We start from the raw sequence: 72,089 nt of genomic DNA on the forward strand, positions 1-72,089 counted from the left end.
ATTAGGATTTGAATTCAGACCTTATCTATGTATGAGTCATGTTGTCCATGTGCATTACATGTGGAGGTATATCTGAGCCTTCTATCTGTTTTGTGTTTTTTCCCTAAATGCAGTCCTATATGTTCTTATTTGTCGCTTAGTATTTTTCCTTTAAACTCGAGGGTCTGCCTAGAACCACCCCTCTTATAGGATAGGATTCCTAAATTCCTCTGGCACTGATAGGAAACGACGGGTAACAGCCTGTAATAGGGGTCGAGACTAACCCTAGCTTTAATTATCTTCACGGGGCGGGAAAGGTAGACAAGGATATGATGACCGGTGCATTAATACCACATGTAGCCCCTCACTGAGGAGTATCGCACCGGGTATTGCATTGATGTGATCCATATTATAAGCAAACCTAGGACACCCCCTTTACATTCCTAAGTACGTTTAGATTGCAATTCTTTTCAAAATCTTGCCTTTTATTTGTCCTTTTTAAAACACTTTTGTGTCTAAATTTAAATCCCCTACTGTTTGAGACATACTTGTTTGTTTGCTATTTGTACAAATTGACAAAAACCATTTGGCCGGGAACCACACTAGTGGATCCTGAGGGGTGCCTAACACCTTCCCCTTAGGATAATTTTAATCCCTTACCCTATATCTGGTTACCAAACGTAGTTACGAATGAACCCTATAGGTGCCCTAACACACCTTAAATTGTTAAGTGGCGACTCTTCAAAAAAATGCAAACCCCCTTTTCCAAAAGGGAAGAGTTGTTCGAACCAAAATGTTATAAAACCGATTTCGCGAAGGAAAAAGGGGCCGCGATAGTGTTCACGTAGAAGGGGTTGGGGCAGGGGAAGAAATGCTCTTTGTGTTCGCGATAGCTATTCCGCGTTCGCTAAGGTCTGGATCAGTGACCTTCGCATTCGCGTGAGGCATCTCGCGTTCGTGTAGAGTAAAGTAGTTGGGCCTAACTAGCTTTGTTTTTCGTGTTTGCGGAGTAACTGTCGCGTTCGCGTAGGTCTAGCCAAGCTAGCCTTCATGTGAGTCCATGGATGCATTCGAGATGAAGGGCCTTCAGAAGGCCCGAACCAATAGCCTTCACGAACGCGAGGCCCCTGTCGCATTCGTGATGAAAGGGGGTAGTTGGGCAGCAAGTTTAAAAATCAGGACTTAGGCATAGTTGGGGTCATTTATTTCATCCTTGGGCAATTTGAGAGCTTCCAAAGAGGGAAATTCAACCTAGCAATTGTGAGGTAAGTTGTTTCTACTTAATGTGAGTTTAATACTTGGTTTATGGGTAGATTAACACACGAAAATTAGTGAAAATTATGGGATTAGAGTAAAACCTAGGTTTTGATAAAAATACAATTTAACCACAAAATTTGTTATGGAATGGAGTAAAAATCATATTTTCTTGATCCTTCAGCTATGGGTAACAACTTTCTTTAAAAAATTCTGGAATCCGGGCACGTGGGCCCGGGGATGAATTTTAGGAATCTTGTAATTTGGATTGGGGAATCACTCTAATGGTTGGGATATGATTTTTTTAAGGCTATATTGATTAGTTTCTATTTGGATAGTTTTGGAGTATTTGGCACCAAATTGAGGGTTTGGACTTAAGCTTGGAACGGAAAGTAGGCCGAGAAGAGAGGTAAGTCTCTTTCTTAACCTTGTAAGAGGGAAATTCTCCTCATAGGTGAACATGATTAATATGTGATAAATTGTGGGGGGGGGGGTCTACGTACGCACGAGGTGGCAAGAGTTTGTACGTAGCTACTATTTCTGTTATTGTCCGGGTAGTTCTAGGATCACACTATGCTTTGTGGACACTACTATTTGATTAGGTGTGCTAATTGTAAGGAAGTAAGTAAGTTGAAGAAAATCTAAAGATTTAAAACATTTCAATAGAATTATCTTAGTTTGTTGGAAATAGGAATCAAAGAAGTGTTGTATTTTAAATGATAAAAATATGTTTTACCGCGTCGCATGAATGATTCGCGAGCAGGCTTGTGTGTTCTTACCGCGTCCATGTGTGATTCGCAAGTGGGGTTGTGTTTTCTTACCATGTCGCATGTTTGATTCGCGAGCGGGGTGAATAGATGCATCTATGGTTCGGGTCGTTCGACCCTCGGCAGTGTACAATTTACTTTTATGTTAGATCGGGTCGAACGTACTCGGTGATAATTGTATGTGATAATGGAACCAGAACCTCTTTATAATTCTTATGATATATTATTTAAAATACCATTTGTCTTAAAAGAAGGAAATGCCTAGATTTATTAATTGATGAGAAGATTTTTAGTATTATTTCTTATTTGAACTTGTTTCTATCTATGTACATTGTGAATTGAAATATTGAACTTTATATCATCACTTTATTGACCCTAGTAAGTGTCAAGTCGACCCCTCGTCACAACTTCTTTGAGATTAGACTAGATACTTATTGGGTACATATTGTTTATGTACAATTACTACGCTTCTGTTTTTAATTGTACAAGATCTGACGCAGGTGCATCTGGCTACCCGACTAGTGTATATTCTTGATAGTTGGCCGAGATTCCACATTGAGATGCTCCTTTCCGATGTCGTTCAGCAGCATGATGGGGTCTCTCTTTTGTTTTTGATTGTCTATTCTATTTAAGGCAGTAGGATAGATGTATTCTTTTGTATATCTACTAGATTCCCATATACTTGTGACACTAGGTCTTGGCACACGCATTAGTATATTATTCTTTTGGTATGTAATCATTTAAATTTGCCTAAAATATTTATTATTATTGAATTTTTTAAATTTAATGTAAGTAAATATTGGAAATGTTTTGGTAAAATAAATGGAACCTACTAGTTGGTTAAGTTTGGCTTGCCTAACCTCGCTATTTGTCGCCATCGAGACCTAGATCGAAAATTGGGTCATGACAACATGGTATTAGACCACTAGGTTCACATAGGTCTCACAACTTATGGGCAAACCCGGTAGAGTCTTGTGGATCGGCACGGAGACGTCTGTACTTATCTTCGAGAGGCTCTAGGGTGTTAGGAAACTACTCTTTATTTATATTCTATCATGCAGTTGATGGTATATTAAATTTCCCTTCTTCTATTCTCTCACAGATGGTGAGGACGCGTATGACAGATGTTCCAAACCTGGGAGGAGGTGCTCCCCCCGTTGCTAGAGGCCGAGGCAAAGGCCGGGGGGGGGGGGGCGTACCAAAGATGCCCTAGTTGCAGGATCCAGCAGGGGATCCCATTATTGTGGAGTAGGGTGAGGTGCCCACAACGGAACCTGCCCATGCAGATTTCATGATAGCACCAGGCTTCCAGGAGGTCATGGGTCGTATATTATGGTTCATGGACTCTATGACCCTGACCGGTTTATTTCCAGCAGACCCAACCACATCTCAGGCAGGAGGGGTAGCACATACCCCTACTTCTCAGGCTCTTGGGCATGCAACGGCCATATATAAGACTCTGGGAACTCTACTCATGGACGATGCTCAACCAGTTATAGTAGTGGCACCTGAGCCTAGACCAGCTGCGGACGGCGATCCGCAAAAGTTACTGGATAGATGGACCAGGATACACCTCCTATCTTCGAAGGCGAGCGTCATGAGGATGTCCGGGATTTTATTCACAGGTGCATGGATAGACTGCATAACATGAGGATATTGGAGTCCCATAAGGTAGATTTCACTGCCTTCTAGTTAGAGGGTAGGGCCGTATATGGTAGCAGTTGTACCTTCTCGGCAGACCAAGAGGTTCTCCTCCCATGACTTGGGGTCAATTTACATAGCTTCTTTTGTACAGGTATATTCCATCCTCTCAGAGGGAAGAGTTACAGTGTTAGTTTGAGCAGCTCGAGCAGGGTCAGATGTCTCTGATCGACTATGAGGCGAGGTTCTCTGAGTTATCTTGTCATGCACTCATGATACTTCCCACGGATGCAGAGAGAGTGTGGAGATTTATTACAGGGTTACACCCCGATATTCTAGCTAGCATGGCCCGAGAGGTCGAGATGGGGGTTGAGTATTAGCTAGTGGTAGAGATTGCTCAGTGGATTGACGGTTACCGGCAGAGGGGTAGACAACAGTTGCAGCAGGATAAGAGGACCTGATTATCTAAAAAGTTTAGAGGGGCCCCAGGTAGGGGTAGAGGTCACCTTGGGAGGGGTAAGCCCAACAAGCCCCCATATTCAACAACACCACAACCTCATCGAGGTGCTCTAGCGAGGCTTTACTTCAGTGCGATGCCGGAGAGTTCTTACCACCCACCAGCTATTCAGGGTTCCTTCGATGGGTATTCTGGTTATCAGGGTTTTTCTAGTGCCTACTTCAGTGCTATGCTAGAGAGTTCTTACCGTCCACTAACCATTTAGGGTTCTTCTAGTGGGTATTCAGGCTATTAGGGTCAGGCATTAGGTCAACAGTCTGTGGTACCGAAAGGTTGTTTCGAGTGTGGAGATCCGGGTCACATAAAGAGGACATGCCCTAGACTTCGGGGCAAGGCAGTACAACAGGCCCATCAACCCGTGATTTCAGCACCAGCCGCCCGACCACCCAAAGGTGAGGGACAGTCTGGTAGGGGCCATCCTAGAGGTAGAGGCCAGACAGGGGAGGTCAGTCAATCATTTCTTAGCCCGGCGGAGTCCAGCCAACCGACACTCCAACCAGATTCTATGCTTTTTCGTCCAAACCAAATGCAGTTGCCTTAGATGCCGTGATCACAAGTACTATTTCTATCTGTGGTAGGGATGCTTCGGTATTATTTGATCTATGGTCTACATATTCATATGTGTCATCTCTATTTGCTCATTTCCTGGATATTCCTCGTGAGTCCTTGGGTACTTCCGTCTATGTGTCTACTCTTGTGGGCGATTTTGTGGTTGTGGATCGGATCTACCAGTCATGTGTTGTTACCTTATGTGGTTACAAGACTAGAGTGGACCTTTCGTTACTTGACATGATCGACTTTGAGGTCTTCTTGGGCATGGATTGGTTATCACCATACCATGCCATTCTTGATTGTCATGCAAAGACTGTTACTTTAGTGATGCTAGAGATGCCGAGATTGGAGTGGAAGGGTTCTGCCGTCAGTTCAGCTAGTCGGGTCATCTCTTTTATGAAGGCTCGATATTTGGTCGAAAAGTGTTGTTTGGAATATCTAGCATATGTTCGGGACACCACCGCAGAGTCTCCGATGATTTATTCAGTGACAGTAGTTTGGGGCTTTGCTGATGTGTTTCCTTCTGACCTTCTAGGCATGCCACCAGATCGTGACATTGATTTCTCCATCGATTTGGCTCCAGGTACCTAGCCTATATCTATCCCATCGTATCGTATGACTCCTAAAGAGTTGAAAGAGCTAAAGGAGAAGCTTGAGGAGTTATTAGATAAGGGGTTTGTGAGACCCAGTATATCACCTTGGGGTGCACCAGTGTTATTTTTGAAGAAGAAGGATGGAACTATGCGGATGTGCATTGATTACCGCCAGTTGAACAAAGTCACCATCAAGAACAAGTACCCGCTGCCTTGTATTGATAATTTGTTTAACCAGTTACAGGGTGCTAGGGTGTTTTCTAAGATCGACTTGAGATCAGGGTATCATCACCTGAAGATTCGAGACTCAGATATCCCGAAGACTGCCTTCTGTACTAGATATGGCCATTATGAGTTCCTGGTGATGTATTTTGTCTTGACCAATGCCCCAATAGCGTTTATGGACTTGATGAACAGAGTATTCAGGCCTTATATTGATTCTTTTGTTATCGTCTTCATTGACGACATCTTGATATACTCACGTAGACCAGGGGAGCACGAGCAGCATTTGAGGGTAGTGCTTCAGACACTGTGAGAGTAGAAGCTATATGCAAAGTTCTCCAAGTGTGAGTTTTGGCTTGAGTCAGTAGTATTTTTGGGACATGTGGTGTCGGGATAGGGTATTAAGGTGGATCTTAAGAAGATTAATTCAGTTTAGAGTTGGCCACGTCCTACTTCAATGATTGAGATCAGGAGTTTCTTAGGGTTAGCAGGTTATTATCGCCGATTTGTGCAGGGTTTTTCGTCCATTGTAGCACCTTTGACTTGATTGGCCAGAAGGGTGCCCCTTTCCATTGGTTGGACGAGTGTGAGGCGAGCTTTCAGAAGCTCAAGACAGCTTTGACCACAGCACTAGGTCTAGTACTGCCTTCCGCTTCGGGGATATATTCAGTTTATTTCAATGCTTCGCGTGTTGGCCTGGGATGCGTATTGATAAAGGATAGGCGAGTTATTGCATATGCTTCGCATCAACTAAAGGTTCATGAAACGAATTACCCTATGCACAATTTGGAGTTGGCAGCGATTGATTCATGCTCTTAAGATTTGGAGGCATTACTTGTACGAGGTATCATGTGATGTTTATACGGACCACCATAGATTGCAGCACTTGTTCAAGTAGAGGGATCTAAATTTGAGGCAGTGTAGATGGCTTGAATTTCTAAAAGACTATGACATCACCATTCTTTATCATCCGGGCAAGGCAAATGTGGTCACAGAGTCCTTAAGTAGGAAAAGAGAGAGTATGGGTAGCTTGGCATTCATTTCGGCAGAGGAGAGACCATTAGCTTTGGACATTTAGTCCTTGGCTGACAGACTTGTGAGGCTGGATATTTTAGAGCCCAGTCGGGTCCTTACGTGTATTGTTGCTCAGTCTTATCTATTAACATAGATCAAGGCTCGACAGTTCGAGGATCTGTATTTGGCAGTTCTTATAGAGACGGTACTACAGAGTAGTTCCAATGAGGTGTCTATTGGAGAGGATGGTATTCTGCGACTCTATATGTGTTCCAAATGTTGATGGCTTGAGGGAGAGGATCCTAGAATAGGCACATAGTTCATGGTATTCCATTCATCTAGGTGCTACGAAGAAGTATCAGGACCTGAAACAACATTATTAGTGGCGGCACGGATGAAGAAAGACATAGTTGAGTATGTGGCTAGATGCTTGAATTGCCAATAGGTTAAGTATGAGCACCAGAGGCCAGGTGGCCTACTTTAGCAGATGCCTATACCTGAGTAGTGGGAGCGCATTACCATGGACTTCGTAGTTGGGTTGCCGCGGACCTTGCTGAAGTTTGATGCGGTGTGGGTCATTGTCGACAGGTTGACCAAGTCATCACACTTTATTCCAGTTGTGACCACTTATACTTCAGAGAGGTTGGCTCAGATCTACATTCGGGAGATAGTTCGGTTGCACGGTGTGCCTGTTTCGATAATATTAGATAGAAGCCCTCAGTTCACTTCACATTTCTGGAGAGCTATTCAGAGTGAGTTGGGAACTCTTATGGAGCTCAGCACAACACCCGCTCCAGTCCCCACACCCCAAAACGACGTCGTTTCTCTATACTTCAATCACATCGGTTGGATTCTTTTGATCTAATGGCTCGTAACTAATTACTACTTTTCTTTTAACTGTCAGAAAACATACCCTAACCCCATAGACCCCCGTTCATTTCATCTCTCAAGCCCTTAGACAATAAACCTTAGCCGCCTTGTAACCCCTTCACCGGCTCCGCCCTTCTCCACTGCCCTAAAATTACCCTACGGCGGTGGAGCATCACCAAATCACCCTAAATTCACCCTCAACAATCCTCAGCCTCCCCTTTACACTATCCTACAATCGATTTCCTCTAAATCACCACCCAAATCCGTCAATTTCAGATCTGAAAAGTTAAACCCATAAAACCTAAATCGCCTAAACAACCCCAAACTCATACCATAGGACCCTCAACCATCCATTACCACTTTCCTACCCTTGATTTCCCAACAATCCCCGCCGAATTCTTTGAATCCTAAATCTACGAAGAACTAGAAACCCTAACTTCATTTCTATCGTTGATTTGGTCATGTGAATTTGGTCCATTTTAACTCAATACCTACATAAGTTGATTGCTCTTGATGAGAGCAATTGATTGATGTTAGTCTCAGTTTATTTCACCCCGCCAAGTTCAATCCGAGTTCGTAACTGTCTCAGACGGGTCTTTATGGTATTTTCTGTTCTTTCTTTTGTTGTTCTTCCCTTTTTCTTCTTCATACTAGTTTTCTTATTCAATTTGCATGATTTAGGATTTTCAGTGTTCTAGTTTAATGTGTTTGTTCATCTTTCTTATGTTAATATGAATTAGCATGTTTTAGTAGTTTCATTGAATGAAATTCCTACTAATTCCATCAACATTTGATTCATATTAGGGTTTAGTTTAATTCGGGTTTTTGGATGCTTAATATTGTAGGATTCAATTGCACTATTTTATTGTTTGATTGTTGTTTTGATTTGATTTCGGTTAATTGCTAACCCTATCCCTATTTGCTTGATTTGTAAATTATTAGAAACTTGTAAGGGTATAATTAAACTAAAAAGAAACTTAGGAGGATTTCAGAAACTTTCGAAAATAAATATCTAGAATAGGGAAGGTTCTAGAAGGGACAACTATCCAGAATTGGTTTAAAAAGATGCTGAAAAACTCAACAACTGTCCAATATTCTCTGTCACAGCATGCTGTACTATTCAGAATTTAGATTAAGAATATTCTTTTGGATGCTATTAGGGACACTCTACGATAGAAAAGAATGTCTGCACTCACACACACACATTCATTAGCATATTTGTACCTAAAAATTTTAGAATTCAAAAGAAAAAATCCTGAAAATTTTCTGGAAAAAGCATCAATTTTCCTAGTTAGATTTTAGGCTGATTTTTCAAATAATTTGGATTTCTGAGAAGTTTGAGGGTTGTTCCTTGGGTTTCTGTGTTGATTTCCTACTGCCGCTATTTGGGTTTTGTTTGCTGCTTTATCTTTAAATTTCAATCAGCAGTTCACTTGGTTTTTTGTTGGTTTCCTGACGTTTAAGAGATTTATTTTCTTTTCTCCTTTCTATTGTGGTCAAGGTACACATCTTGAACTCACATGCTTGATTTGGATTCACTTTTGTGACCTTTCATGTTATGTATGTTTGTTGTGATGTAGTATTTTAGATTTCATGTAAAAGGTTGTAATTATTAAATATTTGGAATGGAAGTTTGTCTTGACCTTGTTGTTGCCTTCCTATCTTTCAATTACTTTAAAGCATGTTATATTGATTAAGTCCTATTTTGGTATTCTGGGCTGTTTATATTCTATAATTATTTGGTTTGAAATGATGAATGTTAAACCTGTTGTTTCAAATGCTTCATCCTGTGTTTAGTTCTTTTGTTTTGATATAGATGTGCATGGTGCCTTCAGATGTGTTAATGTTTCTCTTTACTAGCATGTGTTGTACACATCTACTTAGCCTAGTTCTTATGCGAATAAATTCAAAAGATCAGTTTAAGTGCAGTAGGTAGTATGAAGTTCAGAAGTTTAAGGTAGGTTGGTTTGATCACAAGTTGTTCAAATCTATCCAACGAGTAGACTAAACCAGTGAAGCTGGCTCATGTGGATATATGGCTACATTGCAAGGGAGCAAGATAACAGATGTATATATTTTTTTTCCTTTAAATGTTTTAGCCAGAATTGTAAAATTATTATGATGCAGACAAGATTATCCATATAAAAACTATGCATGTTTAGGACTATAATGTAATTCAGATCTTAAATGCCTTGCGTGATTTATTGTATTTAAATGGGTTTTGAATTCATGTGTGGTAATTAATGTTATCATTGTTAGAGAGATCAGTAGTGATTTTCATTATTCTTGTGATTGTAATAATGTTGAAAGGGGGCTAAGCTATGGGCTAGACATTGAAGCCTAATTTTTGCCTTTGCAATTCAGTCTTGGGCCAGATTTGTAAATTGACCCAATTGGGGAAATGACCTAAACAAGTTTGGGCCCAGGAAGCTAGGCCTGGGTACTAAGCCCAAAAGCTTGGCCCCAACCATGAATTTATTTTCTGAAAGTAACACAATTCTGAATCTTTATTTAAGGTGTTAGAAATCAAAGTAGTGTAGTTAATTTTTTTACGTAATGATTTTTCTGGTCCTATTATTATGAAAATCCGGCTTGGGCTTAGATAAATATATTGTTTGATCTCTTTGTTGTCGAAACATCGTAGTTTGCTTTAGGCGCGTAATTAAACCATCGTGATTATGGGTACGGTTCCCGTGACACAGTTACGATGCTTAATTTTCGCAAATTTGGGTGTGCATTCATGTGGCCCGATCATAACAACTTTGAACATTAATAAAATAAAATATGTCGTGAATCCCGGGTGCATTTCATGTAACGTAGTTTGCGGTGTGTTCCAAAATGGCAAGTGTACAACAATCATAACTTGTTAAAGAAATAATTCCGCAAATCCTAAAAGTGGGTTGAAATAACTAAAAGTGGTTATAAGGTTAAAAATGCACAATAGGTTTAACACACATAATAAATAAGATAATTAGGCCAATTATTAATAGTTAAGAGACCGTGCTGGAACCACGGAACCCGGGAATGCCTAACACCTTCTCCCAGGTTAATAGAATTCCTTACTTAGATTTTCTGGTTTCAGAGACTTTTAAATAAAGTCGATTTTCCTCGATTTGGGATTCAAAATAAACAGGTGACTTGGGATACCATAAATTATTCCAAGTGGCGACTCTAAAAATTAAATTAAAATAATCACATTTCGAATGATGTCACTTTAATTAAACATCCCTTATATACCCTTCGGGTGTAAAAAGGAGGTGTGACACAAGTGCATGCACTGCATATATTTGATAATGAAGAAAATTTAATTATGACAGATTATATATTTCAACGCCAAGCACCCAACATTATTATGGACTTTCGATAACTAGGGATTCTAGTATACTTTATGCTCCTTTTTGCTTAAGTTTTGGATTAAAAGTGTGTACAAGTATTCCCAAAAGCTAACTTATTGTGCTTTTTTGCAGTGTTTGGTCAAAAAGAGACAAGAAAGTCAAAACTAACTCAAAAAGGAGTGAAACCTACACAAGTCAAAGCTGGGTCAAATGAGCGCTGACAGCAGAAAATCAACCGTGGACGCGGTTCTATCGCTGAGGTGGTCTTTATATCGCGGTCCATGATGTCAAGCTTCAGAGAGCTATAATTTGGGTTTTAACAAGTCACCGCTGCCCGCGGTGATTTTGCGCGACAACGGTGGCTTCAGTGCGGTCGTGGTGCATTTACCGCCCTCAGCGAAGCCAGATTCAGAGGACCAAGAATGGAGCTAAAAGTTGAAGATCACAGTCCGCGCTTGATTTTATGGGGCCGTAGGGGCATTTTTGTCCGAAAAATTTAGTTGTGTATAGATACTTTTTTCAGATTTTTAGGTCATCTGTTGTTTATCTGATCTCGTGAACCGCCTCTTTTTACCTTTTTGAGTAGTTTTAGGGCTTGTTTAACAATTAATCTTAGATTCTTATCTTGTAATTACTTTTTATGGCTTCTATTTCATCTCAATCTATGATTTCTTCTTTGATTATGAGTAGCTAAACCCATAACTAGGGTTGTGGCTAAACCCTAGTGTGGGTATTTAATGGATCTTTTATTATAGGGTTTAAATGTTTATGGGTGATTGATATTTGATCTGATTTATGCTTTAAATGTTAAATTGGTGATTGCAAACACCGATTTATGCATTTTTGACTTAGTCTCTTTTTGAGATAGATACATGCACCTCATCTACCTCTAGGGGTCGTTATGCTAGAATTTGTATTGAAGTATCTCTTGAAATGCCTTTAAAATCCCACATATTTATAGGTCACCATCGCCAACAAAACCTATATGAAGGTCTTAATATGTTATGTGTTAGATGCGGGCGCATAGGCCACACCACCACGCACTGCCCTACAACACTCAGTCTTCATACTTCACCACCTTCATCATACTCTAACTCATTACTTACTCCACCATTTAACACAGACACGCCCCCCAAGACGAATGAAAGACAATTGTTTTTCCCAAAAGACAAACAAAAGTTCACCGGTGATTACTCGACCAACTCCTCAACAATCAAGATAGCCCAAACTCAGCTTCAACATCTATGCCAATAGACTCCCAACATACATCAATGACACAGGTAAGGCACTCACACATAGGTATGCACACTCCCTCCCCCCCCAAGGTAATTACTTCCTCATTACTTAACAAATTATCTAATCAACTCACTTCCAATCATATTTTAGCTATTAAAAATTATTTTGAATTGTTAAATTGCTCAAACGACATAGTACCCTCCTCTTGTTCCACAGTGCAAGGCAAACAGTCCTTAAGCCCAAAAAGAAAACCTATGGGCCCAAACAATTTAGTAGACACTACACACAGGTCCTTACTACTTCACACATATGTAACTGACCCACCTCAAACCCCAAACAATAATCATAACCCTAGTTTACAAACAGCTAGGGTAAACAGTCACCCTATTGCCACTGAGGTACCTCCCAAGTCTGCCATGTCATGACCACCTCCCTTCCCATCCAATCACATCATCCCTTGTATGCATGTCCCCAACCCTATACCAAGCCCACAAAGGTACTTCTATTACCCATAAAGATTTACCTCTGCCCACCTCACAGCCCACCCACAAACAGCCCCTACTAAACCAATCTCCATGCAACATTCCCCCTCCCTTTCCAGCCTACTTGCTAATCCAAACACACATGAAAATTCAGTCACTAAACACACTCAACCGCCTCTCTTACCCAATGGCCTAATACCTATAAACATTACTCAATCATTACCACTCCCACTTTCACAACTCAATTCTTCTAATCTATCAAAACACACACACCATGCAAAGCCACCATGCTCCACCATTTTCTCTAAGGACCTAACATTGCAGGCCATCTCTGCTTCCATATCGATCCATCAACATTCACTTTCTCCAACCCCAAACCATGCAGAACAACAACACACACACCCCTCCACCACCAATATACCCCATGATCTACACCTCACATGATCCAAATCCATACCAACCTTCTCAATCATGGCAGGAGATGGGTCTCCAAAACCATGTAGTGACGTTATCCATGGTCGTCAACAACCAGGAGGTCATCATACACCTCCAAAATACCCAAAACTTGGCTCAAATCATCATAAAGGGAATGACAGCAGCAGTGCAGTTTTATGGCCAATAAAACTAGAAAACTACACCAATGCAGGCCACCAACTCTTGATGGAATCCCTTCCCTCAATACCAGCCTCACTCCCAGCCACTACATTATGCAGAACTCCCCTTCTACACACAAACACAGTCCCCGATCCCTTGGATACACGAGCACATCCACATATCACAAACCCTATTCCTACTATCTCCGATGAGTCCATTCAAACCACTCACCCCCTCCCCTCCTCCTCAATGAGTCCCCAACCACCAAGCCTAGACAATCAAGAATCGCTCACTCTACAAGAGCTAGCAGCAGTGATGGAGGAAATGAGGGAAACTCAAACAGAGCCAGTATGGCTCGAAGCATGCCACATCTCCGTTCTCAAAAAGCAATATGCAAAAAAATGGTGTTCAACTGTCCACTAGAGGTGACCAAGTTCCTGATCAAGCTAAGGCTACCCGTTAATCCAGAAGCCGAAAAGTTCACAATGGTAATCACTCCAACTCTTCGTCAAACACCACAGGAGGTAAGTCAGATGAATCCAGTGCTGGAGGAGCAGACCACTGCACTCCACCCCTACCTTCACCCAATAACTCCATGAATTTCGTTATATGGAACTGTAGGGGTGCACAATCACCTGACTTTAGTAGAAATTTTCGTTCCGTGATAAATTATTATCATCCTTCGTTGGTGGTACTGTTGGAGACACACATAGCAGATCATCATACTATAAAAGTAGGTTTTGACTTCTTTCATCTATCCCAAGCCCCAGCTGAAGGGCAGTCAGGAGGAATTGGGGTGTTATGGAATGATGTTGTCATTCAGGTTACTAAAATTGTAGTTACCAATCAGGAAATCCATTGCATGGTAAAGGTACGTCCCCATGGAAAACCTTTTTTATTTTCAGTAATATACACAAAAATAGCTTATCATATAGGCAAGTACTGTGGAAAAATCTAATGTTCATTGCGGACACTTATAAAGGTCCATGGCTAGTCGGGGGTGACTTTAATAAAATATTATACTGCAAGAAAAAATTCGGGGAACGATCATTAAACAATAGTAGGGATGACTTGATTCTTAATTGTTTTAATTATTGTAACCTCATTGACTTAGGCTTTAGGGGTAGCAAATATAACTGGACTAATAAAAGAAACAATGGTGTTTTGATACTTGAAAGGTTAGATCGCATTGTTGCAAATTATGAATGGTTAAATTTGTATCCAAAAGAAACAGTGCGTCACTTACCTAGAACCCATTCAAACCATTTCCTCTATAACTAATCCTTGATACAAAAATACGTAAAAAGGTGACTTGTTTAGATTTGAAACAATGTGGCTATCACACCATGAATTCCCTCTCCTTATTAATCAAGTATGGCAAAATGACCACCTAATTCTAACTGCTATTGCGAATTTTACAGAACTAGTTGAAACTTGGAATAGCCACTCTTTTGGGAATATTTTCTACAAAAGAAAGAATATTCAAACAAGACTAGCGGGCATACAAAAATCTCATAACTACCCCACGAGCTCTTTTCTACAAAACCTGGAAAAGTACCTTATATCTGAATACAACCATCTCTTAGTACTTGAAGAGGACTTTTGGAAATTAAAATCTCGTGTAACCTGGCTAAACCAAAGGGATGCCAATACGAGATTTTTTTAACTTATCTACTATTAAAAGAAGGCGTCGTAATAGAATTTTAGCCTTAAAAGATCCAACAGGAAATTGGATATCTTACATTTCCCAGTTACAGGACATGGTCCTAAATTACTATCAAGCCCTCTACACAACATCTCACACCCACTCTACAAATTAATATACTATAGCAACTCACAACACTCTATCACAAAAGGAAGCAAGTTTAGTTTCAACCTTACTAACTGAGAAGGAAAATTTTTAAGCTAACAACTTCTTCAAACCTCTAAAAATCTCCTAGCCCGGATGGGCTGTACTCTCTATTTTATCAGAAATTTTGGCCGCAATTGAAAACATCCATCGTTACTTTTTGCAATCAACTTTTTCACCAAGGACACATTCCCCCCGACCTAAAAAAACTTACATTTGCTTATCCAAAAATCAAGACACCAACAACCATCTCTCAATTTAGGCCAATGAAACACACTCTACAAAATTATCTCGAAAATTATTGTGAATAGTATCAAACCCTTCCTTCAATAATTAATCAACCCTACCCAATCAGCTTTCCAAAAAGGTCGTAGAGCAGCGGACAATGCTATCATTGTTCAGGAATTACTACATTTCTTCAATATATCAAAATCTAAATGGCCCATCATGCTTCTTAAACTTGACCTTGAAAAAGGTTTTGATAAACTAGAATGGAGTTTTATAAGACAATCTCTAGTCTTTTTCAATTTTCCCCCAAATTAAATAAACATTATCATGTCATGCATCACAACTACCTCTACTGTTATACTTTTTAATGGCACCCCAACAAAATTCTTTTTACCCTCTACTGGTATCAGGCAAGGTGACCCCCTGTCACCATACATTTATTATCTGTATGGAAATGCTATCTCGTCAAATCAACAATGCAGTTGATTACAGTCTTTGGAAGCCTATTTCTTTAAATGCAAAAGGCTAATAAATATCTCACCTATTTTTTGCAGACGATATTATATTGGCTTCCATGATAACAACTTTCAGTGTCCATACAATAATCGATCTACTAAATAATTTTACAACCCAATCTGGGCAAAAAATAAATTTTGACAAATCAAAAATCTTTTTTCCAAAATACTGTAGCACTCATAACAAGGACCACATATTATCATCCTTTAACATGCAGAAGGGCAAATCTTTTGATAATACCTAGGGTTTCCATTATTCACTAACAAATCTACCAAAAGGGATTACCAATTTCTAATTGATAACTTTAAAACAATGTTAGCCGGCTGGAAAACAAAATACCTCACAATGACCGGGAGGACTACTTTAATAAAAGAGACTTTGAATACAATCTCCAACCACATCATGCAAATTTTGTCCCTCCCAGCTTATGTAATAAAGCAACTAGAAACCTATCAAAAAAATGTTTATAGGGATCTACTTCAGAAAAGAGGAGGCTTCATCTACTCAATTGTAAAATAATTACTAAGGCCAAGGAACAAGGCGGACTAGGTATCCAATGACTGCGTCCTAAAAATGATTTCATATTAGCTAGCACGGCATGGAGGCTACTTCACCAGCCTCAAACCCTTTGGGCATCCTTATTACTTACTAAGTATAATACTCCCAATCGCACAACCATTAAACGTACCTCAACCTTATGGAAGCATCTCATGCGTGGGTGGCAAACTTTCCAAATTGGTCTCTAATGGAGAGTAACAAATGGTACACATGTGAATTTCTGAAATAAAAATTGGCTTGCCCCAAACCTTAATATAAGAAGAACGGTTGAGGGTCCCTTACAAAACAATGAAATAAACTTAACCGTGGCCCAAGTGCTCTACCTGGATGGCAACCAACCCCCTCACCTGTCAATCCAACTTCCTTATCAAATACATTACCTAATTAACAATACTTATGTTCCCATGTATGGTACAACTCCGGACCACATCATCTGGGGATTAACATCCATGGGTGCATTTTCTATTAACTCTTGCTTTAAAGCTCTTACTAAGCCACTCCATCCAATACCCAGTCAAGGATGGATTTGGCAATTAAAAATACTTCCAAAAATTACATACTTCTTATGGTTAATCAACCATAATAGATTACCCACAAAGGGCTACCTACATTCACTGGGTATTACCAATTCTAATCTATGCACCATATGCAACTTAGACAGAGAGACAATTCCTCATATCCTATTCCACTGTGTGCATGCAGAAAACATTTGGTCTGAACTTAGCCTCGAATACCTTCTACAGTCCTTACCTCTTAATGGAGCTAACAACCAACTATGGCTTAAGCATCTTATATGCCAAAAAGGTGGCTACTATGATTATGGGATACATTTCAAGCATCTCATCCCATTCATTCTATGGCATCTTTGGAAGGTCCACAATAAGAATTATTTTGAAAATGTTAGTACACCACCTTCCACTAAAATAATACTGCAATTAGCAACTGAGCATGTTTTCCTTACTAACTAAACAACCACTAAACAATGTCACAAACTGAGCTCAATAAACAAACTTCCCCCTGAACGTTGAGCTTTTTTCTTGAACACGGACGGGGCTCTCAACCCACACAACTCAACTGCTGGCTTTGGGGGAGTTTTTAGAGATCATAAGGGTGCCTGGGTAATGGGATATACGGGCCACCACCCATCTACCACAGTTATAGAAATAGAACTTATGGCACTACTAGGAATTGGGGTGCATTCAAGAGATTGATAGCCCCAATTAAAGGCTTAAACCTAGAGATAGTAATACCCGACTTGAGCCAATTTTGCTTGCATTATTTGAACACCCAATTAGGTTTGAGAGAGTCAATTACGGCAAAGTCACTCAAACTACCGAGAGGTACAAAGTGAGTAGTTACGTGAACTTGCTATATCATTATCCTAACTATACCAAATTTTCCCTAAGTTTTAGATTTTGTTAGAAACCCACTTAGGTGCAAGTCATTTCCCTAGTGCCTTTAGACCAGTCAAGGAAACCTTGAAAAAACATCATATTAGCTTATTTTCCTACATCATTAGTCTTAAAGTAGAATAGTGAACAAACAAAGAATGGTTGGAAGTGCAATCAAGAACACTGCACATTGCTAGATTAGATAGGAATCCAACTCCAAACGTATCTTAGCTCCCTGTGGATTCGATCCCGACCTTCTCGGGTAAAATCTGCATCGACCGCTCTTGCCACTTTATAGTGGTGTAGGGTTGGAAGCGAACACTTTTTGGCACTGATGCCGGGGAGCTAAACGATTTTGGCTATCTATTTGACTAGTTTTGTGTCTTATTTTTGTTTCCTTTTGTGTTACTAACTTATGTGTGCCAACAATTCAGGTACAAAATGGCAAACAATGATCCTCTTGGAAATATTTTACCGGGGGGGGGGGGGGGGGGTAGATAATAATGGTGAGGATGAGGTGCCTCTAGTACCGCCTCTAGTACCTCAAGGTCAAAGACGAGGCCTCCAGGCTAATGACAATGTTCTAGACCCTCCCTCGCCTCCTCCAAGAGTGGATCTTCGGGTGCTTCCAAATGTAGGATACGCCAGTGAAATTGTCCCACCCTAGATCCGGGCGGTTAATTTCTAAATTACAAATGTGATGTTGACTTTATTGGAGCATCGAGGGTATTTCACAGGTGCTCCACATCAGAATGCATATAAATATCTTAAAGGCTTTGTAGATACCTGATGGGGAAGCAAACAGACCAATGTGTTGGAGGATGCATTGAGATTGAGATTATTCCCTTTTTCACTAAGAGGGAAAGCTTTGGACTGGCTTGAAAGGCTTCCTAACCATTCCATCACTAAGTGGGATGAGTTGGTAGACAAGTTTATAGCGGAGTTTTTCTTGCTGGGGCATATGGAGACTTTGAGAGATGAGATTTTAGCCTTCAAATAGGAACCTATTGAACCACTTCATAAGATCTAAGGGAGATATCAAACAATGGTGAAAGAATGTCCGAACAATGACGTGACCGAAGCAATAATTCAATAGACATTCTATTGTGTCATTAACATGACCAATCAGTATATAGTGAACCAGCTAGCAGGGGAAATTTTATGAACACACCTTATGTTGAGGCATGTGATATATTGGATGAGATGGAAGATACTTCCTCAGCTTGGCAAAGTTGAGCCAATGTGCCACAGGGTGACCCCACAGTCATCCACTTGCACAAAGAGCTCCATGATCATGGCCAGTCAATAGCAAAGTTAACTACAACAATGAATCAGTTGGAAAAAGCTCAATTATAGCAAGTTCAAGCGCCAAGACAAGTAAATGCTATGGAATGTTTCAACATGTTGGTCAATAAGAGGCGACAAAGAGGTCAACAAGGTCAACGTAGTCCGGATCAATATGAGCAGGGTAGTGGTGGTTTCAACCAAGATGATGGGTATGATGAGCAAAGTGAATAAGTGCAGTACGTGAAAAATTATCAAGGACAAATGGGTAATGCTCCTAACCCACAATAATAGTGGAGATCTCAAGGAAATTAGGGGAATCAAAACTAACAAGGAAATAGCAATTGGGGGAACAACAATCAGAATTGGGGAAACCAAAACAACCAGGGCAATTGGAGTGGCAACAACAACAATTGGGGAGGAAACAATAACCAATGGGGGATTGAAATAATGTCAATCAAGGGAATCGGGGGCAAGGCTTTCAAAGGCCTCCGATGTATCAACAACCAAACAACCACCTCCATTTCTGCCCCAAGGTCCTAGCTCGTCAAACAATGAGATGGGAAGGATCAAGATGATGTTTGAACAAATAATGAAGAAGAACGTCGACTCTGATGCCCAATTGGCATCCCACAGTACTTTAATCCAAAATTTTGGAGGTTCAACTTGGCCAAATTTCCCAATCTTTGAATTCTCGCCCTAAGGGGGCTCTACCTAGTGATATGGTAGTAAACGCGAAGGGTAGGAACAACATCGGGCATGCAATGGCAGTGATTACAAGAAGCGGTCGAGGTGGTGATGTGAATACCTCCAAGCAAAAGGAAGTTGTGAGTGATGAGGTTGAAGTACAAGATGATGATGTTTCTATAGTTTATGAGCAAGTGAGTGAAGAGAATTTGAATGTGGAAGTAAGAATTGATATTAATAATAATGAGGTGGAGACTCAAGATGACGTAAATCCATCTAGGGAACACGTAATAAACATACCGAAAATGGTAGAGCCCAAGGCTAAGGCTCCCTTGCCAGGGACTCCTCCACCTTACCCTCAAAGGCTTGCAAAGCAAAATAATGAAAACAATTTAAGAAGTTTACTGAGATGTTGAAAAGCTTGTCAATCAATATTCCTTTGGTGGAAACTCTTGAACAAATGTCGGGTTACGCCAAGTCATGAAAGACTTGGTAACTACAAAGAGATCCATGGATTGTGAGACCATTAAAATGACTCATCAAGTAAGTGCAATTGTGCACTCGATGGCTCCAAAGCTTGAAGATCTCGGTGCTTTCACCATTCCATGTACCATTAGGAGTGCGGATTTTGCAAAGGCATTGTGTGATGTGGGAGCAAGTATCAATTTGATGCCTTACTCCGTGTTCAAAATATTGGGTATTGGGCAACCAAGAGCTACTTCAATGAGGTTGTAAATGTCAGATAGAATGAAGAGGCCACTTGGTATTATTGATGATGTTCTTGTTCGGGTGGACAAGCTTATTTTGCCTGCTGACTTTGTGATTTTGGACTACGAGGTCGACTATAAGGTTCAGATAATATTAGGAAGGCCTTTTCTTTGCAACTGGGAAGGCATTGATTGATGTTGAAGCAGGGGAGCTCACCTTCCGGGTGGGTGATGAAAAAGTGGTCTTTCATGTGTGCAAATCAATGAAGCATCCAAATAGTACTGAAGTGTGTTCTTTTGTGGATCTTGTCACGGAAGTGATAGTTGACGATACTAGTGCCATGACCAATATAGAGGATACTATAGAAGTGTATTGTTGAACCTTGATGTAAATGAGGATGAAGGTCGGGTGGAGTGTGTCAACGCTTTGCATGGAATGGGATCTTACTCTTATGAGCCTCAAAAGCTCTTTTTGGATCTTGAGAACAGAAAGACATCACCAACAAAACCCTCAATTGAGGAACCTCCCATTTTGGAATTGAATCCTTTGCCTTTACATCTCAGGTATGAATTCTTAGGCCCTAGTTCAACTTTACCTGTTATTATTTCGTCTTGTCTTACTAACATGCAAGTATATGCAACACTGGAGGTGCTCCAAAGAAGGAAGAAGGCAATTGTATGGACGCTAGCTGATGCCCTACCTTTTGCATGCACAAGATTATACTTGAAGATGTCGCCAAGCCCTCTGTGGAACATCAAAGGAGGTTGAACGAGGCTATAAAAGAGGTTGTAAAAAATGAGGTGATCAAGTGGTTAGATGCAAGGTTGTGTACCCCATCTCGGATAGTTCTTGAACTTTGTCGGTGCAATGTGTGCCGATAAAAGGTGGTATGACTGTGGTTACCAATGAGTTAAATGAGTTGATTCTCACTAGGACAATCACCGGATGGAGGGTGTGCATGGACTATCGCAAGCTGAATAAAGTGACATGCAAGGATCACCTTTTTATTGCCCTTTCTTAACCAAATGCTAGATAGACTTGTTGGGCGTGCCTTCTACTGTTTCTTGGATGGGTACTCAGGTTACAACCAGAGTTTGATTGCTTCGGAAGATCAGGAGAAAACAATCTTCACGTGTCCGTATGGAACCTTTGCATTTTCAAGGATGACATTTGGTTTGTGTAATGTACCGGCTACCTTCCAGCGGTGTATGATGGCTATATTTACCGACATGGTGGAGGACTTTTTGGAAATGTTCATGGATGATTGCAGTGTTGTGAGTGACCCTTTTGATGAATGGTTGAAGAATCTTGATAAGGTGTTAGCTCGATGTGAAGAGACAAATCTTATGCTTAACTGTGAAAAATGCCACTTTATGGTCGAGGAGGGCATTGTCCTTGGCCATAAGATCTTGAAGCATGGTATAGAGGTGGACAAGTCTAAAATCTAAGTGATCTCAAAGCTTCCTCCTCCTGCTTCAGTCAAGGGGGTTATGAGTTTTCTTGGGCATGCGGGGTTCTACCGAAGATTCATCAAAGACTTTTCCAAGGTAGTGAATGCTTTGTGTAAATTATTGGAAAAAGATGCCAAGTTCGTGTTTAATGAGGAATGTATGAAAGCCTTTGAAATTCTAAGTACAAATTGACAACCACTCCCATTATTACCGCACCCAGTCGGAGCTTACTTTTTGAGGTCATGCGTGACGCAAGCGATGTTTCGGTAGGAGCGGTCTTGGGTCAAAGAGTAAACAAAATGTTTTACCCAGTGTATTATGCAATCAATACAATGAATGATGCTCAAGTGAATTACACGATGACAGAAAATGAGTTGCTAGCTATTGTGTTTGCAATGGAGAAGTTTAGGTCTTATCTCATGGGTGCCAAAGTGATAGTTTATACTGACCATGCAACTCTCCGCTACTTGATGACAAAGAAAGGTTCTAAGGCTTGGTTGATGAGATGGGTTCTGTTACTTCAAGAGTTTGACCTCAAGAATGTTGATAAAAAATGGAGTGAAAATCAAATGGCAGACCACTTGTCCCGCTTGGAGGAGGAGGGGAGGCGTGTGATGGCCTCGAAATTAATGATTCATTCCCTGATGAGCAACTCCTCTCCGTATCTATGAATAGCATGCGTTGGTTCGCGGATGTTGCCAACTTTCTTGTGACCGATATTGTTCCGTGTGAGATCTCTTCTAACCAAAGGAAAAATCTTAAATAGGATAGCTTGGACTACTACTGGGATGAGCCCTACTTGTTTAAAATCTGTAATGATGGTGTGATCGGGAGATGTGTTCCAGAAGAGGAGCAAATGAGTATTCTAGATGTTTGTCATTGCTCTCCCTACGGTGGTCATCATGGTAGGGAGAGGACAACTTCAAAGGTGCTTAGCTGTGGTTTTTATTGGCCTACATTGTACAAGGATGCGAGTGAGCTTGTGATGAGTGTCAGAGAGCATGTGGAATTTCAATGAAGAATGAAATGCCTCTTTTTACTATTCTTGAGGTTTACATATTTGATGTGTGGGGCATTGACTTCATGGGACCCTTTGTGAGTTCATGTGGCAACACATACATTTTAGTGGCCGTTGATTATATTTCTAAATGGGTTAAAGTTGTGGCATTACCCAACAACGAGGCCTGGAGTCTGGTGGATTTTCTCAAGAAGAATATCTTTACTCGGTTTGGCACTACTAGAGCAATCAACAGTGATGGGGGTTCTCATTTCTGCAATAAGGCATTTGACACTTTGCTTGCAAAGTACGGTGTCAATCACAAGGTTTCAACCCTTTACCATCCTCAGGCTAGTGGGCAAGTTGAGGTCTCCAACAAGAAGATCAAGAGCATATTGTCAGCGACGGTTAATGTAAATAGGACTGACTGGTCAAAGAAACTTGATGATACTTTGTTGGCTTACACGACTGCTTACAAGACTCTGATTGGTATATCTCCGTACCGGTTGGTGTTTGGGAAAGTTTTCCATCTCCCGGTTGAGTTAGAGCACAAGGCCATGTGGGACTTGAGAAAGTTAAATCTTGAATGGGATGTTGCAGCAAATCTCCGGGTGGAGCAACTCAATGAGCTTGATGAGTTCCGATTTCATGCTTATTTCAGCTCATCCGTGTATAAGGACAAGATAAAGTACTTACATGATAAGTATGCATGTAGAAAGAAATTCAAGGAAGGTGACTTGGTTCTTATATTCAACTCCTGGTTACGACTGTTTCCGAGAAAGCTTAAGTCAAAATGGAGTGGACCTTTTGAGGTGGTGCTTGTGACTCCGTTTAGTGCTCTTGATTTGAAAAACAAAAATGGTAAAATCTTCAGAGTTAATAGGCATAGAGTGAAGCACTGTCTTGGCAAGTTTGATGATAGCCACGTGGTGGCAATGATCCATCTCAAGTGATTGATGGTAACCTGCGTCGTGCCACGACGTTAAATCAGACGCTTTTTGGGAGGCAACCCATGTGTTTTTCTTCTTTTTGATTTTCTTCTTAGTGTAGGATTTGTTTTTAGACTAACTGGTTGTGAGATGTGTGTAGGTATGTTTGATGTAGTGCAAGACTAAGCTGGAAAAATTTGGCACTCTCTGAAGTAGGACCGCTGACAGCTCCATTTTTCGCGGACAGCGGTAGCCTTATCGCGGAAGCGATAATTAGTGGCAGATGCGGGATTGAAAAGCCCAAAATGAGACATCTCTAAAGTTTCTACCGCGTCCGCGGTGCATTCTTCGAGGTCAGCGGTGCTCAACCGCGGTCGCGGAACATTTTCCGCTCTCAGCAATAGTCTCAAAATAGCAGCCCATCAATTCTTCACAAGCGTAGACCGCAGTGATTTACCGCGGCCATGCTAGGTAAGTTTTAGTAGGCCCCTGGTGTTTTCTATAAATTGGTGGTCATAAGGCCTTTTACGCTTTTCGCTCATTTCACTCTCAAACTAAAATCGCTACTGTTCATCCACACCCTAAATTCATCTCCGGATCTGGCAAATTCATTCCCTCATTATTCTTCAATTTGGGACTTGTTTTTATTGTAACTGTTAGTTTTGTTTTTACTTCTTCTTCTTCTTCTTTTCTTTTAATTTTGACCTAGGGTTGTTTCATGTTAATTAGGATAGGCTTAAAATAGGTAGGAGTTATTAATGAACACCTAGTGTGGTTTAAAAATGTAGAGGAGATTGCTAAATGCATGACCAACTGAAACCCTAGGTTTGCTGAGCCCTCTTTTGACTTCCGCGGCCGCGGTTGATTTTCCGTTGTACGCATTCATAAATTTTATCTGAGATTGGAAGTCTTGATAACCGCGGTCAGCAGGGGCAAATTTTGCTGACAGCGGTGCCTCTCCGCTGTCGCGATGTTCAAGTTAAGAGAGGTCTAAAAAAGGGTCTGCGACCGTGGTTGATTTTTTGTGGATAGCGGTGCAACTACCGCGGCCACACTCAACTTATCAAGCTTAGCAGTGTAATAAAATTAGAGGGTGGGTAGTCTGATCCCCACACCTCTGTGGCCGCAATGCATTCTCCGTGGCCACGCTCCTTTTTTCACAGTCCGCGGTCTGTAATTATTTTCAAGCACTGTCAACTGTTCTTCTGCTTTTCTGCACTGCTTCTTCAAGTATTAGTACTAACAATTTTTCACTGATTATGTTTGCAGACAATGGTTAAATCTAGAGATGGCGGTGGGAAGCAAAAAGGGAAACAGAGTCCTCTCGAGGTAGGGGACAAAGACAAATTTTGTTAACCCCAGCAATTCGGATATCAATTGGGGAAATGAGGAAGAACATCAGAGATGTAAACAGAGCTGCTTCCCATTCATAGTGGAGTGAGTATATGCCCTCCCGGGAGGCATCAGAGACTGATTCAGTGCCAGCATATGTACCAGACTTCCCGGAGAGACTTAGGTTGAGAGATGAGCCTACACCTTCGGCCTCTCCCACTTCTCCTGCTTCTTCTGAGTCGTCTATTGGCTCAGTAGAGAGTGGTAAGTACTCAGCTTTAGCCTTACCTACAGCTTTGTCACTGGCACAAGACCCCATAGATTTAGATGCCGAGGTACTGGATGATGAGAGAGGGGGCACCACCCAAACCAGAGGTGTAGAAAGGACAAGTAACCCAAAGGTTTGGCAACAAAGATTTGTCAGTGAGCTGGAATACCATAAATTCTGGGAATAGTGGCCTTTGAAGTCCCTAATTCATGAGCATCAATTTATAGAGCGGGATCTTCAGCCTCACAACCCTAATGTGAAGCAACACTTCAATGAACGAGTGGGATGAGAGTAGTTCACTAGCAAGGTGTCGGAGGCTAATGAGAACCTACTCAAGGAATTCTATGTCAATACCTCCCACATCAAGAAGTATACAAAAGTGACTAAGGTGCGGAACTTGAAGGCCAAGTTTGATGGGAAAATGATAAATGATTACCTGGGCTTCAATGATGAAGATGAGACATTGTACTTAGAGAAGGTGGCGATGGATGAGGCATCCCGCTCGTGGTTGGAATCACTTCTGGCTCTCCCGGATACCACTCCAGCATGGTTGATAGTAGGGGTTTCTATCTTGAGGAACACCCTGAACTTTGAGGCAAAGGGTTGGGACAACTCATTCTTTTGGGGAACGGAGTTTGCATTTTTTGAAGAGTCGCCAACTAACAATTTTAAGGTGCGTTAGGGCACCCATAAGGTTCATCTACAACTATGTTTGATAACCAGAGATAGCGTAAGGGCTTGAAATTATCCTAAGGGGGAGGTGTTAGGCACCCCTCAGGATCCACTAGTGTGGTTCCCGGCCAGACTGTTTTTGTGAATTTGTGTAATTAGCAAACATATGAGTAGGACTCAAATAATAGGGGATTTAGGTACACAAGTGTTTCAAAATGATTAATAAAAGCAATGTTTTAAAAAGAGTTAAGATCTAAGTATGCTTATGAATGTAAAGGGGGCGTCCTAGGTTTGTTTGTAATATGGATCACATCAATGCAATACCCGATATGACACTCCTCAAAAGAGGGGCTATACGTGGTATTAGCGCACCGGTCATCATATCCATACCCACCCTTTCCCACCACGTGAAGGTAATTAGAGCGAAGATTGGTCTCGACTATTATTTCATGTTGTTACCCGTCCCTTCCTATCAGTCCCAAAGGAATTTAGGACTCCTATCCTATAAGGAAATTCTAGACAGACCCTCAGGTTAAAAGGCAAAATGCTAAGGCGACATACAAAACAAGTAGGACTGCATTTAAAAGGGGAAAACATAGAAAATAACTAGAAGGCTCAGTTATACCTCCACAAATAATGCACATAGACAGCATGACTTATTCACAGTTAAGGTCGGAAATTAAAATTCTAAAGCAGGGGTTTAAGTGGTAACATCAGAACCAGATTTATTACATGACTCAGATAGAAGTTCGAATTAGGTTTGCCTACTGATTTTTATAGTTGATAATTAAAGAAAGGCAGTTCCAGTTTAAGATTTTACCTAATGCTTGCCTAGGCGAAAAGCGAGATGCAGAAGTTATTTAGAATCATTAAAGATGGTTTGGAGCTTATTTTACCCTAAGAGCATGTTATTCTAGTTGCAGATATTATTACCAGTTATTTTAAACGAGATAATCAAGTGTGAAGCTATTTTACCTCTTTTATAATCAGCAATTTATACTAAGTGTAAGTGCAAATAAGATCCTAAAATATGATATCTAAAATGCAGAATTCCTAGAGCAGGATTTCTAAATGCGTATGGCAAGATTACATAATTTCCTAATAGCAGGATTTCTAAATGTATAGGGCATGAATGCAGAATTTCCTAAGAGCAGGATTTCTAAGTGCACATGGCAGGAACATAAGAGCAAGATTTCTAATGCATGCATGAATCCTAAGTGGTTTCTATTGCGCAATTAGGAACATAAACCTAATAACATATTTTCTGCCCCTTAACATGCATATTTACCCTATCCTTTTTCACCAGCCACCCCAATACTTGTTTACAAATTATTACAAACCATGTAATTGAATTACATGAGAAATGCAAAATAAGAAGTTACAACTATAGGAAGCCTCATTCTGACTTCCTCTCTGAGCTATGTAATAAACCACCTCAAATGCTAATATTGTTCCATAGCCTTTCTCATATCTGGGTGTGACAGAGTTCCCTAAGGACCTCACGGGATCCCGGGCAGTGCTCACACCCAGATTGCATAACCAAATAGAGTTAGTGTAGTGTGGAAGGGCCAGCTCTTATGTGTCTAGGTTCAGAGGGAGCTCAAGGGTCCCAAAGCAAGGCTCACACAAAAGGGGCAAAACCTAATGACCAAAGAGTATAGCGAAAGTGTTGAACACATGTTTGAAAAGGAGTTTGTTTTAGAAAACAATTTGGGAAATGATTGGTTTGAAATAAATTTGCAACAGCGACAGAAGAGTTGCTTAGAGAAGACAGTTTTGAAAGGGGCAGGGGATAGGAGCAACAATAACACATACAAGAACAAGTCCAAAGAGCAATACAACTTCAGCAATTACAAATAGGAAGTAGGGGTTCTGGACATAGAGAACCCAAATCAGAAACACATAATTAGTCATGAGTCTAGTACATTAGGAGACATGCTAGTTGAGGGACATAAACAGGAACAAGTAAACATGTTGATCACATTTAAACAAAGGAGGGCAGAATTTTAAGCATGCGTAAAGCAGAAAACAAAAGTACAATTTAACATGATGAGCCATTAAGTCAGTGCAGAAAGGGACAGGGATTGTCAAACAAAGGAACACATAGAGTTGAGTTTCAAGATATAAACTAGGAACATACCAGCTGAAGAAGCAAAGTGCAGAAAAAAGTAAAGCAATCAGAGTTCCACAGTCTAGCCTTGGCTTTCAGCCAGCTAGACAAAGCAGTAGCACAAGTAGTAGAGAAAGAAGAGAGAGTTTGAGTGTATATGTGTGTGTTCTGAACTAGTTGTTCATGGTTAGAGAAGAGAGGGTAGAGTATTTATAGCTTTGAAAACGAGTAGAAATAAAGTAACAAGTAAAGGTTTTGCACAATTATGGAAGTAATCACCATTAGAATCCAATTACTACAAGTACTTCCCTTAATCAATGAATTACTACTCAAAAAGATACTAACATGGATAATTAAGGAAAGAAAATCAATTTGAGAAAGATTGATTTTTGACCATATGAGGGATAGTAAAAGTATAGAGTATAAAATTGAGTCTAAGTACCGAATATACTTAATTTGGGGAAAGGATTCAGCAGGGTGAAATATTACAGCAAATAAAGGAAGGGAATCAATCAACTCAAACAAAGGAGTAAAATTAGGGATTTATAAGAAAACCTTTTCAATCAACCATAACTTAAGGAAATCAAGATCAATCAAGAGGGAGCTATGATTCTGCACTTCAACATATAAATAGGGAAGAATGAACACGAGTATAAGACATGCAAGGTCAACCATATTGACAAAAGAAGCAAACTAGATGAACACAAACATACATCAGCAACATGAGTAGGCTAAGGGCTCAGTGGTAAAAGAACCCACTCGAAACATGGTAATCAACGAGTCAAGTAGTCATGGCTAACACATAGAACCAGAGTGGAAAACCAAACTAACAGGTAAAGAAGGTCAGAAACAAGTAAAATAAGCTTTTAAACTCATAGTAATAAGTGAAGAAAAACTTTAAGAAATTAAGGTTTTAACAAAGTTGGGTTAAAAAACAGTAGAAACTCAGAATCATTCAAGACAAACAAAGAAAAGGGATCTAACCATAAAAAAACCCAAATCGAGACAGGTATACATACAAAATAAACAAAGAGGGTTCCAGAACCCCAGAAAAACCAAAAATACTTAGGGTTTTCAACACAATGAACCAGATAGAAGAAAACATAAACAAACTGTTTAAACTTAGTAAAATTATATGACAATACTGAAAATCAGAGGAGAAGTCTTTTAAAAGAGATTAAGAAAATTGTAGTCTTTGAAGACGAAGAGTCATTTTGAAAAAAAATCGGAGAAACCTTTTGAGAACAACACCAAGAGGTTCATAATATATGTAGATCAAAGGTAGATCTGAAAGAAGATGGATAAACCCTTAAAGCTAGGGTTTCGGAGAACCCATAAAAAGTATAAAAACCTTGAAAAGTTATCGATCTAGCCGGAAAAGCCGCAGATCTTACTCGAACGGCCATGGATGGCCGGAAAATGGCATGGGAAACCATGTTAGGTGAGTGAACTGCCTTTGGTTCACTTGAGAGCCTCAAAACGGTGACACACGTTCAAGAGGGAGCCATATGGCTGGTGGGTGGTGAGACCATCATGGATTCAGGCAAGGAGACGACCGAAGAAGGTGGATGAAGTTCATCGGAGAGGAGGGGAGGGGAGAAGGTTCTAGAGAGGACCAGAGATAGAGAGATAAAGATAAGAGTCGGTTGAGTGAAAAAGTGAGCGGGGTTAGGGGGTCATTTGGTTTAATTTAGGAAGGGGAGCTGGGACCGTTGATCTGAAAGATCAACGATCCAAATTACATGTGGTAGGTGGGGATCCAGGTTCTGGTAGGATTTAAAGGGTGTGGGTCAGGTTTAAATTAAAATTGGGTTGGAGAATTTGGGTCCAATTTGGCCTAAAATTGAAATACAAAAGGGGTTGTTATTTAAATAGATGTTTTCCCTTTTTAATTTATAAAAAATAGTATATAGTTTATGAGAAAGAAATTGAAAGTGCTAATGTAATTTATAATACCTAATTAACAATTAAAAAATACAAGATCCGATTTTAGGCGTATAAAACACAATTAAACCTTAAAATGGCTAATATTGCAATTGTGTGTAATATAGCTTTAAAAACACTAAATAAAATTGTAAAAATAAATAAAAAATTACATTAGCCATATTTTGGCATAAATATAGAAATACCATAGATGAATTATCAAAACAATAATTTTGGAAATAAATATTGAGGATTTTATGGATAAAAGGGAGAAAAATAAATCAGTTAAACCTTTAAAAATATGGAAAAATTAATAAAACACTTGAACATGATCATATATGCATATATATGCTATTTTGAAGGTATTTTGCATATTTAAAAAATATAAAAAAAATTGGGTATCAACAACTGCCCCTTTTTACCCGGGAACGATGAAAGAGTTGTCGGGTAAAGATATGATGGCTAATTTTGACCGAGCAAAACGGTTTGAAGAGGTTTAGGCTGCTCCATGGCTTCTGAGATACCTACATATCCCTAGTTTTATAGAAATCAGGCCGTATGTAGTTCAGGATCCAACGACGGAGTATACCGATGAAGCGATTTCAAAAACAGACGCAACATCTAGGGCTGGGTGAGTGGACAGTATACGGGAATGATTAGGTTTGATATGGCTGAGGGAACTGGAGTGGGATCGCTCCTGTTGGGATAGCCATTGCTCGCGGGTTTACCTGCAAATAGAAACAATACAAGCGTACACTACGCATAAATTTAAGCATGATGCAAATTCCTATTGGACCATGAATGTTCTCTTCGGACGATGAGGATAACGTCCTTAGACTATGATGTCCTGGGCCATAAAGCGTATGATAAAGGATTCACAGACCAAGAAATGATGTTCTTGGGCTATGAGGATGGTGCCTCCAAACCATGACGCCTTTGAATGATGATATGCAAGAGATCGAAAGAGATCCTCAAGACATGACATGGTGTTCTCGGGCTATGAAGATGGTGCCTCCGAACGATGAAAGCTTTGGATGAGTTGGCGATATTTCAGCCCATGAAAGATGCAGTAGTATGATACGGACAAGACATAGCTTAGTCTTACGAATTGAAGGGCAGAGCTTAGCCCGTAGGAAAAATGAGATAAATAGTGCTTGAGATAGTGCTTAGTTTTGAAAAAAATTAGAGACAGAGCTTAGCCTCAGACAGCAAAATGATAGCCTTATGCAAAGATGCGAATGCAGACGAAATAGATCTTAACCTCAAAAGGCAGCATGGTAGCCTTATGCAGAAATGCGGATGGAGATAACGTTTAGTCTTGGAAGGCAGAATAGTAGCCTTATGCAATGCAGATGCAGATGGTGGTAGAGCTTAACCTCGGAAGCAAGAATGGTAGCCTTATGCAAGTTGGAAGGCAGAATAGTAGTCTTATGCAGATTAGAAGACAGAATAGTATCCTTATGCAATGCAGATGCAGATAGAGGTAGCGCTTAACCTCAGAAGGCAGAATGGTAGCCTTATGCAGATTGGAATATATAATAGTAGCCTTATGCAATGTAGATGCAGGTGGAGACATCGTTTAGTCTCAGAAGGTAGAATGGTAGCCTTATGCAAGAATGCGGATGGAGACAGCGTTTAGTCTCGGAAGGCAGAATAGTAGCCTTATGCAAGAATACAGATGTAGATAGAGGTAGAGCTTAACTTTGAAAGGCAGAATGGTAGCCTTATACAAGAAATAAAATAACAAATGACAGTAGAGTTTTCTTAGCTGATAGCAGATTCCGGTGTTGTGATTACTGTGAGCACTGTGACATACGGAACATCATTGGTGTGTGCTGATAGCAAATGTTGGCAAGTGCAACGGTTTTGAGAGTTGTATTAATGTTTGTCCCATGGGCATACAGTATGTTTTATGATTTTGCAATCCTAGTGCCTGCATCCAAAAAATTTGTGAGTTTTGTAAGGGGGGAGGCTAATTCGTATCCCCGCTGTCTTTGCTTGACTTGTTTGACTTCGACCTGGTGATATCGTCTATATTGTTGAGGTAGCGTTGCTAAACAAAGTGGTTTCAATAATAAACATGCATAATTTTGTAAAAGGATGACATAAATGTATAATTAAAAATAGCTTTTAGATGAACCGACGACCGTGACGTAGCTCAAGACATTGCAACCTCTCCTACTATGGAATTTTGAGGGTCCTACTCATAATTATACCCTAGTTTGATGGGTTGATATTTATGACTATCGCTCGTGCGGCGATCGGCTGAAATTACTTCGGAATTTTGAGGGTCCTCTTCAAAATTCTGCCCCAGTTTTCAATTGTGGGGGGAAATGAAATTTTTATTGAATTGTGACCGAACCCATAAGGCCGCCTACGTATCCCCTCTTAAATGGGAATCAGGTTAGGCCTAGTTCAAGACATCATATAAGGAAAGCATAAAGATTACCCATAGTAACGTTTGACTGCATTTGAATTAATCAACTTTGGACAGACTTCTCCGTCCATTTCTACAGGTATGAGGGCTCTTCCTATCAAAACCCGATGAACCATGTATGGACCTTGTCAGTTGGGAGAGAACTTTCCTTTGGCTTCATTTTGATGCGGAAAGATTTTCTTTAACACCAGTTGCCCCGGTGTGAACTGTCTTGGCTTGACTCTTTTGTTGAAGGCTTTGGACATTTAGTTCTAGTAGAGTTGACCATGGCAGACTGCATTCATTCTCTTTCCATCTATAAGGGTTAGTTGATCATAACAACTTTTTACCCACTCTGTGTCATCGAGCTCAGCTTCTTGTATGATCCTTAGGGAATGAATTTCTACCTCAGCAGGAATGACAACCTCCGTACCGTAAACCAACTTATAGGGGGTTGCCCTAGTTGATATGCGGACTGTGGTGCAATACCCCAGTAGAGAAAATGATAACTTCTCATGCCACTGTTTTTGCTTCTCTATCATTTTCCTCAATATCTTCTTGATATTCTTGTTGGCGGTTTCTACAACTTTATGATCTTGAAAGTATCACACAAAGCGTTCATCAAATTGCTGTTGAGGTTGGAGCCGTTATCAGTAATGATTGACTCTGGAATCCCCAATCGACAAACAATGCGGTCGCGGACAAAGTCTGCCACAACTTTCTTAGTTACTGCTTAGTAAGATGCTTCTTCGACCCATTTGGTGAAATAGTCGATGGCTACTAGGATAAACCTATGTCCGTTAGAAGCAGTAGGCTCGATTGTTCCAATAACGTCCATTCCCTAGGCGGCGAATGGCTACGGTGAGCTTGTTGTATTAAGCTTATTTGGAGGTACCTTTATCATGTCTGGATGTATCTGACAGCGGTGGTATTTTCGGACATACTGGATGCAGTCCATTTCCATAGTCATCCAAAAGTAACCAGCCCAGAGTATCTTCTTTGCTAAAACAAAATCGTTCATATGTGGACCGCAGATCCCAGCGTAAATTTCCTCTAGAAGCTTGGATGCTTCCTCTGCGTCAACACATCTTAATAATCCTAAATTGGGAGTCCTCATATACAGGATTCCTCCACTGTGAAAGGAGTTGTTGGACAATCTCCGAAGTGTGCATTTCTGTGTAGGATTTGCAAGTTCCAAGTACTCTCCTTTTGCCAGATATTCCTTGATATCATTAAACAAAGGTTTTCCGTCTGCTTCCTCTTCAACATGGGCACAGTAAGCTGGATGATTATGGATTTTCAATGTAATGGGATAGATGAAATTCTTGTTTGGATGCTGTATCATAGATGATAGGGTATCCAATGCATCGACACTCATTCTAGGCTCTGGAACATGCTGGAATTTCGTCTTCGTGAACCTCTTTCTCAATTCCTGTACATGATGTAGATACGGGAGTATCTTGGAGTTCTTGGTTGTCCATTCTCCTCGTACCTGATGTACAAGCATGTCTGAATCTCCAACCACTAGTAGCTCTTGAACGTTCATGTTAATGGCCATTTTGAGCCCTAAGATGCAGGCTTCATACTCCGATATATTGTTCGTGTAGGGGAACCTGAGTTTGGCAGACAGTGGATAATGCTGACCGGTTTTTGATACTAGGAATGCTCCTATGCCAACTCCTTTGAAGTTTTCTACTCCATTGAATAACATTCTCCAACCGTCATAGGATTCCGCAATGTCTTCTCCTATGAATGATACCTCTTCATCAGGAAAATTCATTTTCAGGGGTTTGTATTCTCCATCCATGGGGTTTTCAGCAAGGTGGTCTGCTAGTGCCTATCCCTTGACTGCTTTTTGAGTTACGTAAACAATGTCAAACTCACTTAACAGGATTTGCCATTTGGCTATCTTGCTAGTGGGCATGGGCTTTTGAAAGATATACTTCAAAGGATCCATCCTTGATATAAGATATGTAGTATAGGCACAGAAGTAATGTCTCGGCTTTTGAGCTACCCAAGTCAAAGCACAACAGGTGCATTCCAATAGAGAATACTGGGCCTCGTACGGAGTGAACTTCTTACTGAGATAATAAATGGCTTGCTCATTCCTCCCTATCTCATTATGCTTCCCCAAAACGTAGCCGAAAGCTCCATCTAACACTGCAAGGTAGATTAATAAGGGTCTACCTGGATCGGGCAGGACTAGAACTGATGGTGTTAATAGGTATTCCTTGATTTTGTCGAAGGCCTTTTGGCAGTCATCACTCCATTTGGTAGCGGCGTCCTTCTTCAACATCTTAAAGATTATCTCATAGATAACTATAGATTGTGCTATGAATCGGCTGATGTAATTAAGCCTTCCCAAAAAACTCATCACATCCTTCTTGTCCTTTGGCGGTGGTAATTCTTGAATGGATTTAACTTTTGATGGATCCAGTTCTATTCCTCGATGGCTCACAATAAACCCAAGCAATTTCCCGACAGGAACCCCAAATGTGGAGTTTGCGGGGTTTAGTTTCAGGTTGTACCTCCACCGTCTATTGAAGAACTTCCTCAGATCTTCTATGTGGTTAGTGGCCTTCTTGGATTTGATAATGACATCATCTACATATACTTCTATCTCCTTGTTTATCATATTATGGAAAATGGTAGTCATGGCCCTCATGTAGGTGGCCCCTTCATTCTTCAGGCCAAACGACATCATCTTATAATAGTACACTCCCCACGGTGTAATGAAAGCCATTTTCTCAGCATCTTCCCCATCAATCCAGATCTGATAATAACCAGCGAAGCAATCCACGAATGACTGTAGCTCATGCTTGGCGCAATTGTCAATTAGGATGTGTATATTTGGCAAAGGGAAGTCGTCTTTCGGACTGGCCTGGTTGAGATCCCGGTAGTCGACACAAACTCTGACCTTCCCATCCTTCTTTGGTACGGGCACAATGTTGGATAACTATGTCAGATATTTTACTACCCTGAGAACCTTAGCTTTGATCTGCTTGTTGATTTCTTCCTTGATTTTCAAACTCATATTAGGATTGAACTTTCTGATTTTTTGCTTTACCGGTGGACACATTGGATCGGTTGGTAGTCTGTGAGCCATAATAGACGTACTCAAACCAGTCATGTCATCATATGACCAGGCAAATATTTCCTCATACTCTTTTAGAAATTCTATATATTCTTTCTTCTCTGATAGAGATAGGTAAATGTTGATTCGTGTTTCCTTGATGTTTTCTGCATCTCCCAAGTTGACAACTTCGGTCTCATCTAGGTTGGACTTAGGTCTGTTCTCAAAGTTCTCAAATTCTTTGACAATCTCGTCAGGTATGTCATCTTCATCTGCATCAATATCCTTTTGTTTCATTGTCTCATTGCATGTCACAGTCGTTGGTTCATCAACATAAGTAATAGTAATGCTGTATTGGTAAAGTAAGTAGAGAAAACTATAGCAATAAATATTAATTCATAAGAAAAATCAAAATGCTTTTGATAAGTTGAATAACCATTTTGAACATTGAAAATCTTATTGCGGGAATTGAAAATGTGAAATGAAAATCATTTAGTAAAAATAATTAATAATGCTTGTTTTAGCCTTGCTACCCCGAGGCACGTCGGACTTTGGTTGTCTTGATGGTCCAATTCTTGAGATGTGCCCCTCTGCTCACAGCCTGTATGGAAAGGCCTTCCTCCCCCTCGTGCTCGAGAATAACACAATAGTCTATATCACTATCCTCTAGAAATAAGTTCTTCACTACTGCAAGTACTTCTTCTTCATCTGACCCGTAAATAATGTCAGCCTGTTGGAAGGTCTGCTCCAGATGCGGTATCGACTGCTTTAGTGGGTAGTAAGGACCGTTCCATGGTGGCAACCAGTTATTGAACTCTTCCCAGGTGTATTCATATCCAAAGCCGAAGGTAGTGCCATGTTTCTTGAGTTTTATGGGTTTAGAGATTCCCTGGAGGTTCTTGTCGAGCCCTTTACCAGGTTCGTACCCACTCCAACTTAGTATACTCTCGATTTTGCTATCCCACCATTTGTATTTGTCGATAGAATTGACCTGTGCAATGTGGTGGTAAGTTTCTCCACCCAGCTTCTTTCTTCCCTCGATCACCGGAATGGTTTGGCGACTGTATATAGGGTTGATATCGTCACCGTGAATGATCACTTCCTGGTGATTCTATTCGAACTTTACTACCTAATGCAGCATTGATGCTACGGCCCCAACAGCATGAATCTATGGTCGTCCCAACAGCAAGTTGTTAGACGCTGGTACATCTATTACCTGGAAATTGACATTGAACCAGGTTGGTCCCATCTGTAAGCATTGAATAATCTCACCAATGGTGGATCTCTGAGAAACATCGAAGGGCTTTCAAATTGATTGCTCCATCCTTTATCTCATGTAGCCCTTTACCTAACTTCTTGAGTGTTACTAGCAGACAAATGTTAAGACTAGAACCTCCATCGATCAGGATTCTAGTGATGAAATAATCTTCACATTGCCTGGTGATGTGCAGTGCCTTGTTGTGCCCCAGCACTTCAGGTGGCAGCTCGTCCTCATGAAAGGTGATCTTATGGATTTCCAGCACTTGTCCTACCTTATTTGCCACTTCCCCTCCAGTGATGTTACTTGGTACGTATGCCTCGCTTAGTACCTTTAACAGAGCATTATTGTGTGCCTCAGAATTTTGCAGCAAAGGGAGAATAGATATTTGTGTTGGCGTCTTATTTAATTGGTCAATGTCCAAATATTCCTTGTCCTATATTTTCCTCCAAAGGTTGTTCGAACTTGTCTCAATGAGGGGTGGACAATTGGAGGCCTGCTTGCTTGATTCAGCTAGATGTTCAGGAGTATAGACTCTACCAATTCTCGTCATACCCTATGCTGCGACAGTTTCCTCAATCCTGACCTTGCCCTTCCTTCTCGCCTCGGCTGTATAGTCTTAGGGTACAGCATTTGTATAGAATGGCGTCATGGTAGACATCGCCACTAGGATTGGCGCGGCTATCCTCACTCCGAATGGAACATGTGCCTTGGGTGGCAAGACTGCAACCTCAAATGGTGTGGGTGCATTTTCCGGAGACACGAATTCAACCTCAATTGGGGCTGGTGTCTTTGCAGATGGTGCTACTTCAACCTCAAGAGGTACAGAAATATTTACCTCAGCGTCCTCAGATAGTTGGATCTGGACTATGATTGGGTTGAGAGTAGTTGTCGGTTTCTTTGGGTCATCACCTTCTGCGATCAACCTGATTGATCCCTCGGGATCCCAGTCATCTTCTACTTCAATCATGTGGATACCTCCACCCTTATGGTCTAGCAGAGGGTTGTTACGGACATTTAGAGTGGGGGTTTTTTCCATAATGATCTTGTTGTCAATCAAAGACTGGATCTTATCTTTCAAGGAACGAAATTTATCGATGGTGTGCCCTTTCATACCGGAGTTGTATGCACATGACTTGTTTGGGTTAACCCACAGAGAAGGATTTTCAAGGGTTGTAGTAGAGATGGGGGTGACATAACCAGCAATTTTGAGTCTCTCATACAGCTGGTTGATGGGTTTAGTGATGGATGTATATTGTTTTGGAGGTCTATGATCAAAATTAGGTCGAGGTCTAGGGAGGTTTTGGCATATAGGGGTGATTGATAGTTGGATGGTTGAGCATTATAGGTTTGGTAGACATGAGCGGGTTAGGAGTATCTGGGTGAAGTAGGTTGATATGTAGGAGGTGGAGATAACTGATAAGTTAGTGGCGGAGCTTGGTATGATGGTAAGGGTGCTTGGTAATTTGGGGTTGGCTGGTATGTGAGTGGAGGTGTTGGATACGTTTGGTATTTGAGGGGAGATTTGGTCCTCTATTCAATCATCACGGCCCCTACGTCCCTTTTCTTGGACACACCACCGGACTGTAAAGCCTTATTCATAGCTTGCAAGGCCTCGAAATTTGTAACCATACCGCTTTTGATACCTTCTTCAATTCTTTCACCCAATTTGATAATGTCAAAAAACTTGTGGTTCTCAATTATCATCAGCCACTCATAGTACTGTAGGTCCTGAGCCCGGGCGAAGAACTTGTTCATTTGCTCCTCTTCTAAGGCAGGTTGGACCTTAGCAGCTTCTAACCTTCAGCGAGTAGCATACTCGCGAAATGTCTCTGTGGGCTTCTTCTTCAAATTCTGGATATAGAACACGTCTGGTGTGTTCTCTGTATTAAACCTGAATCTATTTATAAATTCAGATGTCATGCCTACCCACCTTGACCACTTCTTGGGATCTTGGCTGATGTACCAAGATAAGGAATCTCCTTTCAAGCTCCCCATGAACAACTGTATGCGGATCCTTTCATCTTTCCCTACTCCAACCAGGTTGTCACAATATGTCCTCAGATGGACCCTTGGATCACCCGTACCATCAAACATCTCGAACTTAGGAGGTTTGTACCCCTCGGGTAGTTCAAAATCAGGCTGTATGCAAAGATTCTCATAGTCCAGCCCCTTGATTCCTTTGCCTCCCTCAACGCCCTAAATCCGGCTGGTCAGTTTCTTAAGTTCCTCGGCCAAGTTCCTGATAAACAGATCCTTCTCATTAGACATAGGTGTGCATGAGATAGGTTGGGTGGAGTGTGGCATGGTCTCCACGTAGAAAGGAGTGTTATGGTAGCCTAGTGTATGGGTGTGGAAATGGTCGTTTGTGGAGTTTTGAGGTTCTAGGATGAGTAGTGGATTGTTGTTTGGGGTATGGCAGGTGTTGCATTGGTTCTTTGGTGGAGCTGCGTGGTGATGAGGCACGGGATGATTCTGTTTTTTTGTGATATTTTGAGGAGGTGTAAGGTTTTGAGTGTTGGGGAAGTTGACATCCGGGGTGTTGAGGGAAAATGATAGGTTAGCCAGATTCTAAACTTGATCAAGCTCTTCTTGGAATTTCAGCAGTTTCTGTTCAAGTTGTGACACATTCTCATTTGGAACCCAAATACCCTGGCTATCAGTGGCTTCTACCCGTTGAACTATGTTCTCCTTTCTGATGTTGTTCAAATCTTCCATCTTGCCTTTGTTCTTGCTTTTAATAGGACTAAGAGGAGGAGTGGGTGGAGGGCCCCTGGATCTTGTGAAGTAAGATGATGATGCCAGAGTGCACGAACTAACCTTTGGGGAGGGGAATAATAAAAACAAAAAATAAAAAACAAAAGGTAATCAAGTCAATGAGGATTATAAAAAGTATTGCAGTATTTAAACACTTAGTGCGGGAATGTAAAATGTGTCCTAATTTGGGAAACCTCTTTGTGCTCGAGGTAGGCTTAGCGAAAAATTGATTTAGAGAACTTAGAATGCTAAATGCCTCATTTTATTGATAAAAATAGACGAATCTCAAAACGACACTAAATAAGCAAGAAATAAAAGTCACTAATGGTCATTGGCCTTATTACATTCATAAAGCAGAAAAGATAAACTCCTATCTATTTGGTCCCAGAAGGACCTTCCTCAGGTTGAATGCTCTCGTTGATCAGATCCTCCAATTCGCGTAGGTTCACCAGTAAAAATGTCTTTGCCAGTTTTTCTCCTTTGTTTCTCTCAGCGTTCTGGCTGTCGTGACTCTCTTCCTCACTTTTCCTTCCAATTCCAGCAGACTGTATTCCAGATATTCCAACTTTTTGCTAGCTTTGGCGGTCTTTCTTTACACTCATTGATTTGGTCATTTGACGGAAGAATCCTCCACCAGTATAGCAAGAGTGGGAGCGTGCTAATCATACCAAAACTAGGGACCTCGTGCCTCATTTTTTGCAAGACAAACAAGGTTAGGCCCTTACCCCCAGTAGACTCGACTATTTAATATCAACAATCAGCTTGTAGCATTTAGTTCTCCAAATAAATGCACAGAACGTGATGATGTACATTTGGGTTTTAGGGAAACCCAGTGGACTTTTGGACAAGGTTATCTTAAAGGATCATTATGTGGACAACATAACTGATCTGGCTAGGTTTGACCATGATGCATGCATAATTTAAACAGAGTAAGGTTTCTATGGGGTTTTAGATCGGTACCCTTGAGCGGACAACTCGAGGGGGAAGGCATGGAACTATCGACTACACCACTAATCAACTAGTTTTACCACAAATATGCCTTTCCGAATTTAGGCGGTAATGATATAGGAAGAGTGCAACCACTCATCAAGCGTTGCTATAGTATTTGTTTGGCACAAATGGAGTATGATGTTGAGCATGATTATGCAATAATTAAAAGCACGTTGACATGTATTTTCACGTTAACAAAGCAATAAATACAGCAGTTTCATAAATTTAATGCAGTTAAAAAGGAAGGAAACAAGAAAATATATGTTAGTTTTGCTTTTGAAGAAGAAAGTAAATGCTTAAAGAAATTAAACAAATAATTGCACATAGGGAGGAATAAATTCACAAGAACAATCTAAAATGGTAAAAGCCTAAAAAATCCTCAGCAGAGTCGCCATGCTATCGCGCCCCCATTTTTCCTTTCGTGGAATCAGGTTCATGACATTTGGTTTTGGGACAACTCATTTCTTTTGGGAACGGGGTTTGCATTTTTTGAAGAGTCGCCACCTAACGATTTTAAGGTACATTAGGGCACCCATAAGGTTCATCTAAAACTATGTTTGATAACCAAAAATAGGATAAGGGCTTGAAATTATCCTATGGGGAAGGTGTTAGGCAACCCTCAGGATCAACTATTGTTGTTCCCGGCCAGACAATTTTTGTGAATTTTTGCAATTAGCAAATAGACGAGTAGGGATCAAATAATAGGGGATTTAAGTACACAAGTGTTTGAAAACGATTAATAAAAGTAAGGTTTTAAAAAGAGTTACGATCTAAGCAAGCTTATGAATGTAAAGGGGGCGTCCTAGGTTTGTTTGTAAAATGGATCACATCAATGCAATACCCAGTATGACACTTCTCAAAAGAGGGTCTACATGTGGTATTAACGCACCGGTCATCATATCCATATCTACCCTTCCCAACCCGTGAAGGTAATTAGAGCGAAGATTGGTCTCGACTCTTATTGCATGTTGTTAACCGTCCCTTCCTATCAGTCCCGAAGGAATTTTGGACTCCTATCCAATAAGGAGGTTCTAGGCAGACCCTCAGGTTTAAAGGCAAAATGCAAAGGCGACATACAAAACAAGTAGGACTGCATTTAAAAGGGGAAAACGCATAATACAAGCAGAAGGCTCAGTTATACCTCCACAAATAATGCACATAGACAGCATTACTTATACATAGTTACGATCTGAATTTAAAATCCTAATGCAGGGGTTTGAGTGGTAACATCAGAACCAGATTTATTACATGACTCAGAAAAGAAGTCTGAATCAGGTTTGCCTACTGATTTTAATAGTTGATAATTAAACAAAGGTAGTTCCAGTTTAAGTTATTACCTAAGGCTTGCCTAGGCAAAAAGCGAGATGCAGCAGTTATTCAGAATCATTAAAAGATGGTTTGGAGCTTATTTTACCCGAAGCGCATGATGTTCTAGTTGCAAAGATAATTACCAGTTATTTTAAACGAGATAATCAAGTGTGAAGTTGTTTTACCTCTTTTATAATCAGCAATTTACACTAAGTGTAAGTGCAAATAAGATCCTAAAACTTGATATCTAAAATACAGAATTCCTAGAGCAGGATTTCTAAATGCGTATGGCAAGATTACAGAATTTTCTAAGAGCGGGATTTCTAAGTGCACATGGTAGGAATGCAGATAATAATAAAGTGCTAATTATTGGCAGATTTTAAAACGTGATGTTGTAAAGGTGCACATGTTGAAACAATAAACATGAGACCTAAGGGCATTATTTCCAATGCATGCATGAATCCTAAGCATGGTTTCTATTGCGCAATTAGGAACATAAACCTAATAACATATTTTCTACCCCTTAACATGCATATTTACCCTATCCCTTTTCACTAGCCACCCTAATACTTGTTTACAAATTATTACAGACCATGTGATTTAATTACATGAGAAGTGCAAAATAAGAAGTTACAACTATAGGAAGCCTGATTCTGACTTCCTCTCTGAGTTATGTAATAAATCACCTCAAATGCAAATATTGTTCAATAGCCTTTCTCATATCTGAGTGTGTCAGAGTTCCCTAAGGACCTCAAGGGATCCCGGGCAGTGCTCCCACCCAGATTGCATAACCAAATAGAGTGAGTGTAGTGTGGAAGGGCCAGCTCTTATGTGTCCGGGTTCAGAAGGAGCTCAAGGGTCCCAAATCAAGGCTCACACAAAAGGGGCAAAACCTAATGATCAAAGAGTATAGCGGAAGTGTAGAACACATGTTTGAAAAGGAGTTTGTTTTAGAAAACAATTTGGAAAATGATTGGTTTGAAATAAATTAGCAACATCAATAACAAAGTTGCTTAGGGAAGATAGTTTTGAAAGGGGCAGGGGATAGGAGCAACAACAATGCATACTAGAATAAGTGCAAAGAGCAGTACAACTTCAGCAATTATGAACAGGAAGTAGGGGTTGGGGACATAGAGAACCCAAATCAGACACACATAATTAGTCATGAATCAAGTACATTAGGAGACATGCTAGTTGAGGGACATAAACAGGAACAAGTAAACATGGTGATCATATTTGAACAAAGGAGGGCCGAATTTTAAGCATGCTAATTAAAGCACTAAACAAAAGTACAATTTAACAGCAAGATCCATTAAGTCGGTGCAGAAAGGGACAGGGATTGTCAAACAAAGGAACACATAGAGTTGAGTTTCAGGATTTAAACTAGGAACATACCAGTTGAAGAAGAAAAGTGCAGAAAAAAGTAAAGCAATCAGAGTTCCACAGTCTAGCCTTGGCTTTCAGCCGGCTAGACAAAGTAGTAGCACAAGTAGTAGAGAAAGAAGAGAGGGTTTGAGTGTATATGTGTGTGTTCTGAACTAGTTATTCGTGTTTAGAGAAGAGAGGATAGAGTATGTATAGCTTTGAAAACGAGTAGAAAATAAAGTAACAAGTAAAGGTTTTGCACAATTATGGAAGTAATCACTATTAGAATCCAATTAGCACAAGTACTTCCCTTTAATCAAGGAATTACTGCTTAAACAAATACTAGTATGGATAATTAAGGAAAGAAAATCAATTTGAGAAAGATTGATTTTTGACCATATAAGGGATAGTAAAAGTATAGAGTATACAATTGAGTCTAGGTACAGAATATACTTAATTTGGGAAAAGGATTCGGCAGGGGTGAAACATCACAACAAATAAGGGAAGGGAATCAATCAACTCAAACAAACGAGTAAAATTAGGGATTTATAAGAAAACCTTTGCAATCAACCGTAACTTAAGGAAATCAAGATCAATCAAGAGGGAGTTATGATTCTGCACTTTGACATATAAATAGGGATTAATGAACATGAGTATCAGACATGCAAGGTCAACCATATTGACAAAAGAAGCAAACTAGATGAACACAAACATACAGCACCAACATGAGTAGGCTAAGGGCTCAGTGGTAAAAGAACCCACTCGAAACATGGTAATCAACAAGTCAAGAAGTCATGGTTAACACATAGAACCAGAGTGGAAAACCAAACTAACAGGTAAAGAAGGTCAGAAACAAGTAAAGAAAGCCTTTAAACTCATAGTAATAAGTGAAGACAAACTTTAAGAAATTAAGGTTTTAACAAAGTTGGGTTAAAAAGTGGTAAGAACTCAGAATCATTCAAGACAAACAGAAAAAAAGGATCTAACCATAAAAAATCCAAATCGAGACAGGTATACATACAAAATAAACAAAAACAGTTCCAGAACCCCGGACAAACCAAAAATACTTAGGGTTTTTAACACGATGAACCAAATAGAAGAAAACATAAACAAACCATTTAAACCTAGTAAAATCATATGACAATACTAAAAATCAGAGGAGAAGTCTTTTAAAAGAGATTAAGAAAACACTAGTCTTTAAAGACGAAGAGTCATTTTGAAGAAAATAAGAGAAATCTTTTGAGAACACCACCAAGAGGTTCATAATATATGCAGATCTAAGGTAGATAAGAAAAAAAGATGGGAAAACCCTTAGAGCTAGGGTTCCGGAGAACCCAAAAAAGTAAGAAAACCTTGAAAAGTTACTGATCTAGCCGGAGAGGTCGCAGATAACGGCCATGGATGGCCGAAAAATGGCATGGGAAACTATAGGAGGCGAGTGAATCGCCTCTGGTGCACTTGAGAGCCTCAAAACGGTGGCACAGGTTCAAGAGGGAGCCATAAGGCTGGTGGGTGGTGAGACCATCATGGATTCAGGCAAGGAGACGGCCGGAGAAAGTGGGTGAAGTTCATCGGAGAGGAGGGTAGGGGAGAAGGTTCTAATGAGGACCAGAGATAGAGAGAGAAAGATGAGAGTCGGTTGAGTGAAGAAGTGAGGGGGGTTGGGGGGTCGTTTGGTTTAATTTAGGAATGGGAGCTGGGGACCGTTGATCTGAATGACCAACGGTCCAGATTGTATGGGGTAGGTGGGGATCAGGGTTTGGGTAGAATTTAAAGGGTGTGGGTCGGGTTTAAATTAAAATTGGGTTGGGTAATTTGGGTCCAATTTTGGCTAGAATTGAAATACAAAAGGGCTATTAATTAAATAGCAGTTTTCACTTTTTAATTTATAAAACATAGTACATAGTTTCTGAAAAATAAATTGAAAGTACTAAAGTAATTTATAATACCTAATTAACAATTTAAAAATACAGGATCCTATTTTATGTGTACAAAACACAATTAAACCTTAAAATAGCTAATATTGCAATTGTGTGTAATTTAGCTTTAAAAATACTAAATAAAATTGTAAAAATAAATAAATAATTACCTTAGCCATATTTTGGCATAAATATAGAAATACCATAGATGAATTATGAAAACAATCTGGATATAATTATTGAGGATTTTATGGATAAAAGGGGAGAAAAATAAATCAATTTAAACCTTTAAAAATATGAAAAAATAATAAAACACTTGGACATACTCATATATGCATATATATTTTCTTTTGAAGGTATTTTGCATATTGAAAATATATAGGGAAAAATTGGGTATCAATAGAAGTCATTACTTCACAGCCTCCCATTGCCATACTGGATCTTGCCTCAGTACCATCTACTTCCATGCCGTCCTCAGTTCCATCCTCTTCAACATATCCATTGACTGCACACAGGTTGAGCCAAACACTCACCAGTATCATTAACTGGATGCAGGCAACAACTTCTAAGTTGTATGTGCTATCCAGTTCAATGGCAGCTCAGTCAGTCCCCGCATAGCCACAGGTCCCAACTTCAGTAGTTGAGTCTCTCAAGGAGATTTTGGACAACCATAAGAAGCTCCTGGAGAACCAAAAGCTTATTATGGATGCTCTTACAGTTTAAAGAAAAATACTTAAGTAGCTGAGCAAGCAGACAAAGAAGCTGAAAAGGACTCGGGCCTCGAAGGAGTCAGTGAAGCAATTGATGGGAGAGATCAAGAAGATGAAGTCAGCTGGTGATTTGCCATTAGAGCTACTACTACATGACCAGCTTCCAGTAGCTCAGACAGAGCAGGTTCTGGAGCAGGAGATTGAGGGAGAGCCCAGGAGGAGGAGAGTGATGCCCCGGGTTGATGATGTAGACATTGAGCTCGAGGAAACTGAGGGAGGTGCCTCTGACCAGCCATAGGCCCCTGAGCCAGGTGATCCAGGGATCCATCCATAGGAGCCCACGCAGCCACAGGACCCCATTCAGATAGAGGACCCATAGGGAGTTTCATTTACTCTCTACCCTTCTTTTTATCTTATTTTAGCTTAGTTAGTATTGAGGACAATGCTAGTTTTCATTTGAGGGGATGGTCCTACTTTGATAATTTGGTAGTTGGTTTGTACTGATGATACTATTTTTTTTCTTTATGCTTATTTTTCACCTTTTTTATATATAATTTTACCATTTATTTCACTTTTCGTTATTTTTCAATCTTGGTTTGTATATAAAGTTATTCTCTCATGTATATATATTCATTCCCTCTTATGTATATTCATCTAAATCCTCTATTGTACATATTTAGTTTACTTTCCGCATTTTACTTCATAACTTCTTTTGCAAGTTTCCTTAATAGTATAGCTTCTTATTTCATTTAATAGATTCTTTTTCGGTTTGTAGCTTCTTATTTTACAAGTTTCAATATTCAATAAGCCTTTGGTTTTCTTAATGCTATGGTTCTTTTCAAAGGTGGAGTTTGTGTGAACCGGGTGTCTCTTCCCGATGATGTATGGCATGACAACCTTCTTAAGGGTTTGAGTCTGTTTTTCTTTTCGTTTTTGTGTAAATAGTAGTTAGTGAGCAATGGTGCCTCAGGCAAAGCTTCGCTTGGGCCTAACACATTTACCTTTGATCTTATGGTTAAAAACAAATTGGTGTGTACAGGATAGTGATAGTTGTGACCTTGAGACTCTTGTGTTGACTGAACAATCATCGAGTGGTTTCTCAAAACCATTTGTGTTTCTCAAATCTTAGCTAAGGTTGTTGTGGGCCCCCGACTCTGTTTCTTTAGCAATCCTATAGCTTGTGTGGTGAATTATTGATTTGCAAGTCCAAGTCACGTGCCAATGAGTCTAGAATTTGTCCTGAATGTTTGTCTAGGCGAAATCCTAAGTGAAGCTTGACTTGAGAAGTGATTATAGGCTCTCCTTGATCCTTATTGAGACTTGAAAACATCCATATCCCACCAATGATGATATCCCTAGTCAACCTCGTTGAGCCATAGCCCTTATTCTTTTAAAAACCATGATACAAGCTTTTGTCTGTTCTAAAATGATCCTCTCTCGGCACCCGATCTTCCCTTAGCACAAGGCAAAAGCATAAGTTTGGGGGGAGAGCCGAGGAATGCAAAAATGATAAAAGGTACAAAATGAAGAAAATAAAAGGTAAAAAAAAGAAAGAGAAAGAAAAGCCAAAAAATCAAAAAGAAAGTGAACAATGTAGGAGAAATGAAGGGATTCAATAAAAGCAAAAGATGAGAGGCGTGGAAAGATTAGAAAGGAGAAAAAGGATTGAAATGATCAAGAAAGAGTGACAGTGTGTCTCTCTAACACCTAAGGAAGAAGTAAACGACTCAAAGAGTCAAGAAAATCTATGCCCAAAATGAAGCAAATGAAGTACTGAAGTGATGATGCAACCTTCTTAGACCAATATATCCTACCCTGAACCAAAAGCCTTCATCACATCCCCACATAAATCCCTATATGATCTTGAGTTGAGTGAGCTTACATTAGAGGTGACTCACATAAGGGGCAAGCTTATGGTACTTAGAGTCGGACTTGTGACCTTCTTTTGAGAGAGGTGAGTGTGTTTTCCAAAATCCTCGTTCTGAGTGCTACAATATAAAAGTGAGGTTTGCTTATGGAGAGCTGAGGAGTATGAATTTGGGTTCCACAATGACCAAAGTAGTAGAAAAGGTTTCCTTGATGAGTTGAGTCAACTCTTGATGCTTTTGTGTTGTACTATAGCCATGGTGCTTAAAAGGTTGTGTATTGTTAATAATACATTTGAGTTGAGGGTAATTGTTAGTCCCAATTGATGTTTGATGAGGTCACATTAGAACAGTTGAATTTTCCTTTCTGTTATCTTGAGGAGGTTGGAATTACTTTGTTTGTCTCAGGACAAGCAAAAGCTTAAGTTTGGGGGAGTTGATAACTAGGGATTCTAGTATACTTTATGCTCCTTTTTGCTTATGTTTTGGATTAAAAGTGTGTACAAGTATTTCCAAAAGCTAACTTATTATGATTGTTTGCAGTATTTGGTCAAAAAGGGACAAGAAAGTCAAAGCCAACTCAAAAAGGAGTGAAACATGTACAAGTCAAAGCTGGGTCAAATGAGCGCTGACAGCGAAAAATCAACCCCGGACGCGAAGGTTCCACTGTTGAGGCGGTCTTGATATCGCGGTCCACGATGGCAAGGTTCAGAGAGTTACAGTTTAGGGCTTAAAAAGTCACCCCTGTCCGCAGTGATATTGTGCGGCAGCGGTGGCTTCAGTACGGCTGCGGTGCATCTACCGCCCTCAGCAGAAGCCAGATTCAGAGGACCAAGAATGAAGCTAAAAGTTGAAGATTGCGGTCTGCGCTTGATTTTATGCGGCCGTGGTAAGCTCAACACTGGACCGGCCCATTTTTCACTGTCAGCAAAACAGTCGTAGGGGCATTTTTGTCCAAAAAATTTAGCTGTGTATAAATAATTCTTTTTTAGAGTTTTAGGTCATCTGTTATTTAGCTGAGCATGTAAACCGCCTCTTTTTTAGTAATTTTAGAGCTTGTTTAACAATTAATCTTAAATTCTTATCTTGTAATTATTTTTTATGGCTTCTATTTCATTTCAATTTATGATTTCTTCTTTGATTATGAGTAGCTAAACTCATTAGTTAGGGTTGTGACTCAATCCTAGCATGGGTATTTAATGGGTCTTCTATTTTAGGGCTTAAATGTTTATGGGTGATTGATATTTGGTCTGATTTTTATGCTTTAAATGTTAAATTGATGATTGCAAATACTAATTTGTGCCTTTTTGACAGACTCTTCTTGAAAAAGGGAGACTAAGTCTAGGAAATTCAGGCCAACAAGGAATTGGGGTGCATTCAAGAGATTGATAACCCCAATTAAAGGGGTAAACCTAGAGATAATAACACCCGACTTGAGCCAATTTTGCTTGCATTGTTTTGTCACGACCTGGATTTTCCATTCTTGGTAGTCATGAAGACGCCTACTAGTGAAAGCTAGAGAAGCCAACCATTTTAATTATTTACCTTTTTCCCATTTTTAATCCAGTAAAAATTAAGAGCCAACATTATATAAACAGAAGAAATTAAAAGCGGAAGACTGAAGCATAATATATTAATAAAGATACCAATACCAATCCATACGTAAACTACCCAAGACTAGTGTCACAATTTCATAAACTATCTAGGAATACTACAAATAAAGGTTCGAAAGAGTTATTACAACACTGTCTCTGAAATACATAAAAGAAACAGAGTAAAAGGATAGAAGGAGACGTCAAGGCATGCGGACGCCTGCAGGACTACCTCGGATCTCTCAATGGACTGAAGGCAGCAATCCAAAGCTAATGTCGGTATGCTCCAGTACCGGGATCTGCACACAATGCAGAGTGTAGTATTAGCACAACCGACCTTATGTGCTGGTAAGTGCTTAGCCTAACCTCGGCGAAGTAGTGACAAGGCTAGGGCTAGACTACTAAAAAAACATGTGCATTTAAATCATATACCGCAAAAAATAAAAGCAGGAATGTACAGTTAAGGATGGGAGGGGGAAACATACTGAGAGGAAACATCAAATGATAACAGAAGGGCAGCAGGTAAATAAAAGGAAAACCATGACTCAATTATTAACAAGAATCAGAAATCAAACAAGTGCACGGCATCAACCTTCGTGCTTTTACTCTCGTCCTCACCATAAGAATCAATATAATCTACACGACATCACCCTTTGTGTTTTTACTCTTGTCCTCACCATAAAAATCTATATAATCGGCACGGAATTATACATCGTGTGGAACGGCATCACCCTTCATGCGTTTACACTCTTCCTCACAAAATTATACACGATATCACCCTTCGTGCTTTAACACTCTCTCACCAAAACAATGCACGGCATCACCCTTCGTGCTTTAACACTCTTCCTTACCCAAACAACAATCACAAAGCAATAAGGGCACGGGAATCAACAAATTTACAATTAAATACCGACAAGGGAACAATAGTATAACAGTCATATCCCGACAAGAGAAACAATATCAACAATAGCATCCCGGCAAGGGAGACAACATTAAACAACAATCATCCCGGCAAGGGAGACAATTTCATAATCCTCTTTTCTTTTTCACATTTTCTTCATAACTCAATTCACAATTTGAGCCAATGCTCTATATAAGATTCAATTGCCAATTATACATCCACAAATCACTTTACAACTTGAGCCAACGCTTTTCAATGTTCAAATACCAATATTACTTCCACAAGCCTTGCTCAACAATACAAATCATCACATAAAGCATGAACAATACAAATGGAGTCACATTAATCATAATATAAGACTCACGGGCATGCTTGATACCAACGGATAGATACTCGTCACCATGCATATACGTCGTACACAAGAACTAGCACGTACAAAATAGGACACAACTCATAATCCCTCAAGCTAAGGTTAGACCAAACACTTACCTCGATGCCACGAATACAATTCAAGCCTCAACTATTTCTTTACCTCTTAATTCCACCACCAATTCACTTGTATCTAGCCACAAGTTACTTAACTATATCAATAAATGCTAAATGAATCCATTCCAATGCATGAAAATAGGTTTTCTAAAGTTTTTCCTAAAAAGTCAAAAATAGACCCTGGACCCACATGGTCAAAACCTGAGGTTCGAACCAAAACCTGATTACCCATTCCACCACGAACCCAAATATATAATTTGTTTTGAAATCGGACCGAAAATCGAGGTCAAAATCCCATAAATTTGAAAAACCTAGGTTCTACCCAAAAAACACCCAATTTCCCCCATGAAAACCCTTGATTTTGAGTTGAAATCATGTGAAAAGATGTTAAAGGTTGAAGAAAACGAGTTAGAAATGACTTACAATCGATTTGGAGAAGAACCTTTCTTTGGAAAATTGCCCAAGAGAGTTTATGTTTGGAAAGAGTTTGAAAAATGAAAGATATTCGGCTAAGTCATGAATTTGCAGGTCGCAGATATCGCAATTGGGAAACCTTTAGAAGAATGTCCTATTCCCATTTGCCAAGATTTTATCGCATTTGTGACCACCCCATATTTCTGAGGGGGGTCGCATTTGCAAGGCAGACATCGCATTTGTGACAAGGGTCTTCCGCATTTGCGACCAAATGATCGCTTTTGCGATCAGGACTGCCCAGGCCTTCTTTCGCATTTGCGATGCTTTATTTGCATTTGCGATCTTGCATTTGTGAGCCAGGCTTCGTATTTGCAAAGCTTGCAGACCTGCAACATACCAGCAATTCCTAAGTCCAAATTTCACATCGTGGCTTATCCAAAACTCACCCGAGCCCTCGGGGCTCCAAACCAAACATGCACACTAACCCAAGAACATCATACGGACTTGCTCGTGCAATCAAATCACCAAAATAGCATCAAAAATTCAAAGTTTCAAACTTTACAACTAAGGCTCTGAATCACGTCATATGACCTCCGTTTCTTACCAAATTTTACAGGCTCAACTTAAATCACATATAAGACTTGTACTGGACTCCGGAACCAAAATACGGGCATGATACCATCAAATTCCAAACATATTTCATTTCTAAAAACTCATATATATTCCAGAAAATAATTTCTTTAAAAATTCATTTCTCGGGCCTAGGACATCAAAATTCGATTCCAGGCATACGCCCAAGTCCCATATTTTCTTACGGACCCTCCGGGATCGTCAAGTCACGAGTCAGGGTCTATTTACCCAAAATATTGACCGAAGTCAACTTAAATTCATTTTAAACGCAACATTTATCATTTTTCACAAATTTTCACATAATGGCTTTCTGGATACGCGCTCGAACTGTGCATGCAATTCGAGGTGAGACAGAAAGAGGTTTTAAGGCCTCGGAACACAAAATTGATTTCTAAAACAAGAGATGACCTTTTGGGTCATCACATTCTCCACCTCTAAAACAATTGTTCATCTTCGAACGTACATAAGAAGGAAGTACCCGAGTCAGAGAAAAGATGGGGATAACGGCTCTGCATATCGGACTCGGACTCGGACTCCTAGGTCGATGCCTCAGCACGCTGACCTCTCCACTGAACATGAACAGAAGGGAAACTCTTCGATCTCAACTAACAAACCTGTCGGCCTAGGATAGCTATCGGCTCCTCCTCATAGGACAAGTCCTTTCGCAATTGTGAACCCTTTAGAAGATTGACCTCTTCGCATTTGCGACTATTATACCCCATTTTAACCGGATCATATAGAGTATAATATATTGGTGATTCCTAAAATAATTATTAACTAAAGAATGGCCACCTAACTATATTAAAAGGTGAGTTAGGGCACCCTAAATTATCTATTATTAACTCGGTATGGTCTACTAAACATTAGAGATTCTAAGGTAAGGGTTCAATTAATCTTAAAGAGAAGGTGTAAGGCACTCATTAAGATCCACATTAAAATGATTAACCGACCGGACTTAAGATAACTAAGGCTAAGTGTTGAATGTATAAATGATTAAAAAGGGATTGAATTCAAAAGAGCTTGACTTTGAAAATACTTATGCGTAAGAAATTGTGAGTTAAAATCATATTAATGTAATCAAATATGAACTTAAAAATATTCTAAAGTTTAAAAGAAATACATTTGTTAAAAAGCCAAGAGTGAAAATCATGCGTCCTTATGTACGTAAATCCAAAACTATTGTATGACTTATTTTTAAAGATTGGTTATTAAACCAAATGAATGATCTGTTATTAGATGTGTTACACACCCAGACAATTTAACACATAAACAAGTAATTCAAATAATGAAGGTAATCATTTAGTCATATAATCAAGGGACAAAGCAAAGACAGTAGATGTAAAAAATAGGCTTAAACGCCTATCCCTGCATCCCCACAAAGGACCATGCTTTTGCAATTCATCAATTGTTTTCCTTGAATTGAGATCTCAGGTCATATGGAATAGACAAATGTGACGGTTAATTCCATGAGAGTTGAAAGGCTCTTGCATTGGCGTTCGAACACTCGTCCCAAGTGTATATGCGAACAAAGAAAGAAAAGAAAGGAAATAGGAATGAGGAAAAATAATTTAGTTCTTAACCTTAAGAAACTGTAGCTTAAAGAAAATCTAACTCATATGAACTACCGTGTGCATATATTAACAGTAAATGCCAACGTGTGCTAAACAAACCTTAAGGAAATTTAAATATTCAACTACATGTACTACTTCTAGAGAGTCATGGGGGCCTAGCAGGTAATAAATAAATCAAAAGCTAGACATGGCTTCTAGATGCAAGGATTTAAGAAAAACACAATAACCAAAATGATAAAACTGACTCTTGATTATACCCACTAACGTGTACATCCAAAGAAATGCAGGCATGAAGTGAATATTTCAAAGTTATTTAATCCAAAGCTACATTTTAAAATACATGATATCTAACATGTGCAAAAGGGACATAAGCTATGAATTCTACTGCAAATACTTTCAATTCTATGTAGCTATGTAGCTATTATAAAATAACCAAAACTTTCACTAAGGTTATAAGATCGAAATGATACAAATAAATTCTTAATACAAAATAAGTTTATGTTAATCTAACTAAAAATATACAAATATAACTATCAGTAACATACAAAGTATAACTCCTAAACATTCTCCATGATTTTCTATAAATATGATTTCTAAAACATAGTATTTTAATAATAAAATAAATAAAGTGGAGTGGGATTTACCTCTTGTGGGGCAGTGAACTGTAGGCTTTGAGGGCTCAGATCTACTACTCCTTAGTTATGGAGAATAGAAAAATGGAGACTAAATATTGGAAAAAATTTCACAAATTGTAAAGCTTGAGATTAAAAGAAAGCAAAGTAGATATAAACAAAGTCTTTTTTTTTGGGATTTTTCTGATCATTCTAGCTTGGTGAGGCTGGAGCTTTGAGGTAGTATTTATAGGTAAAAATAGCTAGAATTGAGATTTGAGTTTTGAAATTCAAAAAAACAGATATAGGGAGTCACGGGTCTTGAATTCCAAGAGAGTCGTTTGAAGAGATCTTCTGAAGAGATATTGACTGAATTTCCCTATTACTTTAGATTTGCAAAGATTTGGCCTTGACAATTCATAAACAAGTAAAGATTCGGATTGACTATTATTTGCACTTTGTACCCTTTTGCTTGAAATAGGAGAGAAGGAATAGGAAGCACCTGAACTTTTATGACAATGGTGTGGACAACATGGGTTAAGATATTTAAGAGTGGACCAATGTAAGAGAATGGGTGGTAGGCTTTTTCCTTCTTTAAAGTAATTTCTTTAGACTTCTTTGTATTAATAACTTGTACTAAAATTTAACAATTTAAACATATAAAAATCTAATATTTATGTATTTGATAATATTAATATAGCATTGCTTTAAGCAAAATTATTGAAAGGCAAGAGCTACATAAAATAACTTGTCTAAGGTATTAAAGATCGAGAAACATAAAGAAATTAATTGAAGGAAAAGTAGGACAAAATTAGGTATCAACAGCAACCACCCCATATTTTTGAGGGGGTTCGCATTTGCAAGGCAGAAGTCGCATTTGCGACCAAATGATCGCATTTGCGATGCTTTATTCGCATTTGCAATCTCGCATTTGCGAGCAAAGCCTGCAGACCTGCAACATACCAGCAATTCCTAAGTCGAAATTTCACTCTGTGGCCTATCCAAAACATACCCGAGCCCTCGGGGCTCCAAACCAAACATACACACTAACCCAAAATATCATACGGACTTGCTCGTGCAATCAAATCATCAAAATAACATCAACAACTATGAATTTAGCATCAAAATCAAAGAAAATCTCAAGAACTTTCAAAGTTTAAAATTTTACAACTAAGGTTCCGAATCACGTCATATGACCTTCGTTTCTTACCAAATTTTACATGATCGACTTAAATCACATGTAAGACCTATACCGGACTCCAAAACCAAAATACAGGTCTGATACCTTCAAATTCCAAATTTATTTTATTTTAAAAAACTCATATATATTCTAGAAAATAATTTTCTTTAAAAATTTATTTCTTGGGTTTGGGACCTCGTAATTCGATTCCGGGCATACGTCCAAGTCCCATATTTTCCTACGGACCCTCCGGGACAATCAAATCATGGGTCTGGGTCCGTTTACCCAAAATATTGACCGAAGTCAACTAAATTCATTTTAAAAGCAACATTTATCATTTTTCACGGATTTTCACATAATGGCTTTTCGGATACGTGCCCAGACTGTGCACGCAAATCGATGTTATACAGAAAGAGATTTTAAGGCCTCGAAAAATAGAATTTATTTCTAAAACAAGTGATGATCTTTTGGATCATCACATTCTCCACCTCTAAAACAATCGTTCGTCCTCGAACGGACATAAGAAGGAAGTACCTAAGTTGGAGAAAAGATGGGGATAACGGCTCCGTATATCAGACTCGGACTTCTTGGTCGATGCCTCAGCAGGCAGACCTCTCCACTGAACACGAACAGAAGAGAAACTCTTCGATCTCAACTGATGAACATATCGGCCTAGGATACCTACCGACTCCTCCTCATAGGATAAGTCCTTGTCCAACAGGACAGTGCTGAAATCTAACACGTGGAATGGATCGCCGTGATACTTCCTAAGCATGGACACATGAAACATTGGATGCACAACTGATAAACTAGGCGGCACTGCAAGTCTGTAAGCCATCTCTCCCACTCGATCAAGAATCTCAAACGGGCCAATGAATCTAGGGCTAAGCTTGCCCCTCTTCTCAAATCTCATCATGCCCTTCATAGGCGACACCCAAAGCAATACCCGCTCACCGACCATGAATTCCAAATCATGAACCTTAAGATCGGCATAACTCTTTTTCCTGGACTGAGCTGTACGAAGCCTATCCTGAATGATCCTGACATTGTCCAAGGCATCCAGTACTAGATCCGTACCTACGAACTGAGCCTCTCCCGGCTCAAACCATCCAACCGGAGACCGACACTGCCTACCATATAAAGCCTCATAAGGAGCCATCTGGATGCTCGACTGGTAGCTGTTGTTGTACGCAAACTCTGCTAAAGGCAAAAACTGATCCCACGAGCCTCCAAAGTCAATGACACAAGCTCAGAGCATATCCTCCGAAATCTGAATAGTGTGTTCGGACTGCCCGTCCGTCTGAGGATGAAATGATGTGCTCAACTCAATCTGTGTGCCCAACTCCCGCTAAACTGCTCTCCAAAAATGTGAGGTAAACTGCGTACCTCAGTCCGAAAGGATAGACACAGGAACACCATGAAGTCAAACAATCTCCCGGATATAGATCTCAGCTAACCTCTCAGAAGAATATAAGACTACCACAGGAATGAAATATGCTGACTTGGTCAACCTATCAACAATAACTCATACTGCATCGAACTTTCTCTGAGTCCATGGGAGTCCAACAACGAAGCCCATAGTGATATGCTCTCACTTCCACTCAGGAATCTCAATCTTCTAGAACAAACCACCAGGTCTCTAAGGCTCGTACTTTACCTGCTGACAATTCAAACACCAAGCCACATATGCCACAATATCCTTCTTCATTTTTCTCCACCAATAATGTTGCCGCAAATCCTGATACATCTTAGCGACGCCCGGATGAATAGAGTACTGGGAACTATGTGTCTTCTCTAAAATCAACTTCAGGAGCCCATCCACATTAAGAACACAAACTCAACCCTGCGACCTCAAAACCCCATCATCTCCTAATGTAACCTGCTTGGCACCACCGTGCTGCACCGTATCTCTAAGGACACACAAATCAGGATCATCATACTACCGATCTGGGATATGCTCCAGTAAAGAAGAATGAGCGACTGTGCAAACTAATACACGACTGGGCTTAGAAACATCCAGTCTTACGAACTAATTGGCCAAAGCCTAAACATCCAAAGCAAGCGGTCTCTCACCGACCGGAATATACGCAGGACTACCCATACTGGCTGACTTCCTACTCAAAGTATCGGACACCACATTGACCTTTCCCGGATGGTAAAAGATGGTGATATCATAGGCTTTCAACAACTCCAACCACCTTCTCTGCCTTAAATTTAGCTCCTTCTGCTTGAATAAGTACTGCAGACTCATGTGATCTATGAACACCTCATATGCCATGCCATACAAATAATGCCTTCAATTCTTCAACGTGTGAAAAATGGTTGTTAACTCCAAATCATGAACCGTATAGTTCTTTTCATGAATCTTCAACTAACGCAAAGCATAAGCAATGACCTTGCCATCCTACATCAACATCACACCAAGTCCAATATGAGATGCGTCACAATAAACTGTATATGGCCCTGAACCTGTGGGTAAAACCAACACTGGCGCCGTAATCAAAGCTATTTTGAGCTTCTGAAAGCAGGTCTCACACTCGTCCGACCCATGAACTAGGCACCCTTCTGGGTCAACCTGGTCATCGAGGCTGCAATAGATGAAAACCCCTCCACAAACCGACGATAATAGCCTGCCAAACCCAAGAAACTCCAGATATTTGTAGCTGATGCGGGTCTAGGCCAATTCTTAACTGCCTCTATCTTCTTCAGATCTACCTGAATACCCTCTACTGATACAACATGACCCAAGAATGCAACTGAACTCAACCAAAACTCACACTTCAAAAACTTGGCATACAACCGACTTTCTCTCAAAGTTTGAAGAACAACTCTCAGATGCTACTCGTGCTCCTCCCGACTGCGGGAGTAGATCAAAATATCATCAATGAAGACTATCACGAACGAATCCAAGTAAGACCTGAAAACTTGGTTCATCAAATCCGTAAAAGTTGTTGGGCCAAATGACATTACCAAGAACTCATAATGCCCGTACCGAGTCCAGAAAGCTATCTTAGGGACATCGGATGCCCTAATCCTCAAATGATGGTAGCCAGATCTCAAGTCAATCTTCAAAAATACCTTGTCACCCTAAAGCTGATCAAGTAAATCATCAATCCTCGGTAATAGATACTTATTCTTGATTGTAACCTTGTTCAACTGCCGGTAATCTATACACATCCTCATTGATCTGTCCTTCTTCTTGACAAACAACACCGGCTCACCCCAAGGCAAAACACTAGGTCTAATGAAGCCTTTATCAAGCAAGTCTTTCAATTGTTCCTTCAATTCTTTCAACTCAGGCAGGGCCATACAATACAGCGAGAATAGAAATGGGCTGAGTGCCCGAAGCCAAATTAATGCAGAAGTCAATATCCCTGTCGGGTGGCATACTTGGCAGGTCTGAAGGAAATACCTCAGGAAACTCACGAACAAGAGGCAAAAAATCAATAGAAGGAACCTCAACACTAGAATGACGAACATATGCAAAATAGGCTAGACACCCCTTCTCAACCATTCACCGAGCCTTCATATATGAGATAACACTATGAGTAGAATGACTAGGAGTCCCTTTCTACTCTAAACGAGCAAATCCAGCAAAGCTAAGGTCATAGTCTTGGCATGACAGTCTGAGATAGCGTGGTAAGGTGATAACTAGTCCATCCCAAAATGACTTCAAAATCAACCATGTCTAAAAGTAACAAATCTACACGAGTCTCAAGACCCCCGATCACAACTATACATGAACGATGGACATGATATACCACAGTAGAATCACCCACCGGTGTAGACACATATACAGGAGCACTCAAGTAATCACTAGGCATGACTAGATATGGTGCAAAATAAGATGACACATAGGAGTACATAGATCCTGGATCAAATAAAACTAAAACATCTCTACTACAAACCAGAACAGTACCTGTAATAACTGCATCGGAAGCCTCAGCCTCAAGCCTGGTTGGAAGAGCATAACATCGGGGTTGGGCCCTACCACTCCGAATTATATATCTGGGATGGCCTGTTACTGGCTGGCCTCCACCTCTAGCGGCCTGACCTCCACCTCTAATACCTCTACCTCTACCTCTAGCACCTCTAAATCCACCTCTATCTGCTGAGCAGGCTGTGGAACACTCGGTGCCTGAACCATGGCATGAGAACCCTGATGCTAAGAACTGCTCGATGATCGAGGGCAAAATCTAGCAATATGCCCCATATCGCCACAAGTATAACAAGCCCTCGGCTGCTGAGACTACTGACCCTGACGACCTGAATGACCACCCCGAAAACTCTGGAGCGACGGTGCACTAATAGGACCTAGTAATGCACTGTAGGACTGCTGATCAGAATACTGCATATGAGAACCACGGCTACCTGAAGCACCGTGAGAAACCTGAAATGCTTATTGAAAAGGCCTAGGAGGATGGCCTCTACCATACGAATCCCTGCCTCCAAATGAGGCACCACTGAATCTGCCTGAATGACAAGGACTTTTGTCAGACCCCTGACCACCTCCTTGCGATAGAACCACCTCAACTCTCTTGGCCACACTAGCCGCCTCCTGAAAAGAAATCTCACTCCCAGTCTCTTTAGCCATTTAAAGTCGAATAGGCTGAATGAGTCCCTCAATGAACATCTTCACTCTTACTCTCTCTCTTAGTGGGAAGTATAAGTAGAGCATGATGGGCAAAATCAATAAACCCGGTCTCGTATTGAGTAACAGTCATAGAACCTCGTTGGAGATGCTCAAACTGCCTCCGATAGATCTCTCTCTGAGTGACAGGAAGAAACTTCTCCAGAAATAGCTGAGAAATCTGATCCCAAGTCAAGGCTGGTGACCCAACTGGTCTAGCCAAACAATAATCCCTCCACCAAGTCTTGGCGGATCCAGATAAGATAAAAGTAGCAAAGTTGACCCCATTGGGCTCCTTCTCCAACCTGAGAGATGGCTGGTGCTATAGGAAGCAAACCTGCCTGGGTGACACTCTCCATAAGGCCCACTAGACGGATCAAAGCATCCTGGAGTACGGGGGTAGCAATGAACCCCTCTAGGACCTGAGCTGGGCCTACTGAAACTGCCTGGGCTGGAACCTCATCATCAAACTCAACCTAAGGCTTCGCCACTGGTGCTGCTACTCTGGACTAAGCTCTACCCCTACCTCGGCCTCTAGCACGGCCTCGGCCTTGCCCTCTACCCCTCGTGGGAGCTACTACTGGGGGCTCGGGTTGCTGATCAATAAATGAGGAAGCACGCGTTCTCAACATCTGTGAAAGAATAGAGTAGAAATTCAATTAGCATTGAGAAACCAAAAAGCACGTGACGTTTTTCCTAACTTTGCAGCCTCTAGGGGATAAATACAAACATCTCCGTACCGATCCCTTAGACTCTACTAATCTTGTCCGTAAATTGTGAGAACTAAGTAACCTAGAGCTCTAATACCAACTTGTCACGACCCAGATTTTCCCCCCTCGAGAGTCGTGATGGTGCCTACTAGTGAAAGTTAGGCAAACCAACCATTTGAATTATTTACCTTTTTCCTATTTTTAATCCGTTAACAATTAAGAGCCAACATTATATAAACAGCAGAAATTAAAAGCAGAAGACTAAAGCATCATATATTAATAAAGATGTCAATACCAATCCATACGTAAACTACCCAAGATTGGTGTCACAATTTCATAGACTGTCTAGGAATACTACAAATAAAGGTCCGAAAGAATTATTACAATACTATCTCTGAAATACATAAAAGAAACAGAGTAAAAGGATAGAAGGAGACGTCAAGGCCTACGGACACTTGCAGGATTTCCTCGATCTCAAAATGGACTAAGGCAACAACCCAAAGCTACGGTCTGTATACTTCAGTACCGGGATCTCCACACAGTGCAGAGTGTAGTATCAGCACAACCGACCCCATGTGCTGGTAAGTGCCTAGCCTAACTTCGGCGAAGTAGTAACGAGGCTAGGACCAGACTACCAAATAAACCTATGCAGTTAAATCATATACCGCAGAAAATAAAAGCAGGAATGTACAGTTAAGGATGGGAGGGGGAAACATGCTGCGGGGAAAAATCAAATGATAACAGAAGAGCAGCAGGTAAATATAAGGAAACCCATGACTCAATTATCAACTAGTATCAGAAATCAAACAATTGCACAACATCACCCTTCGTGCTTTTACACTCGTCCTCACCATAAGAATCAATGTAATCTGCACGGCATCACCCTTCGTGCTTTTACTCTCGTCCTCACCATAAGAATCAATGTAATCTGCACGGCATTAACCTTAGTGCTTTACCCTCGTCCTCACCATAAAAATCAATATAATCGGCATGGAATTATACATTGTGCGGCACGACATCACCCTTCTTGCTTTTACACTCTTCCTCACAAAATCATACATGACATCACCCTTCGTGCTTTAACACTCTCTCACCAAAATAATGCACGGCATCACCCTTCGTTCTTTAACACTCTTCCTCACCCAAACAACAATCACAAAGTAATAAGGGCAAGGGAATCAACAAATTTACAATTAAATCCCTGCAAGGAAACAATATTACAACAGTCATATCCCAGCAAGAGAAACAATATCAACAATAGCATCCTGGCAAGGGAGACAACATTAAACAACAATCATCCGGTCAAGGGAGACAATTTCATAATCCTCTTTTCTTTTTCACATTTACTTCACAACTCAATTCAGAATTTGAGCCAATGCTTTATAAGGTTCAATTGTCAATTATACTTCCATAAATTACTTTACAACTTGAGCCAACACTCTTCAACGTTCAAATACCAATATTACTTACACAAGCCTTGCTCAACAATACAAATCATCACATAAAGCATGAACAATACAAACGGAGTCACACTAATCATAATATAAGACTCATGGGCATGCTTGACACTAATATATAAATATTTGTCACCATGCCTATACGTCGTACTCAACAACTAGCACATAGCAAATAGGACACAACTCCTAATCCCTCAAGCTAACGTTAGACCAAACACTGACCTCGATTCCACGAACACAATTCAAGCCTCAACTATCGCTTTACCTTTTGATTCCACCACCAATTCGCTTGTATCTAGCCACAAGTTACTTAACTATATCAATAAATGCTAAATGAATCCATTCCAATGCATGAAAATAGGTTTTCTAAAGTTTTTTCCAAAAAGTCAAAAATTGACCCCGAGCCCACATGGTCAAAACCCGAGGTTCGAACCAAAACCCGATTACCCATTCCCTCACGAACCCAAATATATAATTTGTTTTGAAATCGAATCTCAAATCGAGGTCCAAATCTCCAAAATTTGAAAAATAAATAGGTTCTATCCAAAACACCCAATTTCCCCCATGAAAACCCTTGATTTTGAGTTGAAATCATGTGAAAAGATGTTAAAGATTGAAGAAACCGAATTAGAAATGACCTACAATCTATTTGGAGAAGAACTTTTCTTTGAAAAATCACCCAAGAGATTATATTTTGAAAGAGTTTGAAAAATGAAAGATTTTCGTCTAAGTCATGAATTTGCATGTCACAGATGAAGCAATTGCGACCAGGGTTTCGCAATTGTCCTCTTCGCATTTGCGGCCACCCCATATTTTTTAGGGGTTTACATTTGCGAGGCAGACGTCGCATTTACGACTTGGGTCTGTTGATACCCAATTTTTCCTAAGTCACATTTGCATGTACGGAGATGTTTGTATTTATCCCCTATGTATTTCTTTTATATGCAAATACATATCACATACATACATATATAAGTATGCCCAAGTGTTTTAGTATTTTTCCAATTTTTTAAAAGATTTTTAAATTGATTTATTGCTCAATAATTATTCCCAAAATTATCACTTTGGTGAATAACTTATTTTATTCTCATATTTATACCAAAATATAGGTAGGTTACTTTTCATATATTTTTACAAATTAATTTGGTATTTTAAAAGTTAAATTGCATATAATTACAATTTTAGCCTGCTTTAAGATTAAATAGCATTTTATAATTATGAAATTGGTTATAATATTTTTAAATTAATATTTATATACTATTAAAGGATCCAGCGCTTTTAATTTTCTTTCAAAATCATTTTTTACTATTTTTATAAAATAAAAAGGGAAAACTGGCTACTTAAATTTTGGCCTCAGTTCGTTTCAATTGTAGCCCCATTACATTTCGATTTTAGCCTAAAATTGACCCAATTTCAAACTCAAATTTGGACCAGCCCAATTCCTTTTGACCCAACCTGGTTCCCCATCTACCTTCTTAAATCTAGGTCGTTGATCATTCGGATCAACGACCACTATTCGCCCTACCATAATTAAACACAGGTGACTACCCTAATCCCTCATTCTCACCTGGCCCGCCGCCGCCTTTGAATCCCAAACCCTCTCAAATCCTCCCAAAAATTCTCTGAAACCCTAAGCTATTCAAGGTCCTTTCACTGTTATTTGCTTAGATCTATACTGTATTTATGCTTTTCTTGCCATCTAAAGTGTTTTCCCCAAAAGTTTCTTTTCAAAATCGTTTCTCTTCGATTTTAGGGTTTCTAAAAAGATTTTTGGGGAAAAAACTTTCTGATTTTTCTTCTTCTTTACTTTATGTGTGTTTGTCCATATCTTGCTGGTGTGATTACTCTTTATTACGCATGTACTGTCTTCTACCTTTTCTTTTCTGCTATGTATGTTAATCCCTGCTTAGTTTTCTTCACTCTTTTACTATGTGTGTTTACCGTTAAGTTATTTGATCTTGTTTACCGGACTCTGTTCATGTTCTTACATGCTTCATCTACTTGTGTTCACGTTTGTATTATCTCCTTCTTATGAACTTGTTTAGCTTCCGAGTTTTCTCAAATATGTTCTTCATGATTTTTCTTCCTTTGTCATTCAAACATGCTATCATATCTGTTTTGTTGAGACTCTAAAATAAATGACTTGCTTTCTCACTTTCATGTCTGATTCAATTTTGAAACCCTAGGATTTGGGGGGTTTCCTTTAACGATTTTGATTTTTGTGTTCGAGTTAAGGCTCTACTTTGGGACCCTGAACTCTCAGACTCACTATGAGTCTGTAAATTGAACATGTATCTTTTTGCTTATGATTCTGAACTTCTCTTCGATTAAACTCTCTTCTAAATAATTTGACAGCCTCTTCTTGATTCACATATTGTGTGCTTTATATATGAGAACTCTTCTTTCAAAAAGTTTTGCCAACTACTAATTGATTCTGAATTCCTTTAATGGTGTTTACTTGATTGTTACTGATTGTCCCTAATTGAACCTTTCTTTACCCTTTTTCTGACTTGGTTCATTCGAACAAAGCTTGCAGCTTTGATTTTACTGGTTGTTTGATTGATTCCCTTTCCTTATTTTTCACAAACCATGTACCATTAGACTTTTGCCTTAAATAAACCCTGTGTATTTACCCTTATTATGTTACTTTGGAAAAGGTTTTAATCAAATTCTATCCTTAATTGTCTTATGCCTGTTCGAAATCAGAATCCCTTAACCAAAGGGAAACTTTATGTGATTGATTGCAAACTATTTCCTTATCTTTTCTTACTTATTTTCTGCACTATAAAAGGGTACTACCCTTCTGCACTTGAACACACTATGAATTGCATACTCTTACACACACATTCTCAATTACAACACTCTTTCAATTCTCTACTCTCTTCTAAGATATTTTGTACTGCTTGCTTGCAATTTGGCTTACAAGACTTCTGCTTTCACTTATTTGTTTCCTTGAAACTGGTATGTCCTAATTTTGATTCCAGCATCATCCTTATGTGTTTACTTTACAGTTGCTACACTCTTGGCTACTTTCCTGTTCATGTTCTATATTGAATATGCTACTCTCTCTTTGCATCTGCCATTTGTTGTGAATTCCCCATACCCCTACTCTCTTCTATGTGTTTGAGTTAATGTTTATGGTCTAGTAGTATCCAAATTGCTGCTCAGGTCTGAACCTGATCCTCAATGGATCTTAACTCCCAAAATGTGGCCTAGTAGACTGGTTAGGGTGTGCCAGCACTCCTTATTGTTGGGTATGACCACCAGTTTACACTGGACTTCCCCTAATTCCCCTCTATTGCACTTGCACTTACTCCTAGCCTCTAAGTTCTGCCCCCCTCCTATGAGCCTTGCCTTGGGACTTTGAGTTCCCTTTGAGCTTGGACATTTGAGGGTTGGCCCTTCCACACTACACTATAATCTGATTCTGTAATGATATTTGGGAGTGTAAGCATTGCCTGGAGTTCTTGAAGCTTCTTGGAACTTTGACACATCCCAAATAATAGAAAGGCTTAGGAAATCTGATCTTTGGAAGTTGGTTTATTTCATATTTCAGACCTGGGTCTGAATTAGGCTCTCCTTGGTTGGAATCTTTAATTTCTGATATATTTTTTTTATCTTTTTCTTATTCATTCTGGTATGTAATAATTTTGTAATAAACTGCTGGGGTGTTAGTGAAAAAGGGAGGGTCAGTCCTGCATGCAAAGGGGTAGATACCATGTTCATAGGGAATTACTATACTTCTGAAATTCTGCATCTCATGTAGATACCATATTCATAGGGAATTACTATACTTCTGAAATTCTGCATTTCATGTAGATAACATGTTCATAGGTTTTTCTGCACTTCATATAGATACCATGTCTATAAGTCGTTTTTTAAATTCTGCATATCATATAGGTAATAGGCCTATAGGACTTCCTGCATTTTGCATATGCATCTGTCACTAGGCAAACATGTTTATAAGATTTAAATAACTAACTGCATATAGATGACCTACCTATAGGATTTCAGCATGAAAATAACAGCGCTTAAAATCAGTAACGCCTAGAAAGCATGCCTATAGGAGCTGTCAACCAAACCTGAATCGACAACTCGCTTATAAGCCTAAAATCAGTAGCAATAATGTTTAACGCCTACAGATCTTATGTCCCTGTAATTGACAATTCTTTTTTCTGCAATCCGTTTACTTCTTTATTTCTGAAACTAATAGATATCATGCCTATAGGTTCCGTTTAACACCTAGGCAAGCTTTAGGGTAAAAACTATAATTGCATCAGTCTTTGGTAATTACAACCAGCAGGCAGGCCTAATTCGGACTTCTTATCTGAAAATATGTGATAAATCAGCTTGCCTTAATGTTTAAGTTTAATTCAGACCTAATCAGTACGTGTAAGACATGCTAAACTATATGATTTTCTCTGATTTAATGAGGTTTATTTGAGTCATATTTGCTTACTTGCTTTCCCAATACTTGTTGTATATGTTTTGAATGTCGCCTTAGAATTTTATCCTTTTTAAAAAAACTGCAAAAGCCCCAGCTCCCTCCCCTTTAGGATTAGTAGTCCCATATGCCTCCGGGACTGATAGGATTGGGACGGGTAATAGCATGCAATAAGTAACGATACTATTCCGCGCTTTAATACCTTAACGGGGTGGGAAAGGTAGATATGGAGATGATGACGGATGCGCTAATATCACGTGCGACCCCTCTTTTTTTGAGGAGTGATTGCTGGGTATTGCATTGAAGTGATCCATATTAATCGTAAACCTAGGACCCCCTCCCTTTATTTGCTTTCATCTCTTCTCGTGAAACCATTCAAATCTTTTTTCATAAATTTCTGTCCTCTCTACTTACCTTCAAAAGTTTTCAACCTAATTGCAACGTTGTATGCAAGTCATTATTTGAGTCTTGATTGTTTACTTGTAAAGTCACAATTGTAACATGGACGAGACCACACTAGTGGATCTTGAGGGGTGCCTGACACCTTCCCCTCGAGATAATTTCTAGCCCTTACCCGAACTCTGGTTTTTTCCAATTCAAACCTTTCTTAAAGTGTCCTAATAAACTATAATCATTAGGTGGCGACTCTTCAAAATTCCAAAACCCAATTCTCGAAAGGGAATAGAGTTGTCCTCCCAATGTCGTATACCCGATTTCGACCCATAGAAAAAGGGGGCGTCGATAGGGTCTTCCGCATTTGCGACCAAATGATAACATTTGCGATCAGGCCTGCCCAGTCTTTCTTTCGCATTTGCGATGCTTTATTCGCATTGCGAAGCCTGCAGACCTGCAACATACCAGCAAATCCTAAGTCCAAATTTCACTCTGTGCCTTATCCAAAATTCACCCCGAGCCCTCGGGGCTCCAAACCAAACAAGCATACTAACCCAAAAATGCAATACGGACTTGCTCGTGCTATCAAATCACCAAAATAACATCAACAACTATGAATTTTGCATCAAAATCAAAAAAAATCTCAAGAACTTTCAAAGTTTCAAACTTTACAACTAAGGCTCTGAATCACGTCATATGACCTCCGTTTCTTACCAAATTTTACAGGGTCGACTTAAATCACATATAAGACCTATACCGGGCTCCGGAACTAAAATACGGGTCTGATACCATCAAATTCCAAACATATTCCATTTCTAAAAACTCATATATATTTCAGAAAATAATTTTCTTTAAAAATTTATTTCTCGGGCTTGGGACCTCGGAATTTGATTCCGGGCATATGCCCAATTCCCATATTTTCCTACGGACCCTCCTATACCGTCAAATCACGGGTCCGGATCCGTTTATCCAAAATGTTGACCAAAGTCAACTTAAATTCATTTTAAAAGCAACATTTATCATTTTTTACGGATTTTCACATAATGACTTTTCAGATACGTGCCCGGACTGCGCACGCAAATCGAGGTAAGATAGAAAGAGGTTTTAAGGCTTAGGAACACAAAATTTATTTCTAAAACAAGTGATGACCTTTTGGGTCATCACATATTTGAACACCCAATAGGGCTTGAGAAAGTCAATTAGGGCAAAGTCACTCAAACTACCGAGAGGTATAGAATGAGTAGTTACGTGCAATGGCTATATCATGATCCCAACTATAACAAATTTGCCCTAAGATTTAGATTCCGTTAGATACCCACCTAGGTGCAAGTCACTTCCCTAGTGCCTTTAGACCAACTAAGGAAACCTTGCAAAAATATCATACTTAACTTATTTTCCTGCATCATTAGTCTTAAAGTAGAATAGTGAACAAACAAAGAATGGTTGGAAGTGCAATCAAGAACACTGCACATTGCTAGATTAGATAGGAATCCATCTCCAAATTTATCTTAGCTCCATGTGGATTCGATCCCAACCTTTTCGAGTAAAAGCTGCATCGACCACTCTTGCCACTTTATAGTGGTGTAGCGTTGAAACCGATCAACTTCTAAATCTACAAAGAAAAAAAAAGGCATAACCTAGTTAATTATGGTATGTGGTTCAAGTGGCCGGTAATCAAGCTCATATAATTGGTTTAAAAGGGGATTGAAGATAAGGATCTGAATCCTTTCTAATTACATACATTGATTCTGAAGCAACTCCTCCTTAACTTGTTGTATAATTTTTTCAATAAGGTTTCCCAAATCTTCATTCCCATGACAATTATTAACATGGTTTAGGGCATCAGTAGCAGAGGAAATAACACTATCATACTGTCTTTCTTGGTATCATTTGATTGCAGCTGTAAGACTGGACATCGCAGTCGAGAATTCTTCAATATACAATATTCGTCTCCCACATCGCTGGCTTCATTCGCTTTCTTGTTAGCAAGTTATTCTGCTGACTCGAGCTCGCTTTCTATACATGAGGCCATCCTTCAGCCATAGAAAATGGAGGATTAATGTATAACAACAGTGCTAGGGAAAATATAAATACAACAATGAAGCTGGTGCCAAACAGAGAAACATTCTCTCTCTTATAAGCTCCTCTTGTAATATTACATTATTTTTTCATTTCTACTGTGTAGTTATAGTTGGTTGTGTTCTACGACAAAGTGAAACGTTCATAGTTTTCATTACTTAATTATGAATTTAAGGCATACGTCTGTCTATTAATGCATCAATGCATTAAATCACTACTAGAAATCCGGTAAATACAGACCAGAAAAATCAACCAACGTTAGTCGGTTATGGCTAATTACCGGCCAAAACCCGTCCAAACACGCTTAGTCGCTATTTTGATGGTCGTTTTAATATACCGACCAAAGTTGATCGGTAATTACCGACCAAGGTTGGTCGGTATGTTAAAACGACAAACAACAACAACAACAACGACCCAGTATAATCCCACAGGTGGGGTCTGGGGAGGGTAATATGTACGCAGACCTTACCCCTACCCCAAAGGGTAGAGAGGCTGTTTCCAGGAGACCCTCGGTTCAAAAAACAACAGGAGCCGATATATTAGTACCATAAAAATGCATAATAAAATAACAGCAATATAAGAGATATGAAATACAGAATACGAAATACGAAACAGATGGCTGGTATAACAAAACTAGCAGGTAAAGCCCTGCATCAATAGACGACCAATGACATTCTTAGTCTAACTCCTAACTGGCTAGTCTCACTCTATTGTGCTGTAGAAATATTCACAACTTTCCCTAACCTACAACCTTAATGCTCGACCTCCATAATTCCCTGTCAAGGGCCATGTCCTCAGTAATCCTAAGTCGCGCCATGTCCTGTCTGATCACCTCTCCCCAATACTTCTTAGGTCGCCCTCTACCTCTCCGCGTGCCCACTACAGCCAGTCGCTCACACCTCCTCACCGGTGCATCAGTGCTCCTCCTCTGAATGTGCCCGAACCATCTGAGTCTTACTTCCCGCATCTTGTCCTCCATGGGGGCCACACCCACCTTCTCTCGAATATCTTCATTCCTAATCTTATCCATCCTTGTATGCCCGCACATCCACCTCAACATCCTCATCTCTGCTACTTTCATCTTCTGGATGTGTGAGTTCTTTACCGACCAACATTCAGTTCGTGTATTTAAATTATATTTTTTATTAATTATTAAATTTTAAAAATTACAGACCAAAGTTGGTCGGTAAATGAAAATATATATTTTTTAAAAAAAATTAAAATTTAATTGTAAATTTTTTAATGATTACTGTCACACCTCCTTTTTCCGTCCCGCGAGGGGTGAAGGAGTTTTTCCAATTAAAGGACAATCGAAACGGGATTTGTTTATTTATTTCAGAGTCGCCACTGGGGAGATTTATGGTGTCCCAAGTCACCGGTTGAATCCCGAATCGAGGAAAGAATGACTCTGTTTAACAGTCCGCGAATCAGAAATCCGGATAAGGAATTCTGTTAACCCGAGAGAAGGTGTTAGGCATTCCTGGATTTCGTGGTTCTAGCACGGTCGCTCAACTATTATATTTGGCTTATTTATCTGATTTTTTTTTAAAACAATTAAGAACTTATATGCAAATTTAACTTTGACCCGCTTTTATCATTATTGTTATTATTATTATTTTATACAAGAATTGCAACATCGTGAAAACGCATCTCGAATCACGTCACAACCAGTGTACATGTGATTTGTTGACGCATTTTGACTCCGCCAAGATTGGGATTTGGGTTACATAAATGCACACCCATGTTTAAGAAAATACCCTTATTAAATACGCGCCTAAAGACTACGCGTTGTTATACTTTTTGGTAGGATCGTGAAATTTACTAAACGATCCATCCCAGAATCTAAGTATTTTTTTTTTAAAAAAAATAAAAAAATAAAAAAATAAGATTAGAGGACCCGGCAAATTTTTTTGTATTGTTTATATTATTTTTTTAGCGAAACCCTCTCTTATTTTATGAATATCCTAAAATGACTACATTTTTTTGTCTATAAATATTAAATCAATCTTTACATACTTAAAAATAACATATTAAATACTAGTTTAAAACAAATATTAGTGGAAAGAAATATTACTAAAATTGTAATTATAAATACAATATGGAATTGTCAAATAATTTTTTAAAAGAAACTAATTATCCCATAACCGGATTAAAATCATATTGTTAGATGACTTGAGCTATTGAAATTAATTATTTACATCTACTGAAAATTAGAAACAATCTTGATTACTAATGCGTATTTCTAAAATTTAATTAATTTAATCTTAACTAACCTTGTTTTAATTCAAATCATGTCTTAATACTTGATTCGCAAAATTAATTTAAATTCATGTTTTAACTAAATTTAGCTACATGATTTCGATTAACTTAATGTTGGCGATACTAAATCCCTTATAAATAGTGAACTTAGTCAATTTTGCCAAAACTAATTTAATAAAGTCATTTTTTCGTTATTTTCTTCTTATTCTAATTATTAGACAGTTTAATCAGTAATGAACATGCTTAAATATATACTACCTAATAATCAGGTTAAAGCAAAGCATTATTTAATACATCGCTACAATATGCCTAATTATGCAAAACGACGGCGATTTACAGAATAATAATACATGAAATAACCTAAATACAATTAATAAAAAAAAGAAAAAAGCTAAATTAAAAATTTTAAATTCCATTCTTCATTTCAGCTTACAAAATGCCAAAATTACAATTGTGTACCTGGTATTGTCAATATAAGAAGAAGAAAGTCAGCCACGTAGTACGTAACACAACAACAACAATAATAACCACCAATCTAGTCAACAGAAATCCCTCTGACAGATTTGAAAATCAAAATAAAATCCAGAAACACCGACAACAAACAACGGATAGAAGCCAATGGAATCTTTTCAGATTTGAAAGACTAATTAATGTTTAACCCTTAATTTCTAAACCCGTATATCAGAATATTTACCAGGTGTATACTACTCTCTCTTTTAATTTCCAGCTCCTTTTTTATTTGTATTTTTTTTCTTTTTTCTTTCTTTTTTTTGAAAGTTTTAATATTTTTCGAAATTTTTCTTTCTCTCTCTTCAATCTTTAGCCCTTTTTTTTCTCTCTGTCTCCTCCTTTTTTTTTTTTTTAAATCTGATCAAGTCCCTCTATTTATCCCCATCTTTCAACATTTTTTAAACATAAAAAACCATTATCTTCCCACTCATTCCCCTTTTAATCCCACTACCTATTGTCTTGTCCCCCACTACATTAAACAAATACCCCATTATATCTTGTCCCTCATGCTTATATTAAACAATTGCATTATTCCCCACCATTATATCTTGTCCCCCCATTATTGATTATTTTAATATTATCTTAATCTTAATGGATAGAAC

General features: G+C 39.5%; 2 protein-coding genes and 1 long non-coding RNA gene across 3 annotated transcripts; 1 reads left to right on the forward strand and 2 right to left on the reverse strand.

The window, feature by feature from the left end:
* Nucleotides 1-4,234: 4,234 nt before the first annotated feature.
* On the forward strand, nt 4,235-5,301 carry LOC138884946 (uncharacterized). The gene is made up of 2 exons (XM_070165824.1): nt 4,235-4,337; nt 4,691-5,301. Exons 1-2 carry the CDS (start codon nt 4,235-4,237, stop codon nt 5,299-5,301), a joined length of 714 nt encoding a protein of 237 aa, XP_070021925.1.
* A 22,563-nt stretch (nt 5,302-27,864) lies between these two features.
* LOC138884947 (uncharacterized) lies at nt 27,865-34,155 on the reverse strand. Its single transcript, XM_070165825.1, has 2 exons — nt 33,614-34,155; nt 27,865-28,069 (listed from the first exon to the last, which is right to left on the reverse strand). Exons 1-2 carry the CDS (start codon nt 34,153-34,155, stop codon nt 27,865-27,867), a joined length of 747 nt encoding a protein of 248 aa, XP_070021926.1.
* A 15,133-nt stretch (nt 34,156-49,288) lies between these two features.
* Nucleotides 49,289-54,328, reverse strand: LOC138886329 (uncharacterized). Its single transcript, XR_011405000.1, has 2 exons — nt 53,859-54,328; nt 49,289-51,399 (listed from the first exon to the last, which is right to left on the reverse strand). It is a non-coding gene; the product is annotated as an uncharacterized lncRNA (long non-coding RNA).
* Between the last annotated feature and the right edge of the window lie 17,761 nt (nt 54,329-72,089).

This window comes from Nicotiana sylvestris, chromosome 2, assembly GCF_000393655.2.
Source record: "Nicotiana sylvestris chromosome 2, ASM39365v2, whole genome shotgun sequence".
Taxonomy (NCBI): Eukaryota; Viridiplantae; Streptophyta; class Magnoliopsida; order Solanales; family Solanaceae; genus Nicotiana; species Nicotiana sylvestris.

Bases quoted from the DNA above. Each gene is read 5' to 3' on its own strand.
- LOC138884946 (XM_070165824.1), top strand. From the start codon at position 4,235: ATGCCGGAGAGTTCTTACCACCCACCAGCTATTCAGGGTTCCTTCGAT. The intron at 4,338-4,690 runs GTTCTTACCGTC...AACCAAATGCAG, and splicing joins CTTCAGTGCTATGCTAGAGA to TTGCCTTAGATGCCGTGATC.
- LOC138884947 (XM_070165825.1), bottom strand. From the start codon at position 34,155: ATGAATTTTCCTGATGAAGAGGTATCATTCATAGGAGAAGACATTGCG. The intron at 28,070-33,613 runs GTTTAATGATAT...TTGCTTCTTCAG, and splicing joins GAAGCAGACGGAAAACCTTT to CTGGTATGTTCCTAGTTTAT.